Source organism: Schistocerca gregaria, chromosome 7 (assembly GCF_023897955.1).
Source record: "Schistocerca gregaria isolate iqSchGreg1 chromosome 7, iqSchGreg1.2, whole genome shotgun sequence".
Taxonomy (NCBI): domain Eukaryota; kingdom Metazoa; phylum Arthropoda; class Insecta; order Orthoptera; family Acrididae; genus Schistocerca; species Schistocerca gregaria.
This window is the reverse complement of record NC_064926.1, coordinates 42,069,438-42,141,526: the sequence shown is the minus strand read 5'-3', so window position 1 is coordinate 42,141,526 and position 72,089 is coordinate 42,069,438. Positions and strand designations below refer to the sequence as shown.

Sequence of the window (72,089 nt, the reverse complement as noted above, 5' to 3'; positions counted from 1 at the left end):
AACGTCTTCAATCCATGACCAAAGTGTGTTTTTACTTGTAAGCTGGTATAGCAAGGGCGTGTCTAATGCTTTGTAGTGGATAAATTTTCTAAAATAATTGATAAGACCTAAAAAGCTCCGAAGTTCCTTTTTGTTTGTTGGCACGTCGATGTCTTTCAGTGCTTGCAATTTGTCAGGGTCTGGTGCGATACCTGTTTGTGAGATAATGTGCCCTAGAAATTTTATTGACGCTTTACCAAATTCAGATTTACGCAAGTTTATAGTTATACCATTCTGCTCGAATGTATTCAATAATTGTTGAAGAGTATGATTGTGTTGTTCCCAGTTTTCTGCTGCAATTAAAATGTCATCGACATATGTAGTAATTTTGTTTTTCAGATCTTGTGGTAGAATAGTATTCATGCCTCGTATAAAGGCGGCAGACGAAATCGTTAGTCCAAACGGAAGTTTACAAAATTTATAGCATTCCCCAAAGCAAAGGAATGCCGTATATTTTCGGCAATTTGGGTGTAGTTGGATTTGCCAAAACCCTGATTTGAGGTCGAGTGTAGTATAAATGGAGCTGCCATGAAATTTTTGCAGTAACTCTTCTAACGTCTGTGGTCGGTCGGTTTCTGTAATGATTATTTTATTAACTTGACGTGAATCTAAAACTAAACGTAGTGATCCATCCTTCTTTTCAACAATGTGTAGTGGATTTATATATTGGCTGGCTGCTGGTTCTATTATTCCTTGATCGATCATTGCTCGTAATTCTTTCTTAACTGCTTCTGTGTGTATGTGTGGGATTGGATAATGCTTTGCTTTGAAAGTCTTGTGTGGTTTCACCTGAAATTCGTACATAAATCCTGTCATTGTTCCTGGAACATTGGCAAAAACTGCTTTGTGTTGTACCAGAATATTTTCAAGTTCTGTGCGTTCTGCGTCGCATTTTGCTACACTATTGTCTACCTTGCGTGTAATTGTCTCGAACATATTGTACTCCTGTTCCTCTACCAAGTCATTATTAAGTGTGTTCGTGTATAGTGCGATATAACAATCGTTATCTTGAGAATCAGTAATAATCTCGATCCTGTGCATATTTTGTTCTTCGGAGGATACTGTGTTTTGAAATCTTACGATCACTTCCCTGTTTTCCTTTTGTAGTGTGAGGTATGACGATTTGAAGTCAATCTTCGCATCGTACTGAACAAGAAAATTTATTCCTAATATCATGTCTGTTGTTAAATTCGGAACTATCCAACAATCACTGTGGAACGTTTCCCCTGCAAAAACAAATGTTAATTGTGTCTGTCTTTTCACTTCAATGCCTTTTCCTGCAAAAGCTCCCTTGACCTTCGTTCTGTTTAAAGGAAATACTGGGTAATCATTATTGCTATTGCATCTGTTAAATGTGTCTTCGTTAATTACGCACATAGGTGAACCTGAATCAATTATCGCTAAAACATTGTGCGACTGTAAATTTATCTCTATTATTGGGTGATATATTGTTTTCTGTAGGATTGGTTTTTCCTGTAACAATGTGTCTCTCACGTCGTCAAATGTAATGGCATTGTCGGTCGTTATGTTTTCTCTGTGTGATTTCATAGTATCGACATTAAGAGATTCATTGCAGGTTTTCTCTAGTCATAATTCTTCCGATAGGTGATTTTCAGCTTGGGAGTTTGGTATGTGTTCTATCAACTGTACAGTTCTGCCGTTTTGATTATTAGCAGTGTCTGGTGGATGAAATCTGGTGTCTGGTACATTCATACGGTAACGCAGCTGTTGGGCCCTGTTGTAGTTTCCGTTAAAATTGTCATTGTGGAACGTCCTCGGCGGTCTGTGTTCGTTTTCTTTTCTCCTGTCGTTATAACTGTGACTGTACGGTAGCCCACCTGCACCCCGTAGAAACGTTTGTTTTTGTTCATTTTGCGGTCGACCCGCGTAATGGCCTTCCCCGGTCGCATTATCTGAGCGATGATTCATATGGAAATTTGACCTATTCGGTTGCGTGTTAAGTCTCGGATTCTGTTGCTGTCCTGAATATAAATTTACCGTGTCAGTATAATGTTTTTCATTACTCCTGTTTTCGTTGTCATTTTCGCTGCGAAAGCGTTTACTCGGATTGTTATTACCAAATCGTGTTTGTTCAAAAGTAGCTGAGTTTGTTTGTTTTCCGTTCTGTCGTGAAAATTTTTTGTTAACAAATGCGTAGTCTGCCTGGTGTGCTTCTAATAGTTGTAAGATGTCTCTAAAAGCGGATACATTGTCCTTTTGTTGCCCTGTCAGTAATGACACTTTCAAAGCTCTGGGCAGTTTTGAAATGCAAAGCTGTATTAATGCCGATTGACTGTATGGCTCGTTGAGGTACTGGTTCTGTTCCACCATGTACTCGAAAAATTGTGTGATTGTTGGAAAGGTAGAATTTTCAAAGTTTGGCAAACTAAGTAGCCGATCTTTGATGCTGTTTTGTGTAGTGTCAGACCAATATGCTGATAAAAATGCTTCCTCAAATGCTTCTACGGAAAAACATTGTCTAGCAATTGGTCGCATTCGTCGTGCTGGTTCTCCTTCAAGAAAACTGACAATAAATTCTAACTTATGTTGTACTGGCCATGATGGTGGAAGTGCTCCCCTGAACTGTTGGATAAAATCCAACGGATGTATTTGCGCCCTGTCGTTTTTAAATGTTTTAAACTTTCTAACTGAAAGAAAATGTTTGTGATCAAAACTGTCATGTCTGTGTGTGTAAGTGTTGTCGTATTGTCTTGAATATGGATTCGGGTGTCTTTCTTCCTGGGTAAAATCTCTTACTCTCTGAAGTCTACCAACATTATATGTATTATGGATCTGAGGCATTTCGTAACGGTGTGTGTTCTGTTGAAAATGATTATGTGCGGCGGTTTCTTGTGCGTCCGCTATCTCTTGCTGTAGAGAATTTATTTGCTGATGCAATGAATCATTACGCGATTTTAGATCTGTGATAGTTTGTTGTATATTTGTCAATGGCGTGTTATTACTATTAGAGTTCTGTTGCACTGGGACTGGTGCAGTGTCGTCTGATCTCTCGTCATTGTTAGTATCTAAAAGATCTATTCTTGTAGTGAGTTCATTGATCTTTTCTGTCAGTTCGTTTCGTAATTTACGGTTGCTTTTGGTGACTTTCTTAAAATCTGCCTTTAAATTTTCTGTGTCATGGTTAATTTCTATGTGTTCTATTTTGTCAGTTAGTGTCTGAACGTCCTCTGTTAATTTATCTTTAACATTCTGGATTTCAGTGTCTGTAGAAGTTTTCACATCGATTGTCTGTGTTTGGATTTCTGTAAGCCTGTCTTGTATTTGATTATTTGTTTCTTTGACCGTTTCGATTTCTTCCGAGATCGACTGTATGTGATTGTCTACATATGTTTTGCCCTGGGCAAACACTTTCTTTTTGTCGTCCTGACGCTGTTTAGTGATTGTTTGTAGTAATTCTTTTCGTTCTCTATCCTGCGATCGCACCAGTTTACGGTGACGTATCAAACAGTTTTCTGTGTGATTGTTAAAACGTTCATCAATCTGAGCGTTTTGTTTAGCAAAGTTTTCTGTCATTGTTTCCCGTATACTAACTGCAAATGTTGCTTGGTTATTGGATATTTCTTGAATTTTGTCGCGTAATTCTTGTGTTGATTGTGAACATTTTTCAGCGACTGTTTGAATTTCTACTTTGATTTCGTGTTTTAGATTTTGGTACATGTTGTCTAATTTCTGATCTGTGTGTGCGTGTTCTGCCTTAATTTCGTTTTTTAGATCTTGTGACCTTTTTTCTAATTCTTGTGACCCTCTGTTAAAGTTTTGATTCATGTCTTGTCTCATTTGTAGCAAAAATGCCATTATTGGATCCGTTTCGGATTGACTTCTGTGTGTATTTGTATTCGTTGTTAAAGGCTGTAGATCTGTGTTCATTTGAACATCCTCAGATGATTGTGACTGCGTCACGTTTTCCGTAATTTCGGAATTTTGGTCATGAGAACTGTTGGATCTGCTACGCAGGTTGTGTAGCTGTGTACCGTTTGAATCTAAATCAGTGCTTAATGGAGTCTCTCTGTCTGACTGCATTGTAGTGGTTTCGTTACTGAAACTGTTATGTCTACTATGCGGAATTTGTGACTGTGTACCGTCTGTTGCATTTAATGCCAAATTATTTTGCACTACCGTTTCATTGTCTGTGGGCATTTCTGAAGTTACTTGTCCGTTAAACGCTTCCATATTGTTACAGTTATTAAATGTCTGTTCACCTAACGTTTCAGAATCAGGGTTTTCACACGTATTATTACTGCCTATTCCAGAAAAGAAACTCTCGTCAGTATTTTGTACAGTTTTATCAGTTTGAGAACGAGTAATTATTCTGCGGGACATTGTCTATAATCATCACACGCAACAAAAAGTTTTATCAGTTTGAGAACGAGTAATTATTCTGCGGGACATTGTCTATAATCATCACACGCAACAAAATATATCACTGTTCAAAGCGGATTCAACACTGAACAAACACTTTTCAACGCCGAATCAATAAAGCAAACAGAATTGCCGATGACCTGTGAATAAAAGTTATACACTTTAGTATATGCGTTGCGCCACTTAACAGTAACTTATTCACACTATTATCAAAGTCAGTATATTCATATCCACAGTAGATTCACTAAAATGTCGTACTGAATGGATATCGCCAAGTGAAACCTTCCCGTCTAATATTGGATGAACGTTTGCTTGCTGACTGAACGCTGCGTCTCTTAAAATCTTTTAACTGCTGCTCTGTCAAGACTACCTGCTGATTATTACGACGAAACATAAAATGTGTTGTCGCCGTGGCCCTCAGTCGTTACCTGAAATTATTAAGACTGATTCTTACCTTTAATTATTTATACTGGATCGCCATCTGACTGCTACAGCAAACTGTGGAATGAATATACTTACTTCTCTTTAACATAATTATAAGCTGCTGGTGGAGTTTCATAATACTTTGTGACTGGAATTCTTTAAGTTGAAGTTAATTTAGATTTGATAAAAGCTGAAGCTCAGTTTAGACTTTTCTTTTAAGATAACAATAAATTCCGTAAAGCATTTACGTGAATGATTTTGGGATAGAAATTTCTTAATGCATTTAATCTGGTAGAAGTTAACTATATTCTGAGAACGATCTTGACAAACAATTACAAGGGGTATAGTTCTTTACAAAAATTCTTAAAAAGTAGCGTTGCGCTACATACCTAATTTTCCATCAAAATTACATAACTATATTCTGAGAACGATCTTGACAAACAATTACAAGGGGCATAGTTCTTTACAAAAATTCTTAAAAACTAGCATTGCGCTACATATAGCGAGTGGCTGGCGAGCACACCGCTTCTTTCAAAGTGTTAATTCATACCTCGCTTACAGCGACCTCCTCTCATGTCTCGCTAGCTACGACTGCCTCGTCTCACATCTTACTCGCAACTGCTCGCTTCCAACGCTCAATGCTACAAAAGTGCGATCTCGCCGCCAACAATGGTTTTTGGTGCAGACATTCCCTGCTACCATTACAGATGTATTACTGCGCGCTGTTTCCCGCTCTTTCTCAAAATGTATCTATGCGCGGTTTCCGCTCTTTCTCAATAATACACAATGCAATTTAATTAACAAAATAATTTAAATAAGAAACAGTTCAGATAATTACATGCTAAAACAGTTTAAATACGCCTATTACATAATTACATATGCCGCTACTCGGCTTTCTTAAAATTTTACTACGTTGTTGAGTCATATGGACTCAACATAAGCCGGTCGCGGTGGCCGTGCGGTTCTGGCGCTGCAGTCCGGAACCGCGAGGCTGCTACGGTCGCAGGTTCGAATCCTGCCTCGGGCATGGGTGTGTGTGATGTCCTTAGGTTAGTTAGGTTTAAGTAGTTCTAAGTTCTAGGGGACTTATGACCTAAGATGTTGAGTCCCATAGTGCTCAGAGCCATTTGAACCATTTTTGAACTCAACATAAGTATAAAATTTGATTATAGAAAATAGTTTGAACAAAGTGTATACACAAATGCTGTCATACGAAATGATTTGTCTATCTCTAATAAAGAGAATATGTAAATAGAAAGGGTTTTAGTAGGAATTGTACATCAAGTAAAATTTGGTTCCCTTAAATTTAACAACAAGAATAAGAGTAAATGTGAAAATCAATATACAGATCATATGAAGCAATTGAAAGTTTACATTATGAAACATTTAATTCAAATTGGCATCTCTTAGTACCACAATTAAGGAAGGTACAAAAGGAATTGGATAGCATGGTCAAAGCACTGGCAACTGTCTGTGAATGCACTCAAAAGTCTGTTCCTTTCCCTCACATAGCACAACACCAGGTTTCGCCATGTGGTTCCATCATCGCCTTGCTCCATAGTTTTAGTGTACCCAAACACTAAGTACGTCGTCGAATAGCCTGAGTTGCCGCAGCCACATCAGGATTAAGTTCCATCTCCAATGGTCCATTAAGGTTGGTGGTGCGCATCTTGGTATGCAAACACCTATTGTCGTACATCATACTGTGGTGTGTATCTAGGTATGCAGGCACCAATTGACATACATCGGGCTGTGGTGTGCATCTAGGTATGCAAACACCTCGTCGAGAACATCATTGGTTGAAGTCACGTGTTTCAACGTAGCTAGAGATTGAATCACGACACAAACACTAACAATTTCGCAACAAATAAATAGCGTGAATTTGTACTCAGAGTAATCAACTAATCAACAGCCTTGTCATTGAATAAGTGGTAGGCCATTTGGAACGAATTAGCAACACCAAGCTACTAGGGGAGTTAATACCAACAGTTTTTAAATGTCTTGCTCCCCATTGAATAAACAAACTTACACTAATTAAATGAATAACAAATCAAACACACTACGCACCTCTAAAACTCTTCCGTGGAAGCCAAGCCAAATTGAAGATTCCATTAACTGACTAGCACTGAAGTCCACTAAAGTTCATCTCTGTGTTTCCAGTTACACTTGGAGTAAACTTAACAAGACAAGATTTTGAAGGGAGCACATCAGTAAAACCGGTAGTGGAGCTAACTCTTGCCACTGAAAATTAAGGTACTAGACTGGGGCACAAGGTGATATACAATGAGGTTGCCTTTGTGCTATATTGCGCCCTTTTTTTCGTCATCAGTCTACTGACTGGTTTGATGTGGCCCGCCACGAATTCCTTTCCTGTGCTAACCTCTTCATTTCACAGTAGCACTTGCAACCTACGTCCTCAATTACTTGCTTGATGTATTCCAATCTCTGTCTTCCTCTACAGTTTTTGCCCTCTACAGCTCCCTCTAGTACCATGGAAGTCATTCCCTCATGTCTTAGCAGATGTCCTGTCATCCTGTCCCTTCTCCTTATCAGTGTTTTCCACATATTCCTTTCCTCTCCGATTCTGCGTAGAACATCCTCATTCCTTACCTTATCAGTCCACCTAATTTTCAACATTCGTCTATAGCACCACATCTCAAAGGCTTCGATTCTCTTCTGTTCCGGTTTTCCCACAGCCCGTGTTTCACTACCATACAATGCTGTACTCCAGACGTACATCCTCAGACATTTCTTCCTCAAATTAAGGCTGGTATTTGATATTAGTAGACTTCTCTTGGCCAGAAATGCCTTTTTTGCCATAGCGAGTCTGCTTTTGATGTCCTCCTTGCTCCGTCCGTCATTGGTTATTTTACTGCCTAGGTAGCAGAATTCCTTAACTTCATTGACTTCGTTACCATCAATCCTGATGTTAAGTTTCTCGCTGTTCTCATTTCTACTACTTCTCATTACCTTCGTCTTTCCCCGATTTACTCTCAAACCATACTGTGTACTCATTAGATTGTTCATTCCGTTCAGCAGATCATTTAATTCTTCTTCACTTTCACTCAGGATAGCAATGTCATTAGCGAATCGTATCATTGATATCCTTTCACCTTGTATTTTGATTCCACTCCTGAACCTTTCTTTTATTTCCATCATTGCATCCTCGATGTACAGATTGAAGAGTAGGGGCGAAAGGCTACAGCCTTGTCTTACACCCTTCTTAATACGAGCACTTCGTTCTTGATCGTCCACTCTTATTATTCCCTCTTGGTTGTTGTACATATTGTATATGACCCGTCTCTCCCTATAACTTACCCCTACTTTTTTCAGAATCTTGAACAGTTTGCACCATTTTATATTGTCGAACGCTTTTTCCAGGTCGACAAATCCTATGAACGTGTCTTGATTTTTCTTTAGCATTGCTTCCATTATTAGCCGTAGCGTCAGAATTGCCTCTCTCGTGCATTTACTTTCCTAAAGCCAAACTGATCGTCACCTAGCGCATTCTCAATTTTCTTTCCCATTCTCCTGTATATTATTCTTGTAAGCAGCTTTGATGCATGAGCTGTTAAGCTGATTGTGCGATAATTCTCGCACTTGTCAGCTCTTGCCGTCTTCGGAATTGTGTGGATGATGCTTTTCCGAAAGTCAGATGGTATGTCGCCAGACTCATATATTCTACACACCAACGTGAATAGTCGTTTTGTTGCCACTTCTCCTAATGATTTTAGAAATTCTGATGGAATTGACCGTAAGTCTTCCAAAGCTCTTTTAAATTCCGATTCTAATACTGGATCCCCTATTTCCTCTATAACGACTCCTGTTTCTTCTTCTATCACATCAGTCAAATCTTCACCCTCATAGAGGCTTTCAATGTATTCTTTCCACCTATCTGCTCTCTCCTCTGCATTTAGCAGTGGAATTCCCGTTGCGCTCTTAATGTTACCACCGTTGCTTTTACTGCTACCAAAGGTTGTTTTGACTCTCCTGTATGCTGAGTCTGTCCTTCCGACAATCATATCTTTTTCGATGTCTTCACATTTTTCCTCCAACCATTTCGTCTTAGCTTCCATGCACTTCCTATTTATTTCATTCCTCAGCGACTTGTATTTTCGTATTCCTGATGTTCCCGGATCATGTTTGTACTTCCTCCTTTCATCAATCAACTGAAGTATTTCTTCTGTTACCTATGGTTTCTTCGCAGCTACCTTCTTTGTACCTATGTTTTCCTTCCCAACTTCTGTGATGACTCTTTTAGAGATGTCCATTCCTCTTCAACTGTAATGCCTACTGCGCTATTCCTTATTTCTGTATCTATAGCGTTAGAGAACTTAAAACGTATCTCGTCATTCCTTAGTACTTCCGTATCCCACTTCTTTGCGTATTGATTCTTCCTGACTAATGTCTTGAACTTCACCCTACTCTTCATCACTACTACATTGTGATCTGAGTCTATATCTGCCCCTGGGTACGACTTAAAATCCAGTATCTGATTTCGGAATCTCTGTCTGACCATGATGTAATCTAATTGAAATCTTCCCGTATCTCCCGGCCTTTTCCAAGTATACCTCCTCCTCTTGTGATTCTTGAACAGGGTATTCGCTATTACTAGCTGAAACTTGTTACAGAACTCAATTAGTCTTTCTCCTTTTTCATTCCTTGTCCCAAGCCCATATTCTCCTGTAACCTTTTCTTCTACTCCTTCCCCTGTAAGTAGGCTGTTTAAGTTTTTTTATTGGTAACGCCGCCGCCACGTAGCGCTCTGTATAAAAATCACTGGCTGTGCCGTGTGCAGTCTCTGGCTGGTTTGCGTTGTTGTCTGCCATTGTAGTGTTGGGCAGCGGCAGCTGGATGCTAACAGTGGGTAGCGTTGCGCAGTTGGAGGTGAGCCGCCAGCAGTGGAGGATGTGAGGAGAGAAATGGCGGAGTTTTGTAATTTGTAAGACTGGATGTCATGAACTACCATATATACACTCCTGGAAATTGAAATAAGAACACCGTGAATTCATTGTCCCAGGAAGGGGAAACTTTATTGACACATTCCTGGGGTCAGATACATCACATGATCACACTGACAGAACCACAGGCACATAGACACAGCCAACAGAGCATGCACAATGTCGGCACTAGTACAGTGTATATCCACCTTTCGCAGCAATGCAGGCTGCTATTCTCCCATGGAGACGATCGTAGAGATGCTGGATGTAGTCCTGTGGAACGGCTTGCCATGCCATTTCCACCTGGCGCCTCAGTTGGACCAGCGTTCGTGCTGGACGTGCAGACCGCGTGAGACGATGCTTCATCCAGTCCCAAACATGCTCAATGGGGGACAGATCCGGAGATCTTGCTGGCCAGGGTAGTTGACTTACACCTTCTAGAGCACGTTGCGTGGGACGGGATACATGCGGACGTGCATTGTCCTGTTGGAACAGCAAGTTCCCTTGCCGGTCTAGGAATGGTAGAACGATGGGTTCGATGATGGTTTGGATGTACCGTGCACTATTCAGTGTCCCCTCGACGATCACCAGAGGTGTTCGGCCAGTGTAGGAGATCGCTCCCCACACCATGATGCCGGATGTTGGCCCTGTGTGCCTCGGTCGTATGCAGTCCTGATTGTGGCACTCACCTGCACGGCGCCAAACACGCATACGACCATCATTGGTACCAAGGCAGAAGCGACTCTCATCGCTGAAGACGACACGTCTCCATTCGTCCCTCCATTCACGCCTGTCGCGACACCACTGGAGGCGGGCTGCACGATGTTGGGGCGTGAGCGGAAGAGGGCCTAACGGTGTGCGGGACCGTAGGTCAGCTTCATGAAGACGGTTGCGAAAGGTCCTCGCCGATACCCCAGGAGCAACAGTATCCCTAATTTGCTGGGAAGTGGCGGTGCGGCCCCCTATGGCACTGCGTAGGGTCCTACAGTCGTGGCGTGCATCCGTGCGTCGCTGTTGTCCGGTCCCAGATCGACGGGCACGTGCACCTTCCGCCGACCACTGGCGACAACATCGATGTACTGTGGAGACCTCACGCCCCACGTGTTGAGCAATTCGGCGGTACGTCCACCCGGCCTCCCGCATGCCCACTATACGCCCTCGCTCATAGTCCGTCAACTGCACATACGGTTCACGTCCACGCTGTCGCGGCATGCTACCAGTGTTAAAGACTGCGATGGAGCTCCGTATGCCACGGCAAACTGGCTGAGACTGACGGCGGCGGTGCACAAATGCTGCGCAGCTGGCGCCATTCGACGGCCAATACCGCGGTTCCTGGTGTGTCCGCTGTGTCGTGCGTGTGATCATTGCTTGTACAGCCCTCTCGCAGTGTCCGGAGCAAGTATGGTGGGTCTGACACACCGGTGTCAATGTGTTCTTTTTTCCATTTCCAGGAGTGTATTTTGACTATTAAGGTAAATACACTGTTTGTTCTCTATTAAAATCTTTTATTTGCTAACTATGCCACTCAGTAGTTAGTGCCTTCAGTAGTTTGAATCTTTTATTTAGCTGGCAGTAGTGGCGCTCGCTGTATTGCAGTAGCTTGAGTAACGAAGATTTTTGTGAGGTAAGTGATTTGTGAAACGTATAGGTTAATGTTAGTCAGGCCATTCTTTCGTAGGGATTTTTGGAAGTCAGATTGCGTTGAGCTAAAAACTGTTGTGTGTCAGTTTAAGCACAGTCGTGTATAATTGTTCTAATGGGACGTTTCACCCCTACAACTGCATTCCAGTCGCCCATGACTATTAGATTTTCGTCCCCCTTTACATACTGCATTACCCTTTCAATATCCTCATACACTTTCTCTATCTGTTCATCTTCAGCTTGCTACGTCGGCATGTGTACCTGAACTATCGTTGTCGGTGTTGGTCTGCTGTCGATTCTGATTAGAACAACCCGGTCACTGAACTGTTCACAGTAACACATCCTCTGCCGTATCTTCCTATTCATAACGAATCCTACACCTGTTCTACCATATTCTGCTGCTGCTGATATTACTCGATACTCATCTGACCAGAAATCCTTGTCTTCCTTCCACTTCACTTCACTGACCCCTACTATATCTAGATTGAGCCTTTGCATTTGCCTTTTCAGATTTTCTAGTTTCCCTACCACGTTCAAGATTCTGACATTCCACTCCCCGACTCGTAGAACGTTATCCTTTCGTTGATTATTCAGTCTTTTTCTCATGGTAACCTCCCCCTTGGCAGTCACCTCCCGGAGATCCGAATGGGGGACTATTCCAGAATCTTTTGCCAATGGAGAGATCATCATGACACTTCTTCAACTACAGGCCACATGTCCTGTGGATGCAGGTTACGTGTCTTTAATGCAGTGGTTTCCATTGCCTTCTGCATCCTCATGTTATTTATCAAAATTTAGGCAGTGGCGGGGATCGAACCCGGGACCGAAGACGTTTTGATTATGAATCAAAGACGCTATCCCTAGACCACGGGTGCTCCTAAATATTAATTCAAATGGCCAATTCAAAATTAAGCACACATAAACCAGCATTAATTAACGTGGAGTGACACCAGGTCTCTCGAAGGGATGACAACACTTAATTGAAAAGACGAATGCCGGAGGCTGCAGTAACATCAAACACTTTCGCCGAGTTTAAACCAGGAGTCACTTCCCGATATACAAGGAAACATTCAACCAAGCACAGGGAAGGAACCCCAAAGACAAAATTCAAATAAAACCCCCAAAAGATTATAAAGGACAGGGAACCCCAACTATTTAAATTTAAAAGAATTAGCTCTCCCTAAAGGCAGTGCAAACGCTAAGGTCTCATTTAAGAGACCACCAAACTTGGTTACAAAAAGTCTTATACATTTGCTCCTTTTCTTTAAAAGAAACACAAGGCTGCTTAACTTCTGCTGGACGTCCGGGATTGCTCGTGTAGGATACACCAGGCAGCAACCAAAGCTAGGCGGTCACAGGCGCGGCGAGCAAAATCAGGAGAGCAGACAGGCAGGCAGCCAACACACATCCTCCATGCTGAACCGTCAGACCGCGTACAACCAACTCCACATATACGTGGTTGCTTCCCACCTCGTACCTCGCGGCGTCTCAGCAGGCAGCCCGAGCAAACGTTAACTGCCCCTCGCCCCGCTAATGCGGAAAACAACAAGGCAAGCAAAGGTAAGAAACATCGAAGGATCGATAATGGACATCCAACGAGCTCCACGGCTCACATGTAGTGACGTTTCTGGCGATATGATATTTGCTGCGTGTCTGTACAGCAGGATATACACTGAGGTGTGGAATGTCAAGGGGTAGCAATAGCACGTATACAGATACCGCGTACACAAGGCATAAAAGGGCAATGCACTGGCGGAGCTGTTATTTGTGCTCGGGTGATTCATGTGCAAAGATGTAATGGTAGTTAGAGCTGGATGCATGAGACATTCCATTTCGGAAATCGGTAGGAATTCAGTATTATGAGGCACACAGTGTCAAGAGTGTGCCGAAAATACCAAACTTCAGGCATTACCTCTCACCACGGACAACGTTGTGGCTGACGCCCTTCACTTAGCGACCAAGAGCAGCGACGTTTGCGTGGAGTTGCCAGTGTTAGAAGACTAGCGGCACGGCGTGAAATGGCCGCAGTAATCAATTGTCAGATATACGACGAACGTATCTTTTAGGATAGTGTATCGAAATATGGCGTTAATGGGCTACGGCAGGAGACGATCTATGCGAGTGCCTTCGCTAACGACACGACGTCGCCTGCATCGCCTCTCCTGGGCTTGTGACCATATTGGTTGGATACTAGACGATGAGAAATCGTCCCCATTTCAGTTGGTGCGAGTTGCTGGTAGGGTTCGTCTGTGGTGCAGACCCCACGAAGCCATGGACCGTAGTTGCCAACAATCCACTATGTAAGCTGCTGGGCTGCGCGGGATTAGCCGAGCGGTCTATGGCGCTACAGTCATGGACTGTGGAGCTGGTCCTAGCGGAGGTTCGAGTCCTCCCTCGGGCGTGGGTGTGTGTGTTTGTCCTTCGGATAATTTAAGTTAAGTAGTGTGTAAGCTTAAGGTCTGATGGCCTTAGCAGTTAAGTCCCATAAGATTTCACACACATTTGAACATTTTGTAAGCTGCTGGTGACTCCATAATGGTGTGGGCTGTGTTTACATGGAATGGTCAGGATCCTGTGGTCCAAATGAACTGATCCCTGACTGGAAATATGTTCGACTACTTGGAGTCAATTTGCAGCCATTCATGGACTTCATGTTCCCAACAGCTATGTCGTATCGAAGGGCACAACTGTTTGGGACTGGTGCGAAGAACATTCTGGACAATTTCAGTGAATGATTTGGCCATCCAGATCGCTCGACAGGAATCCCATCGAACAGACTATGGGACATAATAGAGAGTTCAGTTCGAGCACAAAAGCCTGCAATGGCAACACTTTCGCAATTATGGAGGGCCATAGAGGTAGCATGGCACAATACACTACTGCCCATTAAAATTGCTACACCACGAAGATGACGTACTAGAGACTCGAAATTTAACCGTCAGGAACAAGATGCTGTGATATGCAAATGATTAGCTTTTTAGAGCATTCACACAAGATTGGCGCCGGTGGCGACATCTAGAACGTGCTGACATTAGGGACGTTTCCAATCGATTTCTCATACACAAACAGCAGTTGACCGGCGTTGGTTGGTCAAACGTTGTTGTGATGCCTCGTGTAAGGAAGAGAAATGTGTAACATATCGTTTCCGACTTTGATAAAAGTCGGATTGTAGCCTATCGCGATTTCAGTTTATCGTATCGCGACATTGCTGCTTGCGTTGGTCGTGATCCAATGACTGTTAGCAGAATATGGAATCGGTGGGTTCAGGAGGGTAATACGGAACGCCGTGCTGGATCCCAACGGCCTCGTATCACTAGCAGTCGAGATGACAGGCATCTTATCCGCATGGCTGTGAGCGATCTCGCAGCCACGTCTCGATCCATGAGTCAACAGATGGGGACGACTGCAAGACAACAACCATCTGCACGAACATTTCGACGACGTTTGCAGCAGCATCGAGTATCAGTTCGGAGACCATGGCTGCGGTTACCCTTGACGCTGCATCACAGACAGGAGCGCCTGCGATGGTGTACTCAACGACGAACCTGGGTGCACGAATGGCAAAACATCATTTCTTCGGATGAATCCTCTCCACTGTGCTAGTTCTATGAAGCATTTGAGAAGAGGTGTACCTGTGTGACCTTATGCCTTCTGGTAATATTTGAACCCAATGCGTCCTAATACTAAGACAATCTGCTAACTTCAAGGATTTAGTACTAATTAAACGTTGAACAGCAAAGAATTTTTAGTCTTCTCCACTCGACAACAGTTCGCCTTGCAAGCATGAGATCGGTGTATTTTGTTGGTGGGAGAAAAATAGTTTTGATACTCAAATTGAGTGATTTAATTAGTATCAGTCAACTCTTGATCTCACCAGCAATGTGAATCTGTAATCGGATATTCTGAATTAATTTTGTATAATTCTGTCTCTTTGTTTTTGGCACAGAGAAGTGACTCTTGGTGGTTTCGCCATGTCCTCTGCCTGTCCACGAAAAGTGTGTTACAATTTCCACGTTGGCAGCCATTAGAGGCGGTAATAATTTAACAGAATACAAGCATCATTTTATGAGATTTAATGCCTTTGCTATTAAGATTCGTTACGTAACCCCCCGTTTTTGAATTTTTTTAAACATTTAACTCTGGTTATGATAAGGTATCTCCTAATCTATGTGTCGTAAAGTGACATAATTTAGCAGGTAATTTCAGTGGTGTACATGGATAGTGTCTGTCAAAAGTGTAGAGAATGGGGTTTTTAGTAAAAAAGTAATAGATTCAAAAGTCATACCTGATACTGATTTTACTGCATGGACAGTGAAAGTGTGACAGACTGTAAGCCATTCTCCTTTCATTGTTTTGTGGCGGTGTGTCAGCAACAAAGGGCTTCGAAAATACTTGATATTCTGTGCAATGTTCCTTACAATTCGTCAAGCGCTCTCAGTCTCAAATTCAGGATGAATATAGCCTGGGTTACACGCGATTTACAGAGGGTATAGTGAGCGTCAAAGTAAGGGAAAAAATTCCTATAAAAATTGGTCTTAAGCTTCATATCTTCGGGGTTATGGCTGCGTGCGTACGAGGAGTATATCTTGCAAACAGAGTACTTTGACACGGGGCAAATGAGGAAACAGCGACGTACTAGACGTTTAAACAGCGCAGCGTGTTCTCTTTAATGTCAAGTACGCGTACAACACAAGAACACGTACAGCATTCTACAGAGTACTGCAGTACGTAGTGTACCGATCAGGAGTGTTATTTTCATCTAGTGTGCCCGTAGCGTTGATATGGCGCATTGTTTGTTTATTGTGACACAACTGTACATTACTGAAATTTGTTTCCGTGTTCCGTCACTACACGTACAGCTCCCAATGGGGGCTTACTATTCGAAACACGAGATGACAGATATGGTGTTCTGCTGCGGGAAAGCAGATGGAAGTAACCTCCGGGTAAGGAACCTGTATGATGCCAAATATCCACGACGCTGCACACCATCTGTAAATATGTCCAGTGGCTTGTTACAGCGACTTTCGGAAACGGGAACCTTTGCACCACGAACATGGGATCAGTGACAGACCTCAAACTAGTCGCAAACCCGATATGGAGCAGCGACTATTAGAACATGTGATGGACAACCCTGGAAAGAAAGGCTGCAGCGGAAGGTATTGCTACGTCTGTTGTCTGTACAGACCTCCATGGGCAGCGAGTCCAAGCTCTGCTGCCAAACGATCGGTCAACCAGATTGTTCAGAGATGACTAAGAACGAACGGCGTGCTTTGTTGGAAAGAAAAGCAAGTTTGAAAGCTGTCGAGGTGTCAACTTGTATCAGTGTTACTATATGTGATATAAATTTACAGTGAAAGTACACAAGCACCTTTATAGGAAGGTCGCTGTTACTATACTGGTAGGTACTCTTCAGGTACGAAAAACAATTTGCAAATAGTATGTAGAGTGGATTAGAAAACATCATGGAGGAGAATAAGTTAGCAAAACACTAATGAAAAGAAACATTTCCTTGTTTGGACAGTTTTATTTCAACCACAAAATTATCTACGTCACACAAATCTTAAAAACATGTTGACTGTAGCCTTCTTGGTCAAACCATTGACGGTCAGCTCTGCTCACCGGATGATATCACCTTGCAATCTGGAATGACAAATGACAGAGAAATTAAGATCATCATGGCGAAATTGTCTTACGAGTTTAAGCACTGATATTTCTTCTGCCAAATATTAAGAATGTCTTTACATGACGGGTATTACGTTCCAGTATCTTTAACTAAACATCTCCAATACGTCAGGCATGTGAAACAAAGATGACAGGTGCCGAGGACTGACTGCAGGAATTATTTGGAAGGGATTCATTCTACGTGAAGCAGCCACGCGTTCGGTTACAAGCCTATTGCCAACCGCTGGTGTTTTTACGAATGTTTCGTACGGCTTTTTTAAAGTCTGCCTCACGTAAAGCAAAATTATTTCTTTTTTGTTTATCTAGATATGTTTCGATACCTTTGTGTCATCGCTTGTGGGTCTCCTTTCATTTCTGGAATTACATTGCTAGTGAAAATTGATTTTGACAAGACGTGTAATTCCAGAAAGAAATTGAGAGCTTCAGAAGAAGACGCATAAGAGTCGAAAAATGTCTGAGCAAATAAAAAAGAAATACATTGTGTTTTGCTTAAGGCTAAGTTTTCTTTTTGTTCTTTCCATTTTCTTTTAAATCAAATTTAATTCGCAAACACAGGGAAAAGATCAAAAGGAGCGTCCAATTCCAGCAATATATTTCGTACTGTTTTGCAGTGACTTTGTATCCTAATTGTCGTTGGAGGACATAGAGGTGAACAGCACAACAAAGGGAAAGGTTATGGAGTATTACAACACACTGAAAAACTGTGTCGCAAAGGGATATCAAGTAACTGAAAGATTTATTTATTAGGAAATCTTTGACACAGAAACAATAGTGATAATGATATTGATATACTGAGGCCATTTGGCTGTTGATTATCCAGTATTTTGTTTGTACGAATGGTTTGCTAATAAGTGATAGTATCATAATGGCATGGTAGTTATGAACTCATAGTACTTGAGTCGACAAACGCTTTCTGGAAGAAATTGTTGAATCCACAAACAGGCAGCACTGACTGAAAACCTAGCTCAGGTACACATTTGCCGATTGATTCGACTAGTGACTGACGCACTAAAAGCATGTTCAATACAATAATGAATATTTAACGTACTGCGTCTTAGCACTTAGTACTGAATAACTTCACAAAATCCTATATTTCGTATGGTGACAGAGTTATATTCGTTTTGGCAGTATCTTCACTTACTCGTGACTCCTAATTTTATTCATTCTCCACATTTGTTTCTGGTGCTTCTCTTTTCAATGTCATGGAGGAAGCAATGCCTACCACTTCGACCAAGAAATCGCAGTAAATCAATTAGAGATGTAATGATATAACGTACAGTATTTATTAACCCTAAATTAGTTTAAACGCGAAAGTCTTTCACTAAGGGAGAAAAGGTAATGAACAGTGCCCGGTTGACAAGCGGTGGCTGAAGTGATTGAGAAAACCACTGAAATCCTAAATGAGGACGGCTGGGCAGGTATTTTAAACAACCAACTCCTCCAGAGTATGGGCCCATGGTCTTAACCACAGCCTCACTTCATTTTACTAATTTCTCTGCCATGTGGTCTTCCTTCAACCGGCAAACCAGTTTACTTTGTCGGTAGTGTTAATTTCGTTGCTCGAAATGGAGACAAAGCTTCTTGGCAAACTAGAAACGAAGGTGGAGGTTCGTTACGTGCAATGGAAGAGTCCTAGCCGTTACAGAGGTCAGTAGCGAGCTACGTACCGTCGCCCTGTTCGCAGTTGTGGACGTTCATGCTGCACCTGTTGCTGAACTTCATGGTGACGGTACCCCTCTTGCAGCGTGCTGTCACAGGGTTGTACTCCAGTGTGCAGAAGGATGGGCACTGCGTGTCACAGCTCGCCAGGCACGCCAGCAGCGCTGCAGAAGAGCAACACGACAGTATCAGAACATTGTGTTCTGCTTCTAACAACGAAAGAGCCAAGCGAGTGTACAACTTTCTGACAGTCTCGGACAAAATACACACTTAAAAAAAAAGTTTTCCATCACCCCGTTTCCCAGAACTCCTGAATACAAACGTTGACTGTGGATATGGTATCACAGACTTAGTCCCTTTGACTGTTCAGAGATATCACCAAACCTGCCCAAATATGTAAACAACCATGCATGAACAGGTCCTATTAGACGGAGGGGGTCCGACAGCCGATCGGTTCCAGTCATTCCACCAGGAAGGAGGTACATGGCTCGTGTTGTCTGTAGTTCAACCATGTCTAGACAATCAATACCGCCAGGAAGGGCTCTCAACAAGGGAAGTGTCTAGGCGTCTCGGAGTGAACAAAAGCGATGATGTTCGGACATGGAGCAGATGCAGAGAGAGACAGGAACTGTCGATGACAAGCCTCGCTCAGGCCATCCAATGGCTACTACTGCAGTGGATGACAGCTACCTACGGATTATGGCTCGGGGGAACCCTGACAGCAACGCCACAATGTTGAATAATGCTTTTCGCGCAGCCACAGGAAGTCGCGTTACTGCTCAAACTTTGCGCAATAGGCTACATGATGCACAACTTCACTCCCGACGTCCACGGCGAGGTCCATCTTTGCATCCACGACACCACGCAGCGCTGTACGGCTGGGGCCAGAAACATGCCGAACGGACCGCTCACGTTCTCTTCACTGATGAGTGTCGAATATGCCTTCAACCAGACAATCGTCGGAGACATGTTTGGAGGCAACCCGGTCAGGCTGATCGCGGAAGAGACTGTCCAGTGAGTGAAGCAAGGTTCCCTGATGTTTTGGGGTAGCATTATGTGGGGCCGACGCTGATGGTCATGGAAGGCACCGTAACGGCTGAACGATACGTGATTGCCATCTTCCGACCGATAATGCTTCGATATCGCCAGCATATTGGCGAGGCATTCGTCTTCATGGACGACAATTCGCGTCCCCATCGTGCACATCTTGTGAATGAATTCCGTCAGGATAACGACATCGCTCGACAAGAGTGCCAGCAAGTTTTCCAGACATGAACCCTATCGAACATACCTGGGAAAAATTGAAAAGGGCTGTTTATGGACGACGTGACGCACCAACCACTCTGAGGGATCCACGCCGAATGGCTCGAGTTGGGCAATCTGGACCAACAGTGCCTTGATGAACTTGTGGATAGTATGCCACGTAGAATATAGGTGTGCATCAATGCAGGAGGACGTGCTACTCGGTATTACAGGTACCGGTGTGTGCAGCAATCTGGACCACCACCTCTGAAGGTCTCACTGTATTGGGGTGCAACATGCAAAGTGTGGTTTTCATGAGGGCGGAAATGATGTTTATGTTGATCTCTATTCCAATTTTCTATACAGGTTCCGAACTCTCGGAACCGAGGTGATGCAAAACTTTTTTTGATGCGTGTACAAGAGAAACGCCTGTATTCAAGTGCTGTGGAGGTGGTGACGAACTGAGATACTAACAGGTTATAGACCGAGGCGAAAAAGAATTTTACTTATACACCAGGAGACGAAGGGTCGAAAGTGGTGGAGACATGAAGGTTGTTAACAACCTACGTTGTCAGCAATCATGATAGTGACGAGAGGAAAATGATTTATGTAGTAGCTTACATCTGTTGTCTCACTTGATGTGGATGCCCGAAGTATTTCGTAAGTCGTTCAAGAGATTAAGTTTTCGAGAAGAGATTGTATGCAAAGATGCAGACACTCATTTACATAGTATAGGGAACATTCGGAATTTTACTACTGAGATGTCGAAATTACTCTTCCTGTTGTATTCTTTTTCTTGGGAATGACATTGCAGCTTCCTAAAAATTAGAGTACAATAAGGAGGCGCTAGTTAATTTCAACAGTAAAGTGTTAAGCAAAAATTTGGGAGAAAAGCATGAAGACGAAAGTTCCGACAAGCTACGTTCGCCTGGTGACAGAGCTAGGAAAGCACACTATTGTGGTTCTTCCTGTCCCAGCAAAAGGTCATTTACCACCTTTTCCTTGGAATAAGCTTTATTAGAGTTATCAGTTTTACTCTACCGCGTGGAACACCATACTGGATGATTACAATTAACGTTTAAAAAGTCCTGAAGCGGCGTAGATGAAACTGAGACAAGTAATTTAATAAAAGACTCTCAGGGTCACAAATGTTGGGAAACATTTGAAATTTGGTTAAGAGATGTTGAACATCTGACGTCACCAGATGACGTACCTCGCCGCACGTGCTGCGGTTGGGCTTAGGCGTCGAGGGATGACTGAGCGACACAGTAGTTACATTCGAGCGAAAGGTGCAAATTCCAAAGACCTCTTGTAAATGTCAGCTGTTGTAGACTGAGAAGTTATAAAACAGTTGTTCTCGCTGTAACCAAGAAAAAGGTATAATTATTTTGTGTTTATTTCCTTTTGTCCCTTCTCTTTTTGTTTACAGACGGTATTTAGAAAAAAAAAACGTGTCATTTGCTGCTTATTATTGTCTAACGCAATGAAAAGAAAGTGCCTGCCACAGACAAGACTCAAACCCTGACGCCCTCGCACTGAAGTCACAGCGACGTGAGCACTTGACTTGAGTTGCGATTTTCAGTAGCGACAGACCGAGGTTGAACAGGTGCTCCTAGGGCGAGCTACATTAGCTGGTGACGTCACATCTTCAACATCTGTCGTCCACCTTTAGGGTATTTCCCGACGTTTGCGACGCCGTGAGTCTTATATTAAATTACTTGTCTCACCGTCAGCTATCTCGCTTCGAAGATTTTCAAACGTTAATAAGAATCACCCTGTATATGACTGATGCAGTAGGAAATAAGGAAATTGTCTTCAATTACAAATTTGCACGGCGATGAGTGCTGTTCAGTAAGCAGAGCCAAATAATTCTGAATACCGAATACCGGGACAACTGCTTTATTAATGAACATTTTAATTTAAATTATTCTGTGGCGACCTGTCAACTTTGATTTTAAAAGTTTTATACCTATTATCTGCACAGGCCGTAACAAAAAGATATACAAAACTTCCAGCACACACCCCTCGCGCCTATAAAAAACAAAATTCGTGTTAAATAGAATCACAGATCACTGGAGCCAGCTACTTTTGAAATTGTTATTTATTTTCATGAACAAGATTTCGCACCTTCTCAGGTTCATCATCAGATAAGGCACGCAGAAGTTCACATATTTATACTTAGAGCATGAGTCTGGGGAACTGGTGATTTCATACGACAACTTGGGGAGTATTTTTGTTGAAATTCATCGTGCAGTTTCCACTGTACTGCCAACGGTAGTAGGGAATTCTATTCATCTGCGGAGTACTTCTACACATGTTCAAAAAGGTTCAAATGGCTCTGAGCACTATGCGACTTAGCTTCTGAGGTCATCAGTCGCCTAGAACTTAGAACTAATTGAACCTAACTAACCTAAGGACATCACACACATCCATGTCCGAGGCAGGATTCGATGACAGTCGCTCAGCTCCAGACTGTAGCACCTAGAACCGTACGGCCACTTCGGCCAGCTCTGCACATGTGTTGGACATATGTTATTACAGTTTAAGAACTATATACGTAATTCATACACACAGACATTTAGTATCTTAAATTTCTAGTTTGCAAGGTTGGGACAGACAGCATTTGCCTAAAGTAATTTGGGGAACTACAGGAAATTTAGATCAGGTTGGTCAAATGGATATTAGCCCCAACGTTCTCCCGAAAACAAATCCAGTGTGTTAAAAGCAGCGAAACGCTGTTCCCTTTATCCCCAGCATGCATTGTTTTGTTTGTATACACTTGCAGAGAATGCAAACGTGTATTCATTGTGTCGCACAGTTGCCGGATGTCAGATGGTGGTTTAGATTTCCGTGCCCGCTGCACTTGGTCAGTCAGGACGGGAATGGTTAAAGCGGTTGTGGCTGGCAGAGTTGTCGTTCGATTACGCCCCATATGTGCTCGATTGGAGACAGATCTAGTTATCGAGTAGGTCAAGAAAACATGTCGACATTGTTAGTGCATGTTGGGTTTCAACGGCGGTACGTGGGCGAGCGTTATCGTGTTGGAAAACATCCACTGAAAGGCCATTCACGGATGGCAACAGGTCGACTCATCAGAGTAACGTTCAATTTTACAGGCAGGGTGTGTGGGATAACCGCGAGAGAGCTCCTGCTGTCTTTCGAAATCGTACCACAGAACATAACTGCTGGTGTAGGTCCAGTATACCTAGGTCCCAGACAGGTTGGTTTCAGGCGCTCACCTGGCCCTTTTCTAAGCAACACACGGCCATCGCTGATACTCAGGCAGAAGTGGCTTTAATCAGAAAACACGACAGACCTCCACGTCGTCTTCCAATAAGCTCTGGCTTGACACCACTGAAGACACAAATGGCGGTGGTTTGAGGTGAGTGGAGCGCACGCTATGCTTGGCGCGGAGCTGTCCTTGAAGCAACCGATTTATAACAGTGCTTTGTGTCACTGTGGTGCCAACTGCTGCTTCAGGGAACGATGCGGCACAGCCGTGCGCCAAACACGACGGTCATCTCTGTCGGTAGTGCCACGTGCCCTTCTGGAGCCCGGTCTAAAAAATGGTTCAAATTGCTCTGAGCACTATGCGACTTAACATCTGTGGTCATCAGTCGCCTAGAACTTAGAACTAATTAAACTTAACTAACCTAAGGACATCACACACATCCATGCCCGAGGCAGGAATCGAACCTGCGACCGTAGCAGTTGCGCGGTTCCGGACTGAGCGCCTAGAAGCGCGAGACCACCGCGGCCGGCGGAGCCCGGTCTTCTGGGGACCCTACCGTCCTGTGACCATCGCGGCCAGCAGTCATGTACAGTGGACAGTGTATACAGTTCTGCTACGTCTCTCTGCAGTATCACGAAAGGAACATACAGCTTCTCGCAGCTCTACTACTGGACCTCGTTCAAACTAAATAATGGACTACCACGGGGATCTGTTTTAGCCTCATCACTATTCAATTTATACGTCAGTGATTTACCAACTGCAATATCAACTAAATTCATTTATGCTGATGACATCGCAATGGTAGCACAGAGCAGTAATTTCGAAGATGGTGAACGAATTCTTACGGAGGATCTGGAGAAGATGTCAACTTTCTTTAAGACCTGGAGATTGATCCCAAGCACATCAAAAACTGAAGTCTCTTCTTTCCATCTAGCGAATCGTGCTGCGAACTACAAAGCAAGAGTTGTGCTCAATGGACAAACGGTGAGGTACAATCCTTTCCCAAAATATCTCGGAATCAGTCTAGATAGAACCCTGAGCTACAAAGAGCACATCACCAAGCTTTCTCATAAAGTTGGTGCAAGGAACAACATACTACATAAGCTCAGTGGTACAACCTGCGGAACCTCTGCTGACTTGCTGCGTTTAACTGGCATCAGTCTTTTGTACTCTGCTGCTGAGTACTGTACACCTGTCTGCTTGGAAAGTGTACGTGTGAAGAAGGTAGATACAAAACTTAACGACACAATGCACTGTATTACTGGTTCCATCAAATCAACCCCATGCCACTGTACTGCCCATGCCATCCGTACTGAGCCAGGTCCCTTCACCTCCCGTAAGGCGGAAACAAGCTCTACTGCGGGACGCCAAGAAAATCTCTGCATCACCCTCTCTACTATCGCACCAGGATTTCTGTCATCCGCCACAGCAACGATTGCGATCAAGAGGATCAGCAAGTGTTACTGCAGGACAACTCATCGCGGATGGTTTTGATCTAAATGAAAGCTGGAAGCAAGAATGGATAACAAAAACATTGGGAACGAGAGCCCATCACCTTGATCCCACAATGAAGCCAAAAGGTTTTGACCTACCGAAGAAACTCTGGTGCCGCCTCAAAAGGTTAAGGACTCGACGTGGTTGTTGTAGCTACTTCAGGTACAACTGGGATTGGATCAGTTCACCAATGTGTGAATGTAATCAAGAAGAGCAGACAACTGAACATTTAGTCCAACGCTGTCCACTTCATTCATACCCTGGAATTGCCGACTACTTGTTCACTCTCACACCCAGATTAATTAATTGGTTGAAAAACACGGGCTTTAAGGTTTAATCTTCTCTTATATCATAAGTATATTGTATAAAATCACTTGCCTTGTATCAACTGTATATTGTATAAAATCACCATACGATTAAATAAATAAATAAATGGCTGGGGCCTTGGTCATCTTAAAAGTATTCTTGACTAACATCAACTCCCTTCGCCCAATCTCAGAGGTATCTATCGCTCATGACCGTCACAGCGCGTGTTTAAAGCAAACCTCTTTTGCATCTTCATAGTGGCGCTACTAGAGCCAATTTCATGCAGCTGGAGAGAATTCTGAAGAGACGACATGTTTCATACGCAGGAACACACCTACCAAGTTTATCTCGCACAACTCCGCTTAGAGTTGCGAGTGTTTTCTGTCAATGTATTCTGTTTACTAAAAATTGCGGATAACCTGTATATTCCGTGATCTTGACGTCTGTCTATGTAGTTCACAATATACTTTTGAATAAATTAGAAATGCTGCAATATCGTGTCTCTCTGACAGGAAACAGAGTGTGCCAACAGGTAAAAGTATTGTTTTAAGTTACCAGATTTCATCCAACTGGGAACGGTCCCACAAGATGCATCTTCGTGCCCTTCCTTTTTCTTGCGTACATCACTAACCTTTCGTTACCATCATCGCCATATGCCAAGTTTGTTTTGTTTGCAGATGACACAAAAATTGTAAAAAATTTCCTGCAGAGGAGTGTTTTAGGAACTAGGGATACTAGCTGCTGCTTCCCAACATATTTGTTCCTTAACATAATCTAATGGAAAAGTCACAACCAAAAAAAATAATTAATTTAGAGTAGCGAAATTTCTACAAATACGTTCGTCTAGGTAACATATTTAAGTGATTAACATTGCAAGATCACAGGTGAACGTGTGGGCGAGAAATACTGGTACTTTAACGACCAGTGTACTACTTAAACTAACTTATGCAAAGAGCAACACACACACCCATGCCCTCCGGCGGGACCGGAAGCGCAATCCGTCTAATAGCGCCTGAAAACGCGCAACCTCTCCGCGCGGCTGCCTCCGAAATCGCATATGACTGGTTTGTTATCAGCTTCTCGTAGTCCAATTACACGACCTCGTTCAAACTCAGTGAAGCATTGATAATGGCGGCTTCGTCGCCTTAAAATGGTTCTGTGTACTATGGGACTTAACTTCTGAGGTCATCAGTTCCCAAGAACATAAACTACTTCAACCTAACTAACTAAGGACAACACAGACATCCATGCCCGAGGCGGGATTCGAACCTGCGACCGTAGCGGTAGCGTGGTTCCAGACTGAAGCGCGTAGAACCGCTCGGTCACACCGGCCGGCAAACACGTCTAACGACTTTCATTTATGTCGTACAAGTCCTTCTTGTTGCTGCGATTTTTTTTTTTTTTTGCCTCATTGTATATAATGTAAGTAGGCTGTTTAGGTTCTTATATTGGTAACGCCACGTAGCGCTCTGTATGAAAATCACTGACTCTGCTGTGTGCAGTGTCTGGTTTGCATTGTTGAAAAATTCTCTATTGTAGTGGGCAGTTAGATGTGAACAGCGCGTAGCGTTACGCAGTTGGAGGTGAGCCGCCAGCAGTGGTGGATGCGGGGAGAGAAATGGCGCAGTTTTGAGAGCGGATGATATGCACGTGTGTCCATCAGAGACAGTACATTTGTAAGACTGGATGGCATGAACTGATATATATATATTATGACTTTTGAACACTATTAAGGTAAATTCATTGTTTGTTCTCTGTCAAAATTTCTCATTTGCTAACTATGCCTATCAGTAGTTAGTGCCTTCAGTAGTTTGAATCTTTTATTTAGCTGGCAGTAGTGGCGCTCGCTGTATTGCAGTAGTTCGAGTAAGGAAGGCTTTTGTGAGGTAAGTGATTTGTGAAAGGTATAGGTTAATGTTAGTCAGGGCCATTCTTTTGTAGGGGTTATTGAAAGTCAGATTGCATTGCGCTAAAAATATTGTGTGTCTGTTTAGTGTTGATCAGAATAGGTAAAGAGCGAAATGTCTGAGTACGTTCAGTTCTGCTCAGCTGTTTGAAAAGCAAATGATGTAAGAGGTTTATCAGCACAGTATTTCATTAATTTTTCCAAGGGGACGTTTAAATATCTTCTTCAAACTAACAGGCCAGTTCACGGAATCAATACTAGAAATAAGAACGATCTTCGCAAAGCGTTAAGTTTACCTGCTACGGCCAGAAACGTGTCTATTCCCGAAGACAAATTTTCAATATCTTGGGAGCAGGCATAGAAATTTCAAGTACTATAACGTTCAGTTTACAAGGAGCCTAAACAATTTATTGGCAGCCAACTCCCACTCCAGTGAAAAGCTTGTTTAGTAAACCGACTCATGTATACATATTATTAATAGTATCAAACAGTACGAATATTATATAAAATTTGAATTCTATACATCTTTAGCGCAGTAGTGTGATCAGTGAAAACAATGGTTTTCCTCTTTGATGATATGTGGGAACAGCAGTCTAGGAATTACAATATGCATCTCATTGTGTTTTGTGGCAACTTCATTACTCTATTTTGAGTTGAAGTATGTTTAAAATTTTGTGAGTTTTTCCACATTTATGAGGAACCTTTCGCTCGGTATCTGTGCAACGTACATTAGTATATCACTTCCTCGTTGTAAATATCTATTGTGTATTCTTGTTTTACGTCATGTTCTACATCCTTGGGGATATCCTCACTACGGAGCTAGAAGTACATCTCTTGTAATACAAAAAGGCATTGCGAATGTGCACCAAATGTTTTCCGTAACTTCTGGAAACCGACATTAACGTGGGCAAAGGTGTCTACGGCGCTAGTTCTAGATCTCATGGACGAACAGAGCCGGCCGAGATCCCCAAGACATCAACACGAGACCTGTTTAAAAGAGTTTGACGCGGTATTACGTTGCGTGCTGTTGAAGTTCGTTTAGGCTGAGTAATGCGCTACGAATAAATGTTAGAAAATGAGTTCCTTCCGCTGTTTCTTGTACAACGTATTTTCTCCTTCCAGATGCGGCAAATGAATTTCAAAAGTCTGTTTGTAGTTTTATGCTACACCATGTATTTTGTTCTTTATCTGCTACCCAAAACTTTGGTTTGCAAAACCGCCGACTGGGGCTCCAACGGCCGTAGTTATTTAGTGGCGGCAGATCAAGTACAGAAAGCATTTTGCGTGATATAATTTGCCCGTTGCCAATCGGTGATGTGTGTGTGCGTGCGGGTGTGTGTGTGTGTGTGTGTGTGTGTGTGTGTGTGTGTCAGTTTCACAATCCACCGCCAGTTTACAGCAGCATAGTGAAGTGATAAGGGAAATTCGAGGAGGATTGCTGTGCTATGCAAACCATTTGGATCGACCATGTTTGTTTAGAGCAAAGAGTGGACCGTACCAGCGACGCGATGTTGCGCAGTCCCACAAAATCTAGTTATCGAGCTAGTGCAGAACTGAACGCGTTTCAGCTAACAGGATGGAAAATTCTCCGAAAGCAATTAAGAGCAAGTTATACAATCTGCCCCTGTCTCAAACCTTAAGTCATAGCGACAAACTGCGCCGTCTGCAATTTTGCATTGATATGCCGAACCATCTTGAAAGCGAAATCTTCAGTGTTGTAGCTACTTTTCATTTTCTGGAGAGGTCAGCAAACTTGACACATGTATGGGGGAAGAAAATCCATAGGCACCGAAGCTGAAATCGTTATAGGTACGGAAAGCTGGCCGAGGCCAGAGATAAATTCTGCCGAAATTTTTACAAAGGCACAGACGGTGTTTAGAAAGGATAGATTGCATGCAACCGGTGGTGGCGTGTTTGTCGCTGTTAATAGTAGTTTATCTTGTAGTGAAGTAGAAGTGGATAGTTCCTGTGAATTATTATGGGTGGAGGTTACACCCAACAATAATTGGCTCCTTTTACCGACCTCCCGACTCAGCAGCATTAGTGGCAGAACAACTGAGAGAAAATCTGATATACATTTCACACAAATTTTCTCAGCATGTTATAGACTTAGGTGGAGATTTCAATTTACCAGATATAGACTAGGACACTCAGATGTTTAGGACGGGTGGTAGGGACAGAGCATCAACTGACATTGTACTGAGTGCACTAACCGAAAATTACCTCTAGCAATTAAACAGAGAACCGACTCGTGGAGATAACATCTTGAACCTACTGATAACAAACAGACCCGAATTTTTCGACTCTGTAAGCGCAGAACAGGGAATCAGTAATCATAAGCCGTTGCAGCATCCCTGAATATGGAAGTAAATAGGAATACAACAAAAGGGAGGAAGGTTTATCTGTTTAGCAAGAGTTATAGAAAGCAGATTTCAGACTACCTAACAGATCAAAACGAAAATTTCTGTTCCGACACTGACAATGTTGAGTGTTTATGGAAAAAGTTCAAGGCAATCGTAAAATACGTTTTAGACAGGTACGTGCCGAGTAAATCTGTGAGGGACGGGAAAAACCCACCGTAGTTCAACAACAAAGTTAGGAACCTACTGGGAAAGCAAAGAGAGCTTCACTGCAAGTTTAAACGCAGCCAAAACCTCTCAAACAGAAGCTAAACGATGTCAACGTTAGCGTAAGGAGGGCTATGCGTGAAGCGTTCAGTGAATTGGATAGTAAAATTCTATGTACCGACTTGACAGAAAATCCTAGGAAGTTCTGGTCTTACGTTAAATCAGTAAGTGGCTCGAAACAGCATATCCAGACACTCTGGGATGATGATGGCATTGAAACAGTGGATGACACGCGTAAAGCTGAAATACTAAACACCTTTTTCCACAGCTGTTTCACAGAGGAAGATCGCACTGAAGTTCCTTTTCTAAATACTCGCACAAACGAAAAAATGGCTGACATCGAAATAAGTGTCCAAGGAATAGAAAAACAACTGGAAGCACTCAACAGAGAAAAGTCCACTGGACCTGACGGGATACCAATTCGATTCTACACAGAGTGCGGGAAAGAACTTGCTCCCCTTCTAACAGCCGTGTACCGCAAGTCTCTAGAGGAACGGAAGGTTCCAAATGATTGGAAAAGAGCACAGGTAGTCCCAGTCTTCAAGAAGAGTCGTAGAGCAGATGCGCAAAACTGTAGACCTATATCTCTGACGTCGATCTGTTGTAGAATTTTAGAACATGTTTTTTGCTCGCGCGTCATGTCATTTCTGGAAACCCAGAATCTACTCTGTAGGAATCAACATGGATTCTGGAAACAGTGATCGTGTGAGACCCAGCTCGCTTTATTTGTTCATGAGACCCAGAGAATATTAGATACAGGCTCCCAGGTAGATGCTATTTTCCTTGACTTCCGGAAGGCGTTCGATACAGTTCCGCACTATCGCTTGATAAACAGATTAAGAGCCTACGGAATATCTGACCAGCTGTGTAGCTGGATTGAGGAGTTTTTAGCAAACAGAACACAACATGTTGTTCTCAATGGAGAGACCTCTACAGACGTTAAAGTAACCTCTGGCGTGCCACAGGGGAGTGTTACGGGACCATTGCTTTTTACAATTTGTATAAATGACCTAGTAGATAGTGTCGGAAGTTCCATGCGGCTTTTCGCGGATGATGCTGTAGTGTACAGAGAAGTTGCAGCATTAGAAAATTGTAGCGAAATGCAGGAAGATCTGCAGCGGATAGGCACTTGGTGCAGGAAGTGGCAACTGACCCTTAACATAGACAAATGTAATGTATTGCGAATATATAGAAAGAAGGATCCTTTATTGTATGGTTATATGATAGCGGAACAAACACTGGTAGCAGTTACTTCTGTAAAATATCTGGGAGTATTCGTGCGAAACGATTTGAAGTGGAATGATCATATAAAATTAACTGTTGGTAAGGCGGGTACCAGGTTGAGATTGATTGGGAGAGCCCTTAGAAAATGTGGTCTGTCAACAAAGGAGGTGGCTTACAAAACACTCATTCGACCTATACGTATTGCTCATTTGTGTGGGATCCGTACCAGATCGGGTTGACGGAGGAGATAGAGAAGATCCAAAGAAGATCGGCGCGTTTCGTCACAGGGTTATTTGGTAAGCGTGATAGCGTTACGGAGATGTTTAGCAAACTCATGTGGCAAACTCTGCAAGAGAGGCGCTCTGCATCGCGGTGTAGCTTGCTGTCCAGGTTTCGAGAGGGTGCGTTTCTGGATGAGGTATCGAATATATTGTTTCCCCCTACTTATACCTCCCGAGGAGATCACGAATGTAAAATTAGAGAGATTCGTGCGCGCACGGAGGCTTTCCGGCAGTCGTTCTTCCCGCGAACCATACGCGACTAGTACAGGAAAGGGAGGTAATGACAGTGGCACGTAAAGTGCCCTCCGCCACACACCGTTGGGTGGCTTGCGGAGTATGAATGTAGATGTAGACGTAGAAAGAGACAGTCTATGAACCCTTCGTCTTCGCTAAGAGAACAGTAGTGCCTCCAATGGTAGCTGATGCCACAACTGAGACTGATAGCAGTGATTTCGTCTTTTACCAGTATGGCACCTCTTTACATTTCCACATCTTCGTGCGACATGACCTGAGTGACTTGTTCTCCCGTCGCTAGGTGGCGGTGCTGCGGCCGTTCAGCTGGCACTATTGGGGTTGCCACCATGGGCTTCGAACGTGACGCCTCGCGATGTTTCCTTGTGGGCTTACATCTTCCATCTCTATCAGATGACCTGGAAGACTTGCGACACCTCATCACAGCAGCTGTTTTTACCCCCACTCCTCGTATTCCGAATCGCATATGGACATAACTGGACGATAGACTAGACGTGTGCCGTTTGACGAAGGGCGGACGCACAGGACATTCACAAACATTGTAAAAACTCTGAAAATTTGTTTTTTCTCATTTGTTACATTGTTCTTGTTGGTTAATGTGACAGAGTTTTTGAAATTTTGAAATGTTTCATGGAATTTATGACTACCCTGTTTACTGCAAATGATGAAACTCATGTGCAAAACACGCGAACACCCACTTCGCAAATCGCAAACAGATGAAACGGTAACGCAGCCAGTACGGAGTAAGCCAGGTCGCGCTGAGCGTTAGCTGCCGTGCTACTAATGCGGAATTAAATGGCTTACCAACCAGAAGGATGACGTAGCTCTTCATTGCCGCAGTGGTCGGTGGGTTCTGGTAACAGGGCGCGTTTATGCAGCGATATTTATTCGAACCCCTATCTGCACCAGTAGATCCCCGCCCGCTGCTTACCTCGTTGTCCTTTCGTGGTAACACGACCTACAACCTGTTATCGTTTTTTCATTGTCTTCGTGCTTGTTTTTTCATTCTCAATTCTAGTTTACTATCTGCCGCTTAGATATTCCTTAGTGACAGAAAACAGTGCCATTTTCATGCGTCCTTTCCAGCGACAGCGCAACTACTATAATAGTTGTTTTTAAAGTTACTCAACGTTGAAAGGTTATGAATTTGCAGTGCAGCATTAACTGATAAATGTTTTCATGCATGTACATAAGACTCAAGTTCGATACAGAAGCGCAACAGACTGACAATGAATGTACAGACGCAAGGAACTGATAATAAATGTTCAAACGCAACGGGCCAACAGTGGTTCAAATGGCACTGAGCACTACGGAACTTAACATCTATGGTCATCAGTCCCCTAGAACTTAGAACTACTTAAACCTAACTAACCTATGGTCATCAGTCTACTGACTGGTTTGATGCGGCCCGCCACGAATTCCTTTCCTGTGCTAACCTCTTCATCTCAGAGTAGCACTTGCTACCTACGTCCTCAATTATTTGCTTGACGTATTCCAATCTCTGTCTTCCTCTACAGTTTTTTCCCTCTACAGCTCCCTCTGATATCATGGAAGTCATTCCTTCATGTCTTAGCAGATGCCCTATCATCCTGTCCCTTCTCCTCATCAGTGTTTTCCACATATTCCTTTCCTCTCCGATTCTGCGTAGAATCTCCTCATCCCTTACCTTATCAGTCCACCTAATTTTCAACATTCGTCTATAGCACCACGTCTCAAATGCTTCGATTCTCTTCTGTTCCGGTTTTCCCACAGTCCATGTTTCACTACCATACATTTCTGTACTCCAGACGTACATCCACAGAAATTTCTTCCTCAAATTAAGGCCGGTATTTGATATTAGTAGACTTCTCTTGGCCAGAAATGCCTTTTTTGCCATAGCGAGTATGCTTTTGATGTCCTCCTTTTTCCGTTCGTCATTGGTTATTTTACTGCCTAGGTAGCAGAATTCCTTAACTTCATTGACTTCGTGACCATCAATCCTGATGTTAAGTTTCTAGCTGTTCTCATTTCTACTACTTCTCATTACCTTCGTCTTTCTCCGATTTACTCTCAAACCATACTGTGTACTCATTAGACTGTTCATTCCGTTTGGCAGATCATTTAATTCTTCTTCACTTTCACTCAGGATAGCAATTTCATCAGCGAATCGTATCATTGACATCCTTCCACCTTGTATTTTAATTCCACTCCTGAACCTTTCTTTTATGTCCATCATTGCTTCCTCGATGTACAGATTGAAGAGTAGGGGCGAAAGGATACAGCCTTGTCTTACTCCCTTCTTAATACGAGCACTTCGTTCTTGATCGTCCACTCTTATTATTCCCTCTTGATTGTCGTACATATTGTATATGACCCATCTCTCCCCATAGCTTACTCCTACATTTTTCAGAATCTTGAACAGCTTGCACCATTTTATATTGTCGAACGCTTTTTCCAGGTCGACAAATCCTATGAACGTGTCTTGATTTTTCTTTCGCATTGCTTCCATTATTAGCCGTAACGTCAGAATTGCGTCTCTCGTGCCCTTACTTTTCCTAAAGCCAAACTGATCGTCACCTAGCGCATTCTCAATTTTCTTTTCCATTCTTCTGTATGTTATTCTTGTAACCAGCTTCGATGCATGAGCTGTTAAGCTGATTGTGCGATAATTCTCGCACTTGTCAGCTCTTGCCGTCTTCGGAATTGTGTGGATGGTGCTTTTCCGAAAGTCAGATGGTATGTCGCCAGACTCAAATATTCTACACACCAACGTGAATAGTCGTTTTGTTGCCACTTCTCCTAATGATTTTAGAAATTCTGATGGAATGTTATCTATCCCTTCTGCCTTATTTGACCGCAAGTCTTCCAAAGCTCTTTTAAATTACGATTCTAATACTGGATCCCCTATCTCTTCTACATCGACTCTTGTTTCTTCTTCTATCACATCAGTCAAATCTTCACCCTCAATGTATTCTTTCCACCTATCTGCTCTCTCCTCTGCATTTAACAGTGGAATTCCCGTTGCACTCTTAATGTTACCACCGTTGCTTTTAATGCCACCAAAGGTTGTTTTGACTTTCCTGTATGCTGAGTCTGTCCTTCCGACAATCATATCGTTTTCGATGTCTTCACATTTTTCCTGCAGCCATTTCGTCTTAGCTTCCCTGCACTTCCTATTTATTTCATTCCTCAGCGACTTGTATTTCTGTATTCCTGATTTTCCCGGAACATGTTTGTACTTCCTCCTTTCATTAATCAACTGAAGTATTTCTTCTGTTACCCATGGTTTCTTCGCAGCTACCTTCTTTGTACCTATGTTTTCCTTCCCAACTTCTGTGATGGCCCTTTTTAGAGACGTCCATTCCTCTTCAACTGTGCTGCCTACTGCGCTATTCCTTATTGCTGTATCTATAGCGTTAGAGAACTTCAAACGTATCTCGTCATTCCTTAGAACTTCCGTATCCCACTTTTTTGGGTATTGATTATTCCTGACTAATGTCTTGAACTAACTTAAGCCTACTCTTCATCGCTACTATATTGTGATCTGAGTCTATATCTGCTCCTGGGTACGCCTTACAATCCAGTATCTGATTTCGGAATCTCTGTCTGACCATGATGTAATCTAATTGAAATCTTCCCGTATCTCCCGGCCTTTTCCAAGTATACCTCCTCCTCTTGTGATTCTTGAACAGGGTATTCGCTATTACTAGCTGAAACTTGTTTACAGAACTCAATTAGTCCTTCTCCTCTTTCATTCTTCGTCCCAAGCCTATATTCTCCTGTAACGTTTTCTTCTACTCCTTCCCCTACAACTGCATTCCAGTCGCCCATGACTATTAGATTTTCGTCCCCCTTTACATACTGCATTACCCTTTCAATATCCTCATACACTTTCTCTATCTGTTCATCTTGAGCTTGCGACGTGGGCATGTATACCTGAACTATCGTTGTCGGTGTTGGTCTGCTGTCGATTCTGATTAGAACAACCCAGTCACTGAACTGTTCACAGTAACACATCCTCTGCCGTACCTTCCTATTCATAACGAATCCTACACCTGTTATACCATTTTCTGCTGCTGTTGATATTACTCGATACTCATCTGACCAGAAATCCTTTTCCTTCCACTTCACTTCACTGACCCCTCCTATATCTAGATTGAGACTTTGCATTTGCCTTTTCAGATTTTCTAGTTTCCCTACCACGTTCAAGCTTTTGACATTCAACGCCCCGACTCGTAGAACATTATTCTTTCGTTGATTATTCAATCTTTTTCTCATGGTAACCTCCCCCTTGGCAGTCCCCTCCCGGAGATCCGAATGGGGGACTATTCCGGAATCTTTTGCCAATGGAGAGATCATCATGACACTTCTTCAACTACAGGCCACATGTCCTGTGGATACACGTTACGTGTCTTTATTGCAGTGGTTTCCATTGCGTTCTGCATCTTCATGTCGTTGATCGTTGCTGATTCTTCCGCCTTTAGGGGTAATTTCCCACCCCTAGGACAAGAGAGTGCCCTGAACCTCTATCCACTCCTCCGCCAGGCCGTTGGCAGAATGAGGCTGACTTCTTATGCCGAAAGTCTTCGGCCGCCAATGCTGATTATTTATTAAAATTTAGGCAGTGGCGGGGATCGAACCCGGGACCGAAGATGTTTTTTGATTATTAATCAAAGAGGCCGTCGAGGGCTCCTTGAAAAATTAAGCTGATTCCAATATTATGCTACTGACTGCGTTTTCTTAAACTAATGGCTTGAATTTTTTTGGGTTCATAAATATTTTATTTTGTCTGTTATTACTGTTATGTTGCAATTTCATATGCTGACCCATGACCTTGGAGATTTGCTCCTCAATTCGGTTCTGCGGAACTAGACGTGTAAAGAAATAAATAGATAAATAAATTATATAATGCCTAATAGATAAGGGCCTTTGACCCCTTTTTTTACAATGATGTTTCTACATTGGTCTTGCACAGACGACAAATATTTTACACGTTAATTATTATTTCATGACAACATTAATGATTTGAGTAGAAAACAGGGGAAAATGTCTTCTGTTTCGGCTGTGACGCTGTATACGGAAGCAAATAAAACGGGGCAATGTAAAGCATTTATGAAACAGACAAGCAAGGTAATACCAAAATTGACTAGATGACGAGGGCCGAATGAGCATCGAAGAAACCTCACTGACAAATTTTGGTTATCAATTTTCTTAATTCATTGTGGATTTGATTCTAATAATTTAACTGAGTGGACATAGGTAATGTCTGAAGTGATAAAGTTGATTCTCACTCTCTCGCGCAAGCCGACAGCGATGTTGGTGAGGTCTATCAGAGAGGCAGCGTCCACGAACCAAGTGTTCCCACGTGTGTCTCTAAGAGACTGGGTAAGAGGTCCTTTGTTCACCTCCATCTGCTAAGTCCCTTCCCTGAGCCTAAGATATCCCACTCGGCCAGCGGTCACAGATTGTGCACAATTTGACAATCATTTGTCTTAATGAACACAGCTAATGTGACATCTTCGACAAAAGCGAAAGCCAAAGTGCGCGCTAGAAATGAGTGTCTGCCTACGATAAACGGGAAGCACCCTCTCTACTTGTGGTTGCCAGATATACCAGCGGATATCACAAAAATTTGATTTTGCAATGTTACTGTGTCATCCTCACACAACAAGAGTCTTTCAACACAGTTGCTAAAATCTGTCGTTTCCTTTTTATTAGTAAGATAAGTCGCAATACTAGAATACTGTCGTCATTGTATGTTGTGTTTTTTTAACTTTCACATTTAATTATATCCTAAATTTTGGAAAGCATCATGTACAATAGCAGAATATATAACCGCATGCATCAGTGAAAGCAAATTCAGAATAGATATCACTGTGCATTGTGATACTGAGGACGAAACAGTTTTCTTTGAAATTCAATTATAAATTACTAGTGGATTTCATAAAGCCATATTTTTATTATATGGAAGTATAACATATTCCCCTCAGGACAAAGGTGAAAGTTTGTAGCTTCGGCTTTGACATTTTTCAGCATATGTCGTCCAGCTGCAACGTTCACTAAATTCTTTGAAAAGGGTCTGAGTTAGCAACGTATGGTAGCCGATGTATTGCCAGATATGTTCGAAGGCGCAAGGTTGTTTGTCGTGTGCGGGAATTTTTGAACCGTGTCTTTCCTACGATGTCATTCTGACCTCTAATTTACATTGCCGCGACATAGGGTGGATGTGGCGGGAGGCAGCGTCTGCAAGGTACATGGGGGTTCCTACTGGTCATTGACAGTTTGGTAGGAATGAGATTCACAACAATTGTTCTTTTGAATTCATTATTCTGTAAAACAGGTTTCGTTTGTTATTTATGGCCTAACAGGAGTACTGTTGGTTAATGATAACTGTCTTACTGATACTTTTCTGTGAACTGAAACCAGAGAGAACGCAAACTTGGTACAAGATTCTGGAATTCCGTATGTAATAAACAGTTTCTTGTGTACGTTTAAATATACGGGCTTAGTGGAGAAATACACATCTTTTGCTGATATTTTTTTGTTTGGTTTGCTATGAAGAACATTTTTCTTGCAGTGTGCTCAAATGCCTGGTCTGTGTTTTGAGAAATGGTTCATGCAGTGTTAATTTCATTTTTATTCCATGTATATTTCAGCATGTAACTTTGGTTATTTCTTCTTTGAACGTGTGTTTGCTATGTAGAATATAATTAGCGACATAAAACTGAAGAAACTGCAAAAAGTTGGGAATTTAAGGAGATGGGACCTGGATAAACTGAAAGAACCAGAGGTTGTACAGAGTTTCAGGGAGAGCATAAGAGAACAATTGACAGAAACAAGGGAAACAAATACAGTAGAAGAAGAATGAGTAGCTTTGAGGGATGAAGTGGTGAAGGCAGCAGAGGATCAAGTAGGTAAAAAGATGAAGGCTAGTAGAAATCCTTGGGTAACCGAAGAGATATTGAATTTAATTGATGAAAGGAGAAAATATAAAAATGCACTAAATGAAGCAGGCAAAAAGGAATACAGACGTCTCAAAAATGAGATCGACAGGAAGTGCAAAACGGCTAAGCAGGGATGGCTAGAGGACAAATGTAAGGATGTAGAGGCTTATCTCACTAGAGGTAAGATAGATACTGCCTACAGGAAAATTAAAGAGCCCTTTGGAGAAAAGAGGACCACTTGTATGAATATCAAGAACTCAGATGGAAACCCAGTTCTAAGCAAAGAAGGTAAAGCAGGAAGGTGGAAGGAGTATATAGAGGGTCTATACAAGGGCGATGTACTTCAGGACAATATTATGGAAATGGAAGAGGATGTAGATGAAGATGAAATGGGAGATACGATACTGCGTGAAGAGTTTGACAGGGCACTGAAAGACCTGAGTCGAAACAAGGCCCCCGGAGTAGACAACATTCCATTGGAACTACTGACGGCCTTGGGAGAGCCAGTCCTGACGAAACTGTACCATCTGGTGAGCAAGATGTATGAAACAGGCGAAATACCCTCAGACTTCAAGAAGAATATAATAATTCCAATCCCAAAGAAAGCAGGTGTTGACAGTTGTGAAAATTACCGAACTATCAGCTTAATAAGCCACAGCTGCAAAATACTAACTCGAATTCTTTACAGACGAATGGAAAAACTAGTAGAAGCCGACCTCGGAGAAGATCAGTTTGGATTCCGTAGAAATACAGGAACACGTGAGGCAATACTGACCTTACGACTTATCCTAGAAGAACGATTAAGGAAAGGCAAACCTACGTTTCTAGCATTTGTAGACTTAGAGAAAGCTTTTGACAATGTTGACTAGAATACTCTCTTTAAAATTCTAAAGGTGGCAGGGGTAAAATACAGGGAGCGAAAGGTTATTTACAATTTGTACAGAAGCCAGATGGCAGTTGTAAGAGTCGAGGGACATGAAAGGGAAGCAGTGGTTGGGAAGGGAGTAAGACAGGGTTGGAGCCTCTCACCGATGTTATTCAATCTGTGTATTGAGCAAGCAGTAAAGGAAACAAAAGAAAAATTCGGAGTAGGTATTAAAATCCATGGAGAAGAAAGAAAAACTTTGAGGTTCGCCGTTGACATCGTAATTCTGTCAGAGACAGCAAAGGACTTGGAAGAGCAGTTGAACGGAATGGACAGTGTCTTCAAAGGAGGGTATAAGATGAACATCAACAAAAGCAAAACGAGAATAATGGAATGTAGTCGAATTAAGTCGGGTGATGCTGAGGGAATTAGATTAGGAAATGAGAGTCTTAAAGTAGTAAAGGAGTTTTGCTATTTGGGGAGCAAAATAACTGATGATGGTCGAAGTAGAGAGGATATAATATGTAGACTGGCAATGGCAAGGAAAGCGTTTCTGAAGAAGAGAAATTTGTTAACATCGCGTATAGATTTAAGTGTCAGGAAGTCATTTCTGAAAGTATTTGTATGGAGTGTAGCCATGTATGGAAGTGAAACATGGACTATAACTAGTTTGGACAAGAAGAGAATAGAAGCTTTCGAAATGTGGTGCTACAGAAGAATGCTGAAGATTAGATGGGTAGTTCACATAACTAATGAGGAAGTATTGAATAGGATTGGGCAAAAGAGAAGTTTGTGGCACAACTTGACCAGAAGAAGGGATCGGTTGGTAAGACATGTTCTGAGGCATCAAGGGATCACCAATGTAGTATTGGAGGGCAGCGTGGAGGGTAAAAATCGTAGAGGGAGACCAAGAGATGAACACATTAAGCAGATTTAGAAGGATGTAGGTTGCAGTAGGTACTGGGAGATGAAGCAGCTTGCACAGGATAGAGTAGCATGGAGAGCTGCATCAAACCAGTCTCAGGACTGAAGACAACAGGAACAACAACGTATCTATTTTGTCCAAATTGGCGATTCATCTGATGATAAGGAAAGCCATGCCTGGAATTCCTGTGGTGTACTTTAGCAACTGATGTAGCGTTAATACAGGCAGCAGTATAACCTACTGGATGTTGGAGTGCAGAGTTGAGATCCAACAATTCCAACACCCCTCTCCCCTCGTCCTTGGCTCCACAGGCGTTGTTCTAGAAGATTGATTGTGAAAGTATTGTCAGATTATTAAAGAATTTTGAATACATTGGTCACATTACAACTTATATCATTTAGTTATTTATTTGGTATTTTTTAGAAGGAAGCATCTGGACCTTTGTATGAGATTCAAGCTCTGGAGTAGTGTTGCGGATACTGAACGATTGTTTATAATATATATACAGGGTGTTACAAAAAGGTGCGGCCCAAGTTTCAGGAAACATTCCTCACACACAAAGAAAGAAAATATGTTATGTGGACATGTTTCCGAAAACGCTTTCTTTCAAAGTTAGAGCTTATGTTATTACTTCTCTTCAAATCACATTAATCATGGAATGGAAACACACAACAACAGAACGTACCAGCGTGACTTCAAAGACTTTGTTACAGGAAATGTTCAAAATGACCTCCGTTAGCGAGGATACATGCATCCACTCTCCATCGCATGGAATCCCTGATGCGCTGATGCAGCCCTGGAAAATGGCGTATTGTATCACAGCCGTCCACAATACGAGCACGAAGAGTCTCTACATTTGGTACTGGGGTTGCGTAGACAAGAGCTTTCAAATGCCCCCATTAATGAGAGTCAAGAGGGTTGAGGTCAGGAGAGCGTGGAGGCCATGGAATTGGTCCGCCTCTACCAATCCATCGGTCACCGAATCTGTTGTTGAGAAGCGTACGAACACTTCGACTGAAATGTGCAGGAGCTCCATCGTGCATGAACCACATGTTGTGTCGTACTTGTAAAGGCACATGTTCTAGCAGCACAGGTAGAGTATCCCGTATGAAATCACGATAACGTGCTCCATTGAGCGTAGGTGGAAGAACATGGGGCCCAATCAAGACATCACCAACAATGCCTGCCCAAACGTTCACAGAAAATCTGTGTCGACGACGTGATTCCACAATTTCGTGCGGATACTCGTCAGCCCACACATGTTGATTGTGAAAATTTACAATTTGATCACGTTGGAATGAAGCCACATCCTTAAAGAGAACATTTGCACTGAAATGAGGATTGACACTTTGTTGGATGAACCATTCGCAGAAGTGTACCCGTGGAGGCCAATCAGCTGCTAATAGTGCCTGCACACGCTGTACATGGTACGGAAACAACTGGTTCTCCCATAGCACTCTCCATACAGTGACGTGGTCAACGTTACCTTGTAGAGCACCAATTTCTCTGGCGCTGACATTAGGGTTATCGTCAACTGCACGAAGAATTGCCTCATCAATTGCAGGTGTCCTCGTCGTTCTAGGTCTTCCCCAGACGCGAGTCATAGGCTGGAATGTTCCGTGCTCTCTAAGACGCCGATCAACTGCTTCGAACGTCTTCCTCTCGGGACACCTTCGTTCTGGAAATCTGTCTCGATACAAACGTACCGCGCCACGACTATTGCCCCGTGCTAAACCATACATCAAATGGGCATCTGCCAACCCCGCATTTGTAAACATTGCACTGACTGCAAAACCACTTTCGTGATGAACAATAACCTGTTGATGCTACGTACTGATGTGCTCGATGCTAGTACTGTAGAGCAATGAGTCGCATGTCAACACAAGCACCGAAGTCAACATTACCTTCCTTCAATTGGGCCAACTGGCGGTGATACGAGGAAGTACAGTACATACTGACGAAACTAAAATGAGCGCTAACATGGAAATTAAGCGTTTCCTTTTTTCTTTATTTGTGTGAGAAGAATGTTTCCTGAAAGTTTGGCTGTACCTTTTTGTAACAGTGGACAGTTAGAGTGTACCTCTGATCAATACCTTGCACAATATTGTTAGTTATTTCAATCGTACAGTGACATTGTAACCAGTTGTCAGCCTGCGTTATGTATACATTTTCTTTTGTATTTCTATCTTGGACGGTCCCTGATATTAATGGAAGGAAGTTTCTAGCTTTAGTATTCATTGTTAAGACAATCAAGTGTTCTGGGGTGAATTATTGGAAATATTATGAATTGATTTCGATCTTTGAAAAAGAAATTAGAGCAGTGATAATTTTTTGTCAACTTTGTGTCCAGGGAAGTCAGTTTAAGATTGTTGTTTGATTCTTGATTGTATTGCTATTTCATGCATGACGGAGAAACCTAAAGCTAGTCAAAGGAAGATGAGAAGAGAACGTTTTGGGAAAAGTAAGGAAAGATGAGATGAATCTAGGGTAATGCAAGAATGTTATTCTGTACTCAGGAGACTGTGCAGCACCCAGTGTTATTTATGTGGAAATTTAGAGCATGAATGGGAGTGCAATTATCCCTTATGTGAGACAGGCAAATGAGTGCTAATAATTATGGGATACCAACAGAAGATTCTGCAGTTTGGTCTGTTCATGCAGAACCACAGAATCCTAATTCAGTTCCATCCGTTACTGATGATCAATATTTCTTTAGTAGCTTGTTGGCATCTGTGGCGAGAATGAAGGCTAGTAATAAAGAACTGAGTAAGACTTTGCAGCGAAAAAAGAGGCTAGTGTAAAGGAAAGAAGGATAGTAAATAGAACGTAAAGAATTTTGGGGAATTAAATAAGGGTGAATCTCAGAAGAGAGAATCTTGTGTTACTACCTTGGAGGGACAGGTACATAGTTTAGAAGTATTATATGAATCTGTTAGTGAAAGGTTACAAGAAAAGTTAATGTACTTGGTGCACAGTTCAAGGAAGAATTTCATACAGACTTTTATGCGAGAATTTGTTGAATTTAAACTTTCCACAATTGAAGAAGATCAGATTAAATTTCAGGAAGCTATTAATGAGCATCTTAATAAGGTACAGGGGGAATTTCAGAATTCAAGGGAGTAATTTCAGCAAAGTTGGAAGTGATTGCTAAGATTAAATTTCAGGAAGCTATTAATGAGCAGGTTAATAAGGTACAGGGGGAATTTCAGAATTCAAGGGAGTAATTTCAGCAAAGTTGGAAGTGATTGCTAGTCAGGAAGAAGTAAAACTGATTCGAGAACTAATTTCAAGTCGTGGCTCATTATTGCAGGATTTAAAGAAGAGCTTTAAAGTATTTGAAAGCTAGTTCTGAAAAGGAACTATCAGTAAGGAGGGGAGAGACTAAACAGACGGTAAGGAAGTAGATGAACTGGGAACAATTGGTTGTTAATGCTGAACAGTGTTCGAACGGTCCTGTGGTTTTGGCTATGGTTGAGTGTGAAAAGGTAAGGTCATCGTTAAGCTTTAAGGAAGGGCAGATGTAAATTACCAGGAGAAGAAGGGAATTAGGTTACGAATGAAATAAGAGAGTATATAAGGTTGAAGAAAAGTTAGGTGAGAATGCTGTTGATAGTGAAATCGGATATGCAAAGAGGGAAGTGATGAAATTTCGGGGTATGAAGTTAAACTTGAAAGTACAGCCACTAACTTTTCTGTACATGATAGGGTTGTTTCTAATTATACTTTGAAACACACGAAATATTGTGCACATTCTGTTAGTGATATATTTGGAGGAATGACTGACTTTTCCTTGTATGATGAGGCTGGAGACAGGGATGCCGAACGTCATGTGAGAATTGGCGAGCTACACGTGAGCGATTGTCCAGGCAGGTTGTCTGAACTTCTTGCGGTGTTACGTCCACGGAGCGCTGTAGAGCATAAATGCAAACGAATAAGGTACCAGAGTGAGGTAAAAGAGCGTTTGGCGTCATTGGCCGGAAGGCCCCCTGTGGGGCAGGTCCGGCCGCCTTGGTGCAGATCCTATTACATTCGACGCCACGTTGGGTGACCTACGCACCGGAAGAAATGATGATGAAGACGATACAACATCCAGTCGCTGAGTGGAGAAAATCTCCGACCCAGCCGGAAATCGAACCCGGCCCCGTAGGACGCCAATCCGTCACGCTGACCACTTTTTTTTAAAAAAAATCTCATTTTTGTTCGCTTTCGTTCGTTGTATCTGCTCTGGGTGGACGTTGTAAGACATCCATTAAAGTTCTTTGTTGACCGATTAACTCAGTTTTTTTATTACAAAGGGCAGCTAACCCTCTGTCCGAACACGCTGAGCTACCGTGCCGGCACCACTCAGCTATCGGGGAGGACAAGAGTGAAGTTCTTCACGCTAAAGGCAGATTACGGTGCAGTGTCTTAGCGTTTTGCAACTACACATTTGTTTATTGTACTGGTGGTCGGCAGTGTGAAGTTTGTTTTCCACTCCCATATCGAAGCCCGTTCGACAGGATTTTCAGCAGCTCTCACACGCTCAAGTCTCTAATCTGACTGTATCAGTCCTTAATGCCGGGCAGTACTGCCATTTAGGGAAGGCTGTGTCTAACTGTAGCAGTTGTGAGAAGGGAAATGTTGTAATTATTTCTGTCAAGTTAGTAGGCGCGAATGGCTAGTCTCCGCGCACAGTCCTTTCTGAAGAGGAGGCTGTAGAGCTTATTTGATGGCAATGATTTACATATTGAGAGTGAATCATTTGAAAATAATTCGAGTGAAATGATGATGGAAACAATCACTGCCAGTGGTTAGGTGCTGGGAACGCATGTCCTCTCCAATATTTTTTGAAATCATATAATTTTTTGAGGTTTAGCCGAGAAAAATGACAGTGTTGAATGAATATACCCAAGTTTAACTAATTTCACACACTAAAAGCATTTCTGCGGTAAAAATTAATGGTTTGCAGGATATACTGACATGCCAATGAATGAAATCCGCTTACACTAATCACTAAAAACACAGTATTCCATATTTTAATGAGTTGTGCTGGTATGAGTACGAATGATGAAGGAGGGAGGGAGGGGGGAGGGTAAAGAAGTACAGAACCACGAATCTATGTAGTTTTGCTGTGAGTTTATAGGACGAGTGGCCAGGAGGCAGGCGTTTAACAATCGAACGCCACGCGACGACGACTTACACTTCAGCGCTGCTATAATACACTACTGGCCACTAGAATTGCTACACCAAGAAGTAATGCAAATGATAAACTGGTACTCATTGGACAAATATATTATACTATCACTGACATGTGATTATATTTTCACGCAATTTGGGTGCATAGATCCTGGCCCAGAACAACCCCTTCTGGCCGTAATAACGGCCTTGATACGCCTGGGCATTGAGTCAAACAGAGCTTGGATAGCGTGTACAGGTACAGCTGCCCATGCAACTTCAACACGATACTAGTTCATCAAGAGTAGTGACTCGCGTATTGTGACGAACCAGTTGCCCGGCCACCATTGACCAGACTTTTTCAGTTGGTGAGAGATCTGCAGAATGTGCTGGCCAGGGCAGCAGTCGAACATTTTCTGTATCCAGGAAGGCCCGTACAGGACCTGCAACATGTGGTCGTGGATTAACCTGCTGAAATGTAGCGTTTCGCAGGGATCGAATGAAGGGTAGAGCCACGGGTCGTAACACATCTGAAATGTAACGTCCACTGTTCAAAGTGCCGTCAGTGCGAACAAGAGGTGATCTAGACGTGTAACCAATGGTACCCCATACCATCACGCCGGGTGATACGCCAGTACGGTGATGACGAATGCGCCCTTCCAATGTGCGTTCATGGCGATGTCGCCAAACATGGATGCGACCATCATGATGCTGTAAACAGAACCTGGATTCATCCGAAAAAAGACTCTTGCCATTCGTGCACCCAGGCTCGTCGTTGAGTACACCATCGCAGGCGCTCCTGTCTGTGAAGCAGCGTCAAGGGTAACCGCAGCCATGGTCTCCGAGCTGATAGTCCATGCTGCTGCAAACGTCATCGAACTGTTCGTGCAGATGTTTGTTGTCTTGCAAACGTCCCCATCAGTTGACTCAGGGATCGAGACCTGGCTGCACGATCCGTTACAGCCATGCGGATAAGATGTCTGTCATCTCGACTGCTAATGATGGGAGCCCGTTGGGATCCAGCACGGCGTTCCGTATTACCCTCCTGAACCTACCGATTCCATAGTCTGCTAACATTCATTGGATCTCGACCAACGCGAGCAGCAATGTCGCGATACGATAAACCGCAATCTCGATAGGCTACAATCCGGCCTTTATCAAAGTCGGAAACGTGATGGTACGCATTTCTCCTCCTTACACGAGGCATTTCCCCACCATGTTATAGTTCTGGGTGGAGATTTTAATTTGCCGGATATAGACTGGGAGACTCAAACGTTCATAACGGGTGGCAGGGACAAAGAATCCAGTGAAATATTTTTAAGTGCTTTATCTGAAAACTACCTTGAGCAGTTAAACAGAAAACCGACTCGTGGCGATAATATATTAGACCTTCTGGTGACAAACAGACCCGAACTATTTGAATCAGTTAATGCAGAACAGGGAATCAGCGATCATAAAGCGGTTACTGCGTCGATGATTTCAGCCGTAAATAGAAATATTAAAAAAGGTAGGAAGATTTTTCTGTTTAGCAAAAGTGACAAAAAGCAGATTACAGAGTACCTGACGGCTCAACACAAAAGTTTTGTCTCAAGTGCAGATAGTGTTGAGGATCAGTGGACAAAGTTCAAAACCATGGTACAATATGCGTTAGATGAGTATGTGCCAAGCAAGATCGTAAGAGATGGAAAAGAGCCACCGTGGTACAACAACCGAGTTAGAAAACTGCTGCGGAAACAAAGGGAACTTCACAGCAAACATAAACATAGCCAAAGCCTTGCAGACAAACAAAAATTACGCGAAGCAAAATGTAGTGTGAGGAGGGCTATGCGAGAGGCTTTCAATGAATTCGAAAGTAACGTTCTATGTACTGACTTGGCAGAAAATCGTAAGAAATTTTGGTCCTATGTCAAAGCGGTAGGTGGATCAAAACAAAATGTCCAGACACTCTGTGACCAAAATGGTACTGAAACAGAGGATGACAGACTAAAGGCCGAATTACTAAATGTCTTCTTCCAAAGCTGTTTCACAGAGGAAGACTGCACTGTGCTTTAGATTGTCGCACAGTTGACAAAATCGTAGATATCGAAGTAGACGACAGAGGGATAGAGAAACAATTAAAATCGCTCAAAAGAGGAAAGGCCGCTGGTCCTGATGGGATACCAGTTCGATTTTACACAGAGTACGCGAAGGAACTTGCCCCCCTTCTTGCAGCGGTGTACCGTAGGTCTCTAGAAGAACGAAGCGTTCCAAAGGATTGGAAAAGGGCACAGGTCATCCCCGTTCTCAAGAAGGGACGTCGAACAGATGTGCAGAACTATAGACCTATATCTCTAACGTCGATCAGTTGTAGAATTTTGGAACACGTATTATGTTCGAGTATAATGTCTTTTCTGGAGACTAGAAATCTACTCTGTAGGAATCAGCATGGGTTTCGAAAAAGACAATCGTGTGAAACCCAGCTCGCGCTGTTCGTCCACGAGACTCAGAGGGCCTTAGACACGGGTTCACAGGTAGATGCCGTGTTTCTTGACTTCCGCAAGGCGTTTGACACAGTTCCCCATAGTCGTTTAATGAACAAAGTAAGAGCATACGGACTATCAGATCAATTGTGTGATTGGATTGAGGAGTTCCTAGATAACAGAACGCAGCACGTCATTCTCAATGGAGAGAAGTCTTCCGAAGTAAGAGTGATTTCAGGTGTGCCGCAGGGGAGTGTCATAGGACCGTTGCTATTCACAATATACATAAATGACCTGGTGGATGACATCGGAAGTTCACTGAGGCTTTTTGCAGATGATGCTGTGGTGTATCGAGAGGTTGCAACAATGGAAAATTGTACTGAAATGCAGGAGGATCTGCAGCGAATTGACGCATGGTGCACGGAATGGCAATTGAATCTCAATGTAGCGAAGTGTAATGTGATGCGAATACATAGAAAGATAGGTCCCTTATCATTTAGCTACAAAATAGCAGGTCAGCAACTGGAAGCAGTTAATTCCATAAATTATCTGGGAGTACGCATTAGGAGTGATTTAAAATGGAATGATCATATAAAGTTGATCGTCGGTAAAGCAGATGCCAGACTGAGATTCATTGGAAGAATCCTAAGGAAATGCAATCCGACAACAAAGGAAGTAGGTTACAGTACGCTTGTTCGCCCAATGCTTGAATACTGCTCAGCAGTGTGGGATCCGCACCAGGTAGGGTTGATAGAAGAGATAGAGAAGATCCAACGGAGAGCAGCGCGCTTCGTTACAGGATCATTTAGTAATTGCGAAAGCGTTACGGAGATGATAGATAAACTCCAGTGGAAGACTCTGCAGGAGAGACGCTCAGTAGCTCGGTACGGGCTTTTGTTGAAGTTTCGAGAACATACCTTCACCGAAGAGTCAAGCAGTATATTGCTCCCTCCTACGTATATCTCGCGAAGAGACCATGAGGATAAAATCAGAGAGATTAGAGCCCACACAGAAGCATACCGACAGTCCTTCTTTCCATGTACAATACGAGACTGGAATAGAAGGGAGAACCGATAGAGGTACTCAGGGTACCCTCCGCCACACACCGTCAGGTGACTTGCGGAGTACGGATGTAGATGTAGATGTAGATGTAGATCACAACATTTCACCAGGCAACGCCGTTCAACTGCTGTTTGTGTAAGAGAAATCGGCTGGAAACTTCCCTCATGTCAGTACGTTGTAGGTGTCGCCACCGGTACCAACCTTGTGTGAATTCTCTGAAAAGCTATCATTTGCATGTCACAGCATTTTCTTCCTATTGGTTAAATTTCGCGTCTGTAGCAAGTCATCTTCGTGGTGTAGCAATTTGCATGGCCAGTAGTATAATAGAAGTTATAGACACTTGGCAAGAGGAAGTGCTACGAATAAAGTTAAAGGTTAATCCTCGATATCGTCTTTTTTTTTTCTTTTTTTTTTGAAGGGCAAGAATTGATAATACGTAAATATTTATTACAAAATGTATTGCAGTTTATCCAATTTTACCGCATTGTAGTAGAACATTTACTTTATCATATTTTTTTATTTAGATCTAAATACAGTACAGAGACTACTACGTACTATACATATTATGTTTCAGTCATTCTTCTGCCGCCGGTTCGCTCGCGTTGCTCAGTTAACGAGAAACTACGCTATGCGAATTTTTGGAACGTATTCCTATAAAGTAACAGGTTTCTTGAGTTCTCCTTGCTTTAAAATTAAACTACAAAATACATTGTACAGATTATTTTTCACTTTCTGAAAATGGTTTTATATTCAAACTAGTACAATATTTAAAAATGTGGAGGTATTTGTCTCTTACTGTTTCACTTAACTGTCTGACTAAGAGCGGAAATATTTCATGAACTTAGCTGTTATATGTGGGAAGCACTAGGGACTATTACCGTTTCGTTTAGGACATAATAGATAATAATTATACGCACACTGTCGATAAATGTAAGTGTTAATATTATACAACTTGTTTGAACTCGATAATAGCAAAATACGTTTTAATCCAGGCTTACATTGGCACGCTTTAGGAGTTTTAAGTGACATTGTAATATACGGTCTGAGGTATCAAGAATGATTCAAACAGTGGTTTTAGACCCTAAATTTATCATATTTTTCAAGGGCGCCTCTCATTTAGAGCCCCTTGTAATTAACACCCTATCAAATGAGATGTCGCCCCCCTCCACCCATATTAATTTTGTGCTGATGATGCCCGTGATAGAAATAGACCAAATTAAAATTGAAACAGCCTTGGTCGCAATCTTGTTAAAATATTTTTTTATTGGAGTCAGTGACCGGTTTCGACTCTATGAAAGAGGCATCCTCAGACCCCGGAGCGGTGGATGGACACTGTACACGAGCGTCGACGGAATTCATCTATCAGTGTCCATCCATAGAGTCGAAACCGGTCACTCACTCCAATAAAAAAATATTTTAACAATATTGCGATCAAGACTGTTCTAAATTTTAATTTTTACTACTTTTAAGATCGCTGACTATGTTTTCAAAAATTTCAAAAATCTTAGAAACAGTTCACTCTGAGGAGTTTCGAAAAATATGACCCCATAAAAAATATGTACTGAGGAAAGCTTCTAGGGATGTTGCAGTGTAGGCTGTGCTGAGAAGTAATTGTTTAGAAAAAGTTCGATATGTTGAGCCGTTTCCGAGTTAACTAGCACTGCACTTAGCTCAGGCCGTTGCGCCGCGAACTGTGGCTGCCTACCACAGACGATATCGGCAGCGCTTCCTTCGTTTGGTTTCCTAAAAACGAAATGAGAGTGATACAAAAATTGGACGTGGGATGGTAGTAAGGATCGAACCCGAGCCAGAGGCTAAGAGAACAACTGACACGAACTGAATCTGGTGGGCCTCTTGAACTTGCGCGCGCAACGGGCTGACTGGCTATCTTTAATAGCAATTAAGTCGGAAACAGCGCTACCTATCGATTTTTTCCTTAACACTTATTCCTCAAGGACAACCTAACCTACAACAACCTTAGGAGCTTTCCAGCCTGTTTCTGACCACTCTGTATAAATTTACTTGAATGACAGCGCACCTTTTGAAGCCCTGTGTCTGCACACGCAGTGTAAAGGGGTAATGCAAGTAAATCGGGGGCGATTAGTGTTACTTAAACATCGATAGTTGACGCAAGCGATATTATTGTTAGTATTTTTTAAAACAGTCGATGTATCGATTAACTATCGATTGGCCGCGCGGGGTTAGCCGAGCGGTCTAAGGCTGGTCCCGGCAGAGGTTCGAGTCCTCCCTCGGGCATGCGCATGTGTGTGTTTGTCCTTAGGATAATTTGGTTTAAGTAGTGTGTAAGCTTAGGGACTGATGACCTTAGCAGTTAAGTCCCATAAGATTTCACACACAATTCCACATTTTTGAACTATCGATTGTTTTTTGCAGACATTTCAAACGGAAAATAGTTTCCTAAGAATTTTTATTGGTTAAAATACAAGAATACAAGATATGCAAATTTTACTTTACAAAAGGTAAGGTATTTAAATTCTTCTCCTTTAGTCTATTATTTAAAATACAACATTAAAAGATACAAGTAAGCAATTTAAATTCTTCTCCTTTAATCTGTTGCGTTTTAGACTAATTATTTGTCCTGCCTTGGAGAACAACCTCTCAACTCGCTGATACCACAAAAATTTAATAACCGTTACACGCAATATACTATTAGATTTTGCATAATATTCTAATACGTAAGCATGATTGTGTACTACAGGTTTTTCAGAATATTGATTTAGGTCAATCATGGGATCACTGGCTGGTGTAACGACATCGACGTTAAGCTGTTTCTAATTGGGCAAAGAAAGTAGATCATCCGATTTCAACATGTTAGACGTATCAGTAGACGTATTAGCACTGCTCATGGATGCTTCTGTTTCAGGTATTGTTTTTCTAGTTGATACGATGATAGCAGCATATTCTTTTTGAAGTACTTGTGCAGCGTCCTCTGCCTCTTGAAATGTCCTGAAACAAGTTTTTTAAAGCCGGGATCTAATAATGTCACAAGTATATTAACAGTCAATGTGTTAAATGGTTTCACTCTTTCATCGACTGATCTAATCAAGGAATCCCGAACACTTCGTCCTTCAGTAGTTCTTAACGTGCTTTACAAGGCTGAAAACTGTGCAGCAATACCTGGTATAAGAGGTATAATTGAGGAAGCAGTGATGTATGACTCCTCTGAGATTGTTGTTGTTACTGCATCAAAAGGTTGATCTATTATCTCTTGTATAGCTAAGTAATTTTCTGCAATGAGGGTAGGCAGTGCTTTTGAACTTTCATGGGTCGCAATCCCAAGCTCACTTCGTACCTTCAAAATTCTTTTGAGCGTGTAGTATGAGCTGTTTCATCGAGGCGACATCTCTTGTATCACTCTTAGTTCTGTTTTGTTTACTCTCTTTTGAACACTGCGCAGTTTGTCACTCGCTTGTGTAGATTTATGAAAGAAAGTCACAATAGCCTTTCTTTTCAATAAAATTTTGGAAAATGTTTCTGGTTTGAAACTATCTTGTACTGTTAGGTTGATGCAGCGGGCAAAACAGAGTGAATATCGAAATCTTAAGATGTAGGCAGCTTCTTCGTAACAGCAGCGTTGTCTGTAGCCATCGGATATTGTATTCTAGTAAGATCTGATTGATGAACTGATAAAAAAATGTAATGTTAAATTGACCTGCCAGTATGTCCGAAATTTTGCGTAGTATTGTCAAAAAATTTCTTTTTTTCAGAGTCTTGTTATCTGGAAAATTACTTACATATATATAAAAAATTAATTCTCATGAGAATTGGACCAACACATTTCTTGCGAATGTTATGTTGAGCTTCATCTTCTTAGAAGCACGGCGAAAGCAGGAAGAGGAAGAGGAACAAGAAGAAGAAGAAGAGGAAGGTCACCTTAAGGAATAGGGATGCTGGATGCGGGAGGGAAAATATTTATTAGTCTGTCATGTAGTGCTGCTATCTTAGTTGTGCATGCTTGTTGATGAATTGCAGCATATACGGTATAAACTGCAGATGGGAATAACAAGACTGAAACTGCATTGAAGAGATAGAGGGTGGCATCTTCACTCATAATGTTTTTTTTCTCAGTTGTGTTGACACTCAGTGCAAAACAAAGGGGCCATCACTCTGCTGCAGTGCTACGGCTGCTACATCGCTGAGATCGGCAATACTTCTCATCTTAGCGCAATCGACATAAAGTGCGTAGCTTGTAGAAGCTTTGTTGGGTGTTTCGTCTATCGTCGGGGGAAGCGCACGGAGCGGTATAAAGAGCACAGTACGGTATTAATCAAGAATAAGGAAAGGTGCGGCGAGAGACAGCAGTGCTGGCACCTTCACCCATCATACAGATGTATTCCTACAATATACCCGCGCCGCTTAACGTTCGCGCTTGAGAGAACCTGATAGATAGCGTTTCGTCGGCTTCCCTGTAGTGGCGATACAACAGCTTCCATTACACAATAGCCGAGACTTTCCACTTTCCACTTTCAGATCCGGTTAGTCAGGTCTATATTTACAACTTGATACGGTTAGTCCTTCTTGGAAAATATATGCATTAATATTGAGGCTGTTTTATAAGCACAGAAAGTTTTAACTCTGTTCCGATACGATAACGCAATGGAAGCACTTCCGCATAAATCGCCACAAAAGCAAATTGTTTACATACTCCGAAGACAGCAACACAGTAATTGTAACGCCACTGTCAGCTGATTTTGCTATGTTGCATTAATTTTGGTTCAGACGATGTTGGGGTTCGCAATCGTTTTGCACTTGATAGTCTGCTATCGCACAAATTATCAAGTGAAAATTTTGGGCGCGGAAGTAACAATGTTTTGAGAAAGCGCATTGTAGTAATGAATAAGAAAATATATTAAGCCTGTTTTCACGCAATTATTCAACGATTTGTTACGGTTGGCAGTTTCCGTAAACAGAACACAAATGACACGACGGCTTCGAATTTCTATTGACAAGGTAGGTGAAGGGGCACGGGGGCGGGAAGGGGAGGGGTGGAACTGCCAAGTAATACCTAACAAGTTACACCGACTTACACCGACATGTACCAATCACAAGAACGAAACGAGACTCAGCATGACATTGACGAGTTAAAGAACGAATCATTTTTAAAAATTTTAGTTACATGTGCATAGACCATGCGTTGACATGACCTGCAGTTTTTGTCATTTTTAATATGGGCGAACCTAATTATTCTTCTATAATAAAGTGGCGAGTCAATGGCAATATGCCTTCATTCTCGTCACTTTTCCACATGTCCGCTGTGACACTAAAAGAATTACATTTTCTAAGGTATTTCTCTGATTTATATTTTATCACGTCCTATAGATCTCAATTCAGTGCACATTTAAGTGTGGGTTTATCTGGAAACTCATATCTGCTGTCTGAGTAACAAACAAATATTTTCAAACCTTGATAGTCGGAAGTTCTGAACGGCAGCATGTCGACAGCTATCATTTGTGCATAAAGAGAACTAAATTCTTTCTTTGAACTGGCATCGTACAATTGACTTCTGTTAAAATAAATTCTTATAGAGTTTATCGATTCTTTTGGTTGCACCTCTTGCACATGATCTAGCTCCAAGTTCATCCCTTACCTTTCAACTATATTACTAATCCGTGGTTCCTAGTTTTTCACCATACTTTCTTTTTAGTGGTCCCTTAAATTACTCCTATTCCCTGATAATGTTCATTTTCCAAACTGACAATTATTCCCGACTTCCTTGAAAGAGTTCCACACAGATAATTAATTTTTACAGTTCATTTACAAACAATACTAAAAAGCTCTATTTATGCAGCTCTCACATAAACAAAATAATCTCGGAAGCGCGGAATTTCCTCAGCCAACAGAGACTGTCGGTGGCGTGCGAGAAGTAGTGATCGTTCCATGTCGGCACCATTCGGAACACCTCTTCGCTAGCGTGCTCATTGCCTCACTGCTGCCAGCCACAGCGATTCAACAGTTGTGGCACTATAGTTGCGCAGTGAAGAATAATGCTGTTGTTGTGTGGCGTTTAAATAACGAAATCAGTGACGAAGAAGCCATTGTTGGCACATTGAGGTAACCTCCTACGATACCCCGTAGAGCTAGAAGCTTCAGAAGCAGAATTCTTCCTCGAGAAACTCGAAAAATTAGTAACCAGGTTGCAGAATGATATAAACTCGCAATAATGAAAGAAAGAAATAAAAAATAAAAATAAAGATGAGCTTATTCACCCGCTGCACAAGTTTCAATCAAGGAGTTTCAGCATTAACGGGCAAGAGCATAAGAAATATCTACAGGATTTGGAGTTTTGCAAAAACATTCCTGGGTATTCACAGTCAACTCTTGCCAAGAAGAGATCAGTTTAGTGTCCCATCCGCTAAAAAATTCACGTTTCGCCCGAATTACTTACGAATATGCAAATGCAATGCTTTGAAAGCAGATAGCATGTAAATACAGCTGTGTATTTAAATGATTATGTCCAGCCACAGTACAAGTAAAAAAAACTTGACAGTCGACGGTTTGTGCTTTTACTGTACTAAGTTTTGCGGGAGCTGGTGTGTCCTTGAAGGAACAAGCTCCGCCACTCGACCTCAACATGGGCAGACAACAAACACTACTGGCCATTAAAATTGCTACACCAAGATGAAATGCAGGTGATAAACGGGTATTCATTGGATTAATATATTATACTAGAACTCACATATGATTACATTTTCATGCAATTTGTGTGCACAGATCCTGAGAAAACAGCGCCCAGAACAACCACCTCTGGCCGTAATGGTTCAAATGGCCCTGAGCACTATGGGACTTAACATCTGAGGTCATCAGTCAACTAGAACTTAGAACTACTTAAACCTAACTAACCTAAGGACATCACAAACATCCATGCCCAAGACAGGATTCGAACCTGCGACCGTAGTGGTCGCGCAGTTCCAGACTGTAGCGCCTAGAACCGCTTGGCCACACCGGCCAGCTCTGGCCGTAATAACGGCCTTGATACGCTTGGTCACTGAGCTTGGATGGCGTGTACAGGTACAGCTGCCATGCACCTTCAACACGATACCACAGTTCATCAAGAGTAGTGACTGGCGTATTGTGACGAACCAGTTGCCCAGCCACCATTGACCAGACGTTTTCAGTTGGTGAGAGATCTGGAGAATGTGCTGACCAGGGAAGCAGTCGAACATTTTCTGTAACCACAAAGGCCCGTACAGGACCTGCAACTAGCAGTCGTGCATTATCCTGCTGAAATGTAGGGTTTCGCAGGGATCGAATGAAGGGTAGAGCCACGGGTCGTAACACATCTGAAATGTAACGTCCACTGTTCAAAGTGCCATCAATGTGAACAAGAGGTAACCGTGTAAGCAATGACACCCCATACCATCATGCCGGGTGATACGCCAGCATGGCGATGACGAATACACGCTTCCAATGTGCTTTCACCGCGATGTCGCCACACACGGATCCGACCATCATGACGCTGTAAACAGAACCTGGATTCATCCGAAAAAATGACATTTTGCCATTCGTGCACCCAGGTAACCGCAGCCATGGTCTCCGAGCTGATAGTCCATGCTGCTGCAAACGTCGTCGAACTGTTCGTGCAGATAGTTGTTGTCTTGCAAACGTCCCCATCAGTTGACTCAGGGATCGAGATGTGGCTGCTCTATCCGTTACAGCTATGCGGATAAGATGCCTGTCATCTCGACTTCTAGTGATACGAGGCAGTTAGGATCCAGCACGGCGTTCTGTATTACACTCCTGAACTCACCGATTCCATATTCTGCAAAACGTCATGGGATCTCGACCAACGCGAGCGGCAATGTCGCGATACGATAAATCGCAATCGCGATAGGCTACAATCTGACCTTTATCAAACTCGGAAACGTGATGGTACGCATTTCTCCTCATTACACGCGGCATCACAACAACGTTTCACTAGGCAACGCCGGTCAACTGCTGTTTGTGTTTGAGAAATCGGTTGGTAACTTTCCTCATGTCAGCACGTTGTAGATTTTGCCACTGGCGCCAACCTTGTGTGAATGCTCTGAGGAGCTAATGATTTGCATATCACAGCATCTTCTTTTAGTCGGTTAAATTTCGCGTCTGTAGCACGTCATCTTTGTGGTGTAGCGATTTTAATGGCCAGTAGTGTATGAATCATACTTGTCTTACTGCAAAAGCAGAAATGACGCAAGAGCATTAGGATTGCGTCAGTGTTTTGTGATTTCAAACCACTTTACTCATTAACATCTGCAACTGAAAACGCTTCTACGTACAATGAGGACTCAGAAACAGAAGAGGACGGCAGCAGGAGTGTTAGTAACAATAACTGTATTGATAAATTACAATCTTTAAAATGTAATTTTTTCATCTAATAACTACGTTGTACACTCCTGGAAATTGAAATAAGAACACCGTGAATTCACTGTCCCAGGAAGGGGAAACTTTATTGACACATTCCTGGGGTCAGATACATCACATGATGACACTGACAGAACCACAGGCACATACACACAGGCAACAGAGCATGCACAATGTCGGCACTAGTACAGCGTATATCCACCTTTCACAGCAATGCAGGCTGCTATTCTCCCATGGAGACGATCGTAGAGATGCTGGATGTAGTCCTGTGGAACGGCTTGCCATGCCATTTCCACTGGCGCCTCAGTTGGACGTGCAGACCGCGTGAGACGACGCTTCATCCAGTCCCAAACATGCTCAATGGGGGACAGATCCGGAGATCTTGCTGGCCAGGGTAGTTGACTTACACCTTCTGGAGCACGTTTGGTGGCACGGGATACATGCGGACGTGCATTGTCCTGTTGGAACAGCAAGTTCCCTTGCCGGTCTAGGAATGGTAGAACGATGGGTTCGATGACGGTTTGGATGTACCGTGCACTATTCAGTGTCCCCTCGACGATCACCAGAGGTGTACGACCAGTGTAGGAGATCGCTCCCCACACCATGATGCCGGGTGTTGGCCCTGTGTGCCTCGGTCGTATGCAGTCCTGATTGTGGCGCTCACCTGCACGGCGCCAAACACGCATACGACCATCATTGGCACCAAGGCAGAAGCGACTCTCATCGCTGAAGACGACACGTCTCCATTCGTCCCTCCATTCACGCCTGTCGCGACACCACTGGAGGCGGGCTGCACGATATTGGGGCGTGAGTGGAAGACGGCCTAGCGGTGTGCGGGACCGTAGCCCAGCTTCATGGAGACGGTTTCGAATGGTCCTCGCCGATACCCCAGGAGCAACAGTGTCCCTAATTTGCTGGGAAGTGGCGGTGCGGTCCCCTACGGCACTGCGTAGGATCCTACGGTCTTGGCGTACATCCGTGCGTCGCTGCGGTCCGGTCCCAGGTCGACGGGCACGTGCACCTTCCGCCGACCACTGGCGACAACATCGATGTACTGTGGAGACCTCACTCCCCACGTGTTGAGCAATTCGGCGGTACGTCCACCCGGCCTCCCGCATGCCCACTATACGTCCTCGCTCAAAGTCCGTCGACTGCACATACGGTTCACGTCCACGCTGTCGCGGCATGCTACCAGTGTTAAAGACTGCGATGGAGCTCCATATGCCACGGCAAACTGGCTGACACTGACGGCGGCGGTGCACAAATGCCTCGCAGCTAGCGCCATTCGACGGCCAACACCGCGGTTCCTGGTGTGTCCGCTATGCCGTGCGTGTGATCATTGCTTGTACAGCCCTCTCGCAGTGTCCGGAGCAAGTATGGTGGGTCTGACACACCGGTGTCAATGTGTTCTTTTTTCCATTTCCAGGAGTGTACAAATGTATCTAGTAATTTAAATCCAACGTGTTGCACAGACCTTCAAAATTTTTAGTGGCTATTTTCCACAATTTATTGTCTCATAAACCTTTTTATATTCCTCTTGTCTTTTGGGTGACATGGAGAACCAATTGTAGGTTTCCCGTACAAGAAACACTATGTTTCTAGGTATGGTATTCACTGAGGCGTGCGAAACTGCAAACTGAAAAGAGTGACAAATGCAACGGATCAATACCAAATGCTTCAAACCATATCCTCTCTTGAGTTGTTTGAAATGCCCATTGTTTATTCCAACCATTGCGTAAGCATTATCTGTGCCAATTTCTACCATATTGGCAATTGGAAGTTTGAGATCTTTCAAAGAATTCACAAGAACAGCACCCAGATTTCTTGCATCTGCAGTTTCTACTACAGCGAGTTTGAGAAATGCTGATCTAATAGTTTGGTTGTTTACACTCTAGTACCGTATAACGATACCTAGCATTTTAGATATTGATACATCTGTGGATTCATCTGTTAGTACACTGTATTTTTGGTTACCTATATCTTCAACCAATGGTTTTGTAAAACATGGAGCCAAAACTTCAGTTATAATGTCAGTGCACTTTGTACGATGTAATTGAATGTTTTTAGCGCCCTTATCACCGGAGAACACCTTCTTGCACAGTATTCCTAAATTATCTACAGCTAAAATAGAACAAAGCTCAGCAATAAATATAGAAAGGGCTCTGCTTGCTATTCTAACTGTAGTTTTCGGAACAGTTTTCACAGGTAAGGTGGTTTGTGTTTTTTTTAAATCAATTTTTTGTTTATGGTTAATAGTTTTCGAATGCTTTCTAATATCACACAATTCAGAATAAAACTCTGTTGCACATATTCGACATCTTGCCTTGGATAAGTCTCCAACGACTGGTTTCAGCCACCCATTGAGTTCAGGTTCTGCTTTCCACGCATCCCGATATTTTTGAGCGTACTGCTTCTTCTTCTCCGGTAAATCCATTATGTAAGCCTCACAACATAAGTTTCACCAGTTTATAATCACTGAAAATACATTAAAACTCAGGCGAACTAGAGGTCATGAAACAATCTACTCACTCGGTAACTCGATATCAGTCCTCTTGTTCATTGTTTAAAACGTAATAACGTCTGAGAAACCCCCACCGAAATGTTCTTGCGTTGCCACTGTGCATATGGTAATAATTTGACTGCGAGTTAACATTTCGAAAAATTAGAGGTTGCTGGACAGAAGTGTATTTTATTATACTTAATATTACGTATGTTTTTTGTCAATTCGAAAAATAAAGGGAGTTCAAAAGTTGAATAATTATAGATCGATACGCTATCGACGATAACAGGCTAGTGGGTAATGAATAATGAACTGCTCTATAGTTGAGGTTTTCTTACTCTGTAGGCAATTCCGACATTCAGGTTTACTATATGCTGAACAATGCTACATGATCTGCTAAGAACTTAATTTAACTCAGTACATCTGTCAGTGTAGTACCCATTCTATAGTTAAAATCATAGTTTTGTTAATGAAAATACTGGCCCAAAATAGTTTTGATTTCTACCTCAAAGGTCGTCAGTACTCCAAAAGTAGCCAGATAAGTTGCTAAATAATTTTTGTCGCTAAAAAGTTTTTTTTTTGTTTCTTAGACGAGGCAAAAGTTGCCATTTCTAGCGACAAAGTCGCTAAATTTGCAACACTGCCAGAGCCATGCCAGTTGATGCTGGTTCCATGAAGAAGTGCTTTGGGTACAGGTGCACATGGCGCGTTGTGCACGAGCTGGCAACTTCGCTCGCTCGCTCGCTCGCTGTAAAACGCTGGCTACATATGCCAGGTGTAGGGGCAGGTTAAGCAGCGGGGCTGCTGTTCCTGCAGTGACATCTTCAGGGTGCGGTTCGTCCTAACGGAGTGAGCTGTCCTCACTAGGCGTCCGTCATTGCGACGCCATATTGTTTTCCGACATCGGGCTGCGAGTGAAATTACTCTCGCAGTAGGTCTGGCCATCGAGTCGTTGGCATGTGGTGGACCTGGCGGCCCAGACCACGAATCAGGCGACTGGCAGAGTGTTCTGCATTGCTGTAGAACACTCTTGCGATTTGCCGGAAGCGATCCCGTAGGAAAGGGATGCCCGCTTCCTCATGGAGCAGCCTTGCTGGGTAGCGAGGCGGCTTGTGGAGCGCAAGTCGCAGCGCCCTATTTTGCACGCGTTGAAGCGTCGCAATGTGCGTCGCTGCCGCGTTACCCCACACCACGGCCGCATATTCCAGTACCGGTCGGACGAGGGACAGATACATGGTGAGGCCGTGGCGTGGAGGAAGCGTCGATGAAGGATTGAGCAGTGGGTAAAGCGCACGAAGGCGCCCCACTGCCCGCCCTCTGACGTCGCGGCCGTGTGGCAGCCACGTCAGGTGTCTGTCCAACGTCACCCCTAGATATTTGCCGGTCCGCAACCATGGGATGGGGCCCCCCATGATCGTGACCGGCGGTAGGTCCGGTGGCAGCCTCCTTCTGCTAAAGATGACAGCCTGGCTCTTCGCAGCGTCGAACTTAAGGCACCATTTCGTGGGCCAGGCACCCACGACGTCACATCCGAGCTGGAGCCGGCGGCGCATCTCGGCCGCGTTCATGCTGCGGGTGAACAACGCCGTGTCGTCAGCATAGAGTGCCAACTCCACGCGTGCCACCCGCGGGGCGTCGGCGGTGTACAGGGAGTACAGCAGGGGACCGAGGACCGACCCCTGCGGCACTCCCGCCCGAATCTGCCGGTCGGTTGAAGTGCCCCCATCAGCTCGGACATGGAACGTGCTCCCCGAGAGATACGAGCGCAGCAGGACCACGTGCGACGTCGGTACCCCGTGCACAAAAAGTTTGTACACGAGGCCGTCGTGTCACACGCAGTCGAAGGCTTTGGAGACGTCGAGAAGCACCGCCCCTAGGTACTCCCGGGTCTCCAGCGCTCGCATCGCCTACTCCACGAGGCGCAACAGCTGCTGCGTGGTAGTGGCCCCGCCGGAAACCAAACTGCTCCTCGGGAAGTAGTTGCTGCTCTGTCACGATGCGCAGCAGCCGCTCCACGTACAACCTCTCAAACACTTTTGAGAGGGACGGGAACAGACTGATCGGCCTATAGTGCGCTGCCTGACGCGGATCCTTGCCGCTCTTGGGGATGGCAACCACTTCCGCATGTTTCGATGCGGAAGGGAAGGTCCCAGTGCGGAGGATGCTGTTAAAGATGTCCGCCAGAGATTGGTGTACCTCCGGCGGTATCATCCTCAACAGGTGGTTGGTGACACCATCCGTGCCACCCGCCTTCCTCGGGTTGAGGCGACGGAGCTGCAGTTCCACTTCCTCGGGTTTGATCTCCTCGATCGAATCGTCTTCCTCCCTTGCAGCGAGGAAGACCGGCAGGCGATCCTCCACCAGACGAACATGATCGGGATCGAGCACACCATCAACAGGACGAAAATTTTCCGCGAACATATCCGCGAGGATGCTGGCTTTAGCATCTGGCTCGCAGACAACGTCCGCGCCCGTATGGAGAGGCGGGACTCGCTGGCGACGACGAAGGAAACGCTTGGCGGTCCGCCAAGCACTACCATCCGTCGTAGTTAGGGTGGCCACCAAGCCCGCCCAGTCCCGATTCCGATGTTCATCGATGGCTGCCCGAATGTCGCTTCGCGCCCTGTTGAGGCGGCGCTTCGTTTCTGGCTGCCGTGTGAGCTGCCACTCCCGGAAGAGGCGATCCTTGTTTGTTATCGCCTCCAGGATATGCGACGGGAGTTGGCGCGACATCTCTCGCGGCCGTTCCGGCCGCCTGGGGGTGGCCGCCTCCGCCGCAGCTAGTGTGTGCCGCGTGAAGAAGGCTAACGCTTCTTCAGCCCCATGCACAGCGGGATCTGGCGCGCCCTAGAGGTGGGCAAGGACCTCGTCACGGAAGCGCGTCTCGTCGATGCCACGGAAGTGGCGGCGGTCGGACGGCAGAGATCCACCGACGACGTCCATGTCAAATACCACTGGGAGGTGATCGGACGACATGGCACATCTAACGGTGGCTGAGGTGAAGTGCCCAACACCTTTGAGAACGGCGATGTCGAGCACATCTGACCGGCCGCGATGGGGGAAGACAGTGTGATCATAAGGCCCCAGTACTATCGCGACATGCCGCTGTGTGGCGCGAAGGAGGCGGCGGCCGCTGGCATTGGTAACGCGGGAGTTCCACTGCGTGTGCTTGGCATTCAAGTCACCCGCAATGAAGACTTTCCCGCGCAGAGCCAGCAGGGCGTCGACGTCAGCCTCCTGAAGCAGTCCCCTCGGCGGCCTGTAGGCCGCAACGAAGGTGATCACCCCTGCCGTCGTGGTGACAGCCACACCAGTGGCCTCCACTGCAGTGAGGGGCGGAAGCTGAACGTCATGGTGCTTGAGGGACGCCTTGATATAAATAGCCGTCCCCCCGCCATGCGTCAACCTGTCGGTGTGGTAGCACCGATAGTTGGCCACCTTGACATGCGTTCCCGGCTTCAGGAAGGTCTCGCACACGAGGCAGATGTCAATTGCCTCGTCGCGCAAGAACTCCCTGAATTCCCCTTGATGGGGGACCAAACTGTTTGCGTTGAAGGTGCAAACGGTGAGGCCATGGATGTGGCGATTATCCATGACGCGGCGGAGTTGCAACACCGGCCTGAAGGGCCGACGTGACCGCGGTGACGAGCACCGGAAGCTGCTCGAGCAGCTGGCTCAACGACCGCAAGAGCGAACGGAGCTCGGCTGCGTCGGTGGCCGAGGGGGCGGTGTCGGCTGCTGGGGCGGCCTCCGCCACTGGGGTGGCCGGTTGCGGCCACTCCGTAGTAGACGACTGCCGTGGAGCGTCGGCAGCCGATTGCGGCGCAGCACGAGGCGTCGGCAGCGGCGTCGGTTGCTGCAGTGCAGCAGCCCTGGCAGTGTGCCTCCTGGGAGGGGCGACAAAACCATCCTCGTCCGGCTGCCGGGAGGTGGCAGGTGGACGAGTGGGCCGCCGCGGCTTCGTCGGTCTCAGCGAGGCGGCGCTCGCGGAGGAGCCCGCGATGTCCCAGACTCCGTGGTGGAAGGGCGGAAAGCCCTCGAGGCGCTCTGACTCGGCAATCGCCTCAGCCAAATTTGCGTCAGGCAGGTCGATGTCCTCCATCTCGGTGGCCGCAGCTAGCGTAGCCACGGGCTCTTCTTGTGTCTCGGGGACCAGGGGTGCAACCGGGGGCACATCGACCTCTTCAGTGGTCGAGGCCAGCGGCGCTACTCCCGCCGAGGCCGCCACCGCCGGGACCGCAGACTCGCGCGATGCGACCAGCGGGGCTCTCGGTGGCACACCCGGCACTTGTTGCCTCGTGTACGGCAGAGTGGCAGCCTTCCGAATGTTACAGAAGGCGAGTATAGCCGCCTCGTCGTCCTTTCGACCAGGGTAGGAGCCCCCATGTGCGAGTTTGTTTATAAGAATGAACACTCGATCACGAGAGGGCGCATCAGAATCCGAAGAGTCAATCCTGTCATTGTCAGCTGTCGTAAGTGGGGGGCCGGATGGGGCCGCCACCGGGATCAGCTCAGTCGCCTGAGCTGGCCCCGACGGACGGCGATCCGCCACACCCTTCGCAAGTAAAGCAACCTCTCTCAACGACATCTCGAACAGCACTGCGTCCGTGAGTACGTGTGCGTGTGGCAACTTCGCTTTCCACCACTGACGTCCATCAGTCAGAAAACTAATTTCAATAGTAGTTCAATAATAAAAAGCACAGCCGCCATTTAACCACGTAGATCTGATGTCGTCCCTTTTCCACAGACACCATTACACCACTCAGAAGTAGTGCTGCGAAAGACACTATCGCAATGTTCACCTGAAGGAGTTAAGGACAGTCAAAGAAAACCTAAATATATATGACTGGGCAGAGAGTTGAAGCACGGTCCACCAGCTGAACATCTTCTACAGCACCCTTTCCTGTAAAATGTTCACACATTTCATCAACCCTTCAGCAAATAAGCTAGTTTACTTTGTAGTGGAGATATACAGGGTGAGTCACCTAACGTTACCGCTGGATATATTTCGTAAACCACATCAAATACTGACGAATCGACTCCACAGACCGAACGTGAGGAGAGGGGCTAGTGTAACTGGTTAATACAAACCATACAAAAATGCACGGAAGTATGTTTTTTAACACAAACCTACGTTTTTTATTAAATGGAACCCCGGTTGTTTCGTTAGCACATCTGAACATATAAACAAATACGTAATCAGTGCCGTTTGTTGCATTCTAAAATGTTAATTACATCCGGAGATATTGTAACCTAAAGTTGACGCTTGAGTACCACTCCTCCGCTGTTCGATCGTGTGTATTTGAGAGCACCGAATTGTGTATGGATCCAAAGGTAACGGTGATGGACCTTAGGTACAGAAGAGACTGGAACAGCACATTACGTCCACATGCTAACACCTTTTTATTGGTCTTTTTCACTGACTCACATGTACATTACCATTAGGGGTGAGGTACTCGTACACACGTGGTTTTGCGTTTTCAATTACGGAGTGGAATAGAGGGTGTCCCGACATGTCAGGCCAATAGATGTTCAATGTGATGGCCATCATTTGCTGCACACAATTGCAATCTCTGGCGTAATGAATGTCGTACACGCCGTAGTACATCTGGTGTAATGTCGCCGCAGGCTGACACAATACGTTGTTTCATATCCTCTGGGGTTGTAGGCACATCACGGTACACATTCTCCTTTAACGTACCCCACAGACAGAAGTCCAGAGGTGTAAGATCAGGAGAACGGGATGGCCAATTTATGCGTCCTCCACGTCTTATGAAACGCCCGTCGAACATCCTGTCAAGGCTCAGCCTAGTGTTAATTGCGGAATGTGCAGGTGCACCATCATGCTGATACCACATACGTCGACGCGTTTCCAGTGAGACACACACTACTCCACTCCGTAATTGAAAACGGAAACCACGTGTGTACGTTTACCTCACCCCTCATGATAATGTACATGTGCGTCAGTGAAAAAGACCAATAAAAAGGTGTTAGCATGTGGACGTAATATGCTGTTCCAGTGTCTTGTGTACCTAAAGTCCATCACCGTTCCTTTGGATCCATACGTAATTCGGTGCTCTCCGATACACACGATCGAACAGCGGAGGAGTGGTACTCAAGCGTCAACTTTAGGTTACAATATCTCCGGATGTAATTAACATTTTACAATGCAACAAACGGCACTGATTACGTATTTGTTTATATGTTCAGATGTGCTAACAAAACTAAGGGGATCCATTTAAAAAAACGTAGGTTTGTGTTAAAAAACATACTTCCTTGCATTTTTGTATGGTTTGTATTAACCAGTTACACTAGCCCCTCTCCTCACGTTCGGTCTGTGGAATCGATTCGTCAGTATTTGATGTGGTTTACGAAATATATCCAGCGGTAACGTTAGGTGACTCACCCTGTATAGAGCTAAGCCGCAGAAAAAAATTGAAAGACTTCATCGCCAGAATATAATCGTACCTATGGAGGTAATTAGTTGGATAAATACCGTCTTTCTGTACACCGCCACCCAGCAAGAGGTGCTGAATGTCTGCCCGATTGTGCCTGCCCTGCAGCTTGCGGTCACCGGGCAGACATCTTGTGTGCAGACGATCGAGCACTCTGCATCACACCTCGCCAGGCATGCCAACAGCACCGCAGAAAATAAATTACGCGAATACAGGTTGTTGTACTTCCAACTAAGAAACTTATTACATACTCACTGTCGTAAATGTGTAGAAGCTCTTCACAGTGTCTACCCGTTCCACCATTCATAGTGAACATACACTACTACAATCGTAACAAAAATTAAAGCAACAAACTGAAATTTTGCAAGGTTGCTTTTATTTTGCCACAAAAGATTAAAACAGGTGATAGTAAAGTGGAAACAATGTAAAGAAGGAGAACGTAAACAACTGCAACATGCATAACGATTGACAAAAATTTCGTCGTTTTTTCCAACTTAAAATATTTGCACACACATTCGACAACTGATTAATGTGCTCAATATGGGGTGAGACCACCTCTGGCGGCAACACAGGCCTGACAACGACGGAATATGCAGTGAAATGATGTCATCCATCTTACTGAGGCAACAACGCCCATTCTTCCTGCGAACCTGCTCGCAAATCTAGGAGAGTGGTTGGTCGATGCTGACGTGATGCAACTCCTCTCTGTAGTGCACTTCAGACATGCTCTACGGTATTCAAATCGGAAGAACGAGCATGCCACGTCGTGCATGTAATATCTTTCATTTCCAGCCAACTGTGCTCTATGAGGTCGAGCATTATTATCAATCAATACGAAGTCTGAGCCCACAGCACCTCGCAACAACCGCGTATGAGGTCCCAAGATCTTGATACCTGGCAGCAGTTAAACCTTGCTGATTCCCGCGCAAAATTTCACGGAGAGCTGTTCGAATGGAGAACATAATCCCGACCCAAATCATTAGGGTTCAAATGGTTCAAATGGCTCTGAGCACTATGGGACTTAACATATGAGGTCATCAGTCCCCTAGAACTTAGAACTACTTAAACCTGACTAACCTAAGGACATCACACACATCCATGCCCGAGGCAGGATTCGAACCTGCGACCGTAGCGGTCGCGCGGTTCCGGACTGAAGTGCCTAGAACCGTTTGGCCACTGTGGCTGGCCATCATTAAGCATTCTCCTCGATAGCGGCCTCTTTACACAATTAGTGGATCCTGATATCGTGTTCCCCGATCCCTCTAGATGACAATTCGGCGAGAATCACTCTCCAGACCAAATCGGGACTCATCTGTGAGAAGAACATTGGCTCACTGTTCGACGGTCTGGGTGACATGTTGGCGACTCCACTCTAGAAGTTCCTTTCTATGAGGACGCTTCATGGTACACATGCAGCAAGTCTCCAATAATACAGGCCACTCTGCCCAAGCCTCGATACAAAACGTCTAGGGGATGCTACAAGGTCAGGTGCCAATTGCCGTGCTGTACTAAGACGGCACTTATAGCGAAATAACGGTCGCCTCTTTCTGCTGTCACACGTCGTCAACCCTGCTCCGGGTTTTTGGGATACAGTTTCGGTCTCTACAAACTGCCGCCTCATCCGACAAACAACAGAACGATTCACATTAAGCCTTCGGGCCACACCACTTCACGTGACCGTCCTGCGTCCATTCTTCCTGTGGTCCTCCACTGCAGACTGCCTGACGAGAGTCTTTCCTGCGCCATACTGCACCGCCTGTGACTGTGTAAACAGCAATTGTGGACGTGGGACTACCTGACAAATACTACCCCGATTAATGGATGCCCTGACATCATCGTTTGAGTGGTTGTCCGTTGAACGGAATGCCATCTTCTGTGCAGATCACGGTTGTACGGACATCTGTTGACAGTTGGTATGATCATATCGTGACTTCGACACAGGAAGGGGAATTAGCGGTTTACTGCTTTAATTTTGGACATCAGTGTATATTCGTGTTAACAACAACTATAATCAAAATCACACGCATTCCAGTACAGTGCAAACAGTGACAAACGTGTAATTGCTGCACAGCATGCCGAGAGCGGGAAGGCCGAGGGGATGTGAAAAGGGCTTTATCGACAAGACAGAACTGCTGTGGACTGTCGGAGGGTGGGTGGAATAAAATGCTGAAGCATCAGCTATAATCTGCTTCAGAGGTGCGCTTACCACATGTCCCACCGACCGGTGACGACTGTCGGTTGAGTATGGCACGGCGGTCTGTTGGTTCTAACATTCTGCGTGGTGTCTGTTTGTTCTAAGTCGTGTCTCCCTGCCACTTTCGCTCAACTACGCTCTGAGCGTGTTTTTTAGGGAATTGACTAGTTTGAACTTGGGACCTGTTGCTGGTAAGGACACGCCAGACCACACATGACATGTAGAGTTCAGAAGAATTCAGTGAGACCAGCGATGATATAACCAAATACTTAATGATTTCAGCGTCAGCTCCACTGCACTCCCTGTAAAAGAATCTTAATACTAACTAAAATTAGTGGAAGAGGCTCAAGGCTTTCCTATTTTTAGTTTGCTGGTAAAATAACGTCGAAAAAACAGTTAAGTTTACCATTGGAAATTTTAGTCTGCTCACAAAACATTGTTTATAAATTACACTATTGATAAAAGTAAATGTTTTAATACAGGATGATAAAAACAAACTGCATTCAACAAAAATGTGAACGAATATTCCCTGAATGGGTTTCCAAGTTCTACAATGGATCGAAGGATGACCTATGCCATATCACATCTATAATCTAGGTTTAAATTAAGTTTCACAAAATGGTCTACAGTGACCCTCAATTATCTTTAATTACTTATCTACCTTGTCGTAAATTACAGTGGCTGATGTGGCTTCTCAATAACTATATAACAAAAAAATCATCGCGTTTCAGATCATTACTTCAAGTAGCAAATGTGAACACCATGAGTTTTAATTAACGATCGACACTAGTATTACGCAAAAATTGGGTGTAACAGATGAGACCTCTGCATTTCTGAGTGAAGTTTTATGCGCTGTTATGCGGCATCGCGTGCGTTCATAACCTTGTCGTTGGTTAGGCAGCTTCAGGGGGGCAGCGGTGCAGCTCCATACAGCTCGCCGTCTCGGAAGCAACTCTCTCCTAACTTCTCCTTACTACAATTTACCGAAATTGGTTTAAAAAAACTATCTGGCTGTGTTTTCATCTGACCAGTCAGGGTCTCAATGTTAACCTTAAGCTCCACCTACTAAAATACTATCCAATGAGAAAAGTTATACTTTTCGTGGTGGGGCAATGTTTTTAACGTTTGCAACGTAACAGAGACGCGAAAAAGTCTCACGCTAAAACTTGCAGCTTGTTTGGCCCTTTTAGTGTTATCGTAAGATCTATACTGTTTTTCTGGAGGGCTCTAGCTTTTAACATGGGCTGGGGGGTGGTCCTGGCGGTTGGCTGGCGACGTGGGTGCCCATCCCTTATCGTAGGGCCTTCTAGCTTAACACGTTTCTGCTCTCGGCTTCTGTTCTCGTTTCTCCCCTCGGAACTGTGTCTGATTCATGGTGGGAAGGTATAACATGCATTTAGGCATTCTTGTGTTAGTCTGTGGTATTCCATTTGCTCACTCGTTAATTGTATTACTTTGGTTAATTTAATGTCACGATTTATTCGGAGCTACGTCACATACTGCTTTTTTCTGCTTATCATGTCAGGGTTTTCATGCAAGGTGTTGGATTTGCCTGACACCTTACATGGTGTTGTTGGGCCTTCAGATGTCTGTTAGGACGGAGTGAAGTAGTAAAAATTTTTTTTTCACACGGACATTGAAACTGCTGTTCCTCTTAGCCTATCACGAACAACTGCCGACATGACTAACTTAGAAGTAGATGCCCCTGATTTTAGAGAAGCAAATTAAGTCACTTAATAAAGGCAAGTGTTCTAGTCCAGACTGTATACCAATACGTAATTGTTATACCAATACGTAATTCTTTCGGAGTACGCTGAAGTAATAGTTGCATATTTAACTATCATATTCAACAGCCCGCTCGACGCAAGATTTGTACCTAAGTACTGGAATGTCGCACAGCTCAAACCAGTACATAATAAAGGAAATAGAGGCAATTCATTGACTTGTAGGCGTATATCACTGATATCAATTTTCAGTAGAATTTTGGAACGTATACTGGGTTCGAGCTTAATGAAATACCTTGAAAAGAACTGCCAATTAACACATAGTCGGGATGGATTCAGAAAATGTTCTTGTGCAATACAACTGGCTCTTCATTCATACCAATAGAGTATCTCCAGTTGATTCGATATTTCTGGATTTCCAGAGACTGTTGACAAGGTTCCTCACAAGTGGCGTCTAACCAGATTTCGTCTCTGTGAAATATTGTCGCAGTTGTGCAACTAGATTCGTCATTTCTGTTAAAAATGTATAAGCTCGTTTCAAGTGTCGGAAACTCAACGAGTGAAACAGAAGAGATGTATAACACTCCACAAGTAAGTGTTGTAGACACCAGCTGTTCCTAATCTATATAAACCATCTAGGAGACAGATTGTGCAAATCTCTTAGACACTTTGTACATGATACTGTCGATTAAATAAAATTGCAAAATGATTGAGAGAACGTGTATCTATGCTGCGAAAAGTGGCAACTGATTCCAAACAATAAAAAAAATGTTCCGTCTACAACTAAATCTGTGTCTGTATCTATACTGATACGTTGTGTCTGTCTGTTTTTTGAACACTTTCATCTCCAAAACTACTGGACGAATTTTCACAGGTAACTTGAGCATTGCTTGGAAAAACATAAAAGAGAAAAAAAAGCATATTGTAATTTGAAAGTCAGGTATCATCAGGAAACATATGTGCTGTTTGAAAAAACTTATTACTGTCTGACGTTTGAATTGCATCACATTTGCGAAAATCCGTCTATTGAGTGATATGTTCTATGAAATAAGATTCAAGGTAATGAATACAATACAAGCCTCAGCAACTTTAATCCAAATTTCCCTGTTAAGATTATTAAATGCGAAAGTAACTCAATCTGATACGTTTTCATGATTAAACTTCTGAATCGATGTCCGTGAAATGTGTTATGGCGATAACCTGAACTCTAAGTAATAATATAGGCTGCATAGAAAGAAAAGTTTATGGAAAAGGGACGCAGCTGAGGGCAGCTGACATTATTGCACGTATATTCATTACTTACTCACAATCACTCATCATAACAAAGCTACTGATATGCATACTCATCTGCGGGTAATAGCTAGTGATTACTAATGGAATCCATTAACGTTCGATTACACGAAAAGTCACACAAATTTAAACTTTGCTGATACAGTAGTGCACTGATCGAGTGATGTAGAGATTAATATTGTGGCCAACTTTAATTGAAACCAACGTACAGGAAATGTTGTGGAAAAGGGAACCAAAAATTTAGTTTTGTTGGTAGAGCGCTTAGAAGATGAAACATAATACAGAGTGTGTCTACACTACGCTATGGCGTTATCTTCTTGAGTATTGCTGTCCGTGTGGGATCCTTACCTAGCAGGACTGAGAGCGAACATCGAAGAAGTTCATAGAAGCACAGCTTATTTTATATTATCGCGAAATAGGGGAGGGAGTTTCAGCAATATGATAAGAGAATTGGGGTGGCAGGCATTAAAACTAAGGTGTTTTTCACGAAATTTCAATCACAAAATTTCTCCTATGAATGCAAAAGTGATGTGTTGACTCCGACTTACATAGGGAGATATGACTATCGTAATACAAGAAGAGAAATAGATGATGTCAATGTAATGATTCAGGTATTCATTCCTGGCGCACTCTGTGCGAGCGTAGAGCAGTAAAGAAATAGGATGAAAGTGGTTTCATGAACCGGCTACCAAGCACGTAAGTATGAATAGCAAAGTAATCGCTGCACCGGTCTCGTTAATACTTGCGGTGAGGCGCTTAAATAAAATTGGCAGGTGGCGTGATAGGCAAGAGTCCCTTATCTACGCTCACTTTGGACTGGAGGTGAAACCGTACCTCACGGTACTTTTT

At 43.7% G+C, this 72,089-nt stretch overlaps 1 protein-coding gene and 1 long non-coding RNA gene across 2 annotated transcripts; both read right to left on the bottom strand.

Annotated features, from left to right (window-relative positions):
- Positions 1-16,927: 16,927 nt before the first annotated feature.
- Positions 16,928-32,186, bottom strand: LOC126281664 (uncharacterized). The gene is made up of 3 exons (XR_007551294.1): positions 32,133-32,186; positions 18,773-18,928; positions 16,928-17,063 (listed from the first exon to the last, which is right to left on the bottom strand). It is a non-coding gene; the product is annotated as an uncharacterized LOC126281664 (long non-coding RNA).
- Positions 32,187-51,579: 19,393 nt separating this feature from the next.
- LOC126281828 (uncharacterized) lies at positions 51,580-64,165 on the bottom strand. The gene is made up of 2 exons (XM_049981061.1): positions 63,274-64,165; positions 51,580-51,683 (listed from the first exon to the last, which is right to left on the bottom strand). The coding sequence occupies exons 1-2, from the start codon at positions 64,163-64,165 to the stop codon at positions 51,580-51,582; spliced, it is 996 nt and encodes a 331-aa protein (XP_049837018.1).
- Positions 64,166-72,089: the final 7,924 nt, after the last annotated feature.

Excerpts from the sequence above, each read along its gene's own strand:
- LOC126281828 (XM_049981061.1), bottom strand. The coding sequence starts at position 64,165 with ATGTCGTTGAGAGAGGTTGCTTTACTTGCGAAGGGTGTGGCGGATCGC. Across the intron at positions 51,684-63,273 it reads CACCGACGCAGCCGAGCTCC|GACATTTCAAGAGGCAGAGG; the intron begins GTTCGCTCTTGC and ends AACTTGTTTCAG.